The sequence below is a fragment of the Nelusetta ayraudi genome, unplaced genomic scaffold (genome assembly GCF_046127955.1).
Source record: "Nelusetta ayraudi isolate G7.1 ecotype Tasmania unplaced genomic scaffold, CSIRO-AGI_Nayr_v1 ptg000135l, whole genome shotgun sequence".
Classification (NCBI taxonomy): Eukaryota; Metazoa; Chordata; class Actinopteri; order Tetraodontiformes; family Monacanthidae; genus Nelusetta; species Nelusetta ayraudi.
Window position 1 is genome coordinate 22600428 of NW_027466185.1, and position 70091 is coordinate 22670518.

General features: G+C 46.4%; 4 protein-coding genes across 5 annotated transcripts; all 4 read right to left on the bottom strand.

Annotated features, from left to right (window-relative positions):
* Positions 1–6776: 6776 nt before the first annotated feature.
* On the bottom strand, positions 6777–49856 carry sdc2 (syndecan 2). The gene is made up of 5 exons (XM_076011706.1): positions 49309–49856; positions 15747–15861; positions 14834–15006; positions 12207–12336; positions 6777–7937 (listed from the first exon to the last, which is right to left on the bottom strand). The coding sequence occupies exons 1-5, from the start codon at positions 49366–49368 to the stop codon at positions 7774–7776; spliced, it is 642 nt and encodes a 213-aa protein (XP_075867821.1). The 5' UTR covers positions 49369–49856; the 3' UTR covers positions 6777–7773.
* A 9694-nt stretch (positions 49857–59550) lies between these two features.
* On the bottom strand, positions 59551–62362 carry LOC142905107 (putative thiopurine S-methyltransferase). Of its 2 annotated transcripts, none has more exons than XM_076051612.1 (9): positions 61950–62362; positions 60964–61089; positions 60774–60866; positions 60514–60646; positions 60372–60424; positions 60222–60296; positions 59997–60082; positions 59847–59891; positions 59551–59735 (listed from the first exon to the last, which is right to left on the bottom strand). In XM_076051612.1, the coding sequence occupies exons 1-9, from the start codon at positions 62009–62011 to the stop codon at positions 59617–59619; spliced, it is 792 nt and encodes a 263-aa protein (XP_075907727.1). In that variant the 5' UTR covers positions 62012–62362; the 3' UTR covers positions 59551–59616. The 2 variants fall into 2 exon arrangements, with proteins under 2 accessions (XP_075907727.1, XP_075907728.1); XM_076051613.1 differs by having other exon boundaries at positions 62032–62357.
* Positions 62363–62831: 469 nt separating this feature from the next.
* Positions 62832–65180, bottom strand: LOC142905106 (putative thiopurine S-methyltransferase). The gene is made up of 8 exons (XM_076051611.1): positions 64924–65180; positions 64602–64694; positions 64368–64500; positions 64192–64244; positions 64036–64110; positions 63756–63841; positions 63571–63615; positions 62832–63486 (listed from the first exon to the last, which is right to left on the bottom strand). The coding sequence occupies exons 1-8, from the start codon at positions 65142–65144 to the stop codon at positions 63377–63379; spliced, it is 816 nt and encodes a 271-aa protein (XP_075907726.1). The 5' UTR covers positions 65145–65180; the 3' UTR covers positions 62832–63376.
* Positions 65181–66391: 1211 nt separating this feature from the next.
* Positions 66392–69441, bottom strand: LOC142905109 (putative thiopurine S-methyltransferase). Its single transcript, XM_076051614.1, has 9 exons — positions 69281–69441; positions 68662–68778; positions 68329–68421; positions 68091–68223; positions 67780–67832; positions 67624–67698; positions 67329–67414; positions 67128–67172; positions 66392–67040 (listed from the first exon to the last, which is right to left on the bottom strand). The coding sequence occupies exons 2-9, from the start codon at positions 68757–68759 to the stop codon at positions 66931–66933; spliced, it is 693 nt and encodes a 230-aa protein (XP_075907729.1). The 5' UTR covers positions 68760–68778; positions 69281–69441; the 3' UTR covers positions 66392–66930.
* Between the last annotated feature and the right edge of the window lie 650 nt (positions 69442–70091).

Here is a 70091-nt window from a genome sequence, read left to right on the forward strand (position 1 = left end):
ACTTGCTGAGAATTAGTTCAGTGTAAATTCAAGTGTTGTCTCTCTCTTCACCGCACAAGGCAGACTCGCATAGCACTGTGCCTCGCAGAGTCAGTCAAACCTTATAGACTGTTCACTTCCGTCTCACGCTGGTACCTGTTATGATTTCCTGTTTCAAGCACTTGACTTCACTTCGAGTCTGTAAAACCTAGCAGGGGAAGGGTCCCCAGCTGTCAGACTTAGATTCAAGGCCTTTGTGGCCACGACAACAAATGCAAGTCTCCGTCCGAGAGCGTGGGGCCTGTCCTTTCAGCCCGATTTAACTGTAATTATCGCATTGTGCGGGTCGGCTTGGTGCTGCGTTGGTTTGCGCCACCGCTGTGTTTTGAGACAGACGACAGCCTGCGTGTCCACCCAAGTCGGCCTCAGGCGTGTCGTCTCCAGCCGTGAGCTCTCATGAGGCCCGACAGCCTGTTTACCTTGGACCCCGTTTCCTTGACGTTTCTGCATGGTTTGCCGCCGACTCCCAGTTGATGCCTGGCGGCAGTATTGAATTAGCGCCCGAGCTGTGGAAGGCAGAGAAAATAAATGAGGCCACAATGGGGGGGGGGGGGGGGACAAGAATATAAGCAATATTGACACACAAAAGTTCAATTTCATGCTGTCATCGACCTCTTCCATTAACTTAGCTTCTAAATTGTGGCTGTCTCACACGGAGGACTGAAAAGGGCAAAGTCATGCAGTGTAGCCACACAGTGCTGCAGTCAGATTGGGGGAAATTTGGGGACAGCGTCAGCTTTAACATGAGCGGCTTCTCCCATTGGTTCCTGGCTACGACACCCACCCACCCTCTCGGTTCGGGTTCCTATTCTGGCTGCGTTTCTTGTGCAAACTGCCTCAGGCTAAAATATCGCGCACCGTTATGAAAACACACTGACCTGATTCTTCAGAATGGAGCAGAGAGGCAGGCAGGCGTTCACTTAAAACAACATATGGAGACCCTGCGGTGGCATTCAGTCTTCCCCATTGATCCATCTCCCCTCAGGTTAGGAACTGGAGACGACTGACTGTACACATAATGGAGCTGGGAGTTAAGCGTGCTAATGTGGCAGCACACTGTTGTAGCGCGCGCCAACCCGTGCACGTTCCGCTCCTTTCCCCCCGCCATGAAAGACTTGGTCACCCAAATTTGATGCATCCTTTTATGACTCAGCGCTGGGTCGATTGTGCCTCTGGAGTTCGCATCCACATAACCATTATGGAGTTTCACAGCAGGGAAAGAGTTTCTCTCAATGGATGCCTGTGGCAGCCAACAATAAAAAAGTATTGACATAGAGAGGGAAAGCAACAGAGCATGTATCGCTACTGCTTTTATCCAGGCTTTGGTGGAGCAATCCAAGTGTCCTAAAGAGGCTGCGGTCCAGTTTGACGAGAACCTTCGACGTGAAGCAAAAACTAGCGGCGTGTGGAGAAGGTGGATACTTACAATACCAACAATGTCCCTTTTTTACGGTTCCTCCCTTCTCCTGGATAACTTACTGTCAATTAGTTGGAATAATATAAAACATTTATTTTTCTTCCTTCTACTAACACATTGGGCTTGTGTCAGTCTTGGCCAGAGCTGCAGAACAAGAAAAATAATACAATCAAGGAAAAAACAGAAAGAAAGTGTTTGAAATTATTTCAATATAGCAGTGGTGCAGGTATTTCTTTGCTAAAAACAGTGATAACGCACGTCACCCTTTTGAGTCAACACCGTTCCGCATCGTTCGTCTCTCATTAACATTAGCAAAAAATCCTATTGGTCACAAAAGGGTGGAATTCACTCCATCCACAAAACTCTTAGAATGGTTAAATAGCTTCGAATGTCACCAGTTTGCACAGACAAAGCTGTCGGTCGTAAATGGTCGAAACCAACATCCTGCATTTCCCTTTAAAGGTGACACCGTGCGAGAGCTTTGAGCGCCGTGACGAGGCGGCCTGTGAATTCACGAGTCAGGCCAGATGTCAGAGAAGAGCAGATGTCCCACCCGTTTCTTAGCGTTTTACGGCCTCGGCTCTTCAGAGGGATTAGCACGTCCGTGACACCAACGTCGCTTGGAAGGAGCGATGATGTGGGTTTATGCGATAATGAAACCAGTTTAATGGGAGTCGGTGGGGGAGTGGGGGGGGGGGGGGGGGGGGGTCGGCAACCCCCCTCGTGAGAGTTTTGTCGGGGCTTCATGCGAGCCACTCAGCGTGTGCAATCCTGCACAAGATTAATCCCTGCAGTTACTCTAATCCCCCCGCCCTCGTGTAACAGGGCCAGATTAGGGCACTAAAATGATAGGGTGGCGCACATTACCACATAAAGATTACTCATCTGCACATTTATAATCCCCTGCCCCCTTTGACTTTAAGTAACGTGAAGAGAGCGAATGTTCCGCCGAGTATTAAAGAGAGACCTATTTTTTTTTTTTTTTTTTTTTCAAAAGTGCACTCTATTTATAAACACGGACACGCCCCCGTCTGGTGGGCAGCAGCGGGTTAGCCGTGGAAAGGGAGCTTTACCTATGAATCATTAGCCAAACGAGCACTTTGTGGAGGTTGTTTTTTTTTTTTGAAGTCGTTAATGAGCCGTGAAGCGAGGCGTCTGCTCTCAAGTTTGCACGGCCGTGCAAAAAAGAAGAAAAAAAAAAAAAAAACATTTGGTAATGAATCCCAGGAGACGTCTGCTTTGATGCATTCATAATGAAATGGGGGCATGTGGGAGGTTAGAGCCCCAAACTTGAACACAAACTGTAATCACAACAGGACAGAGCGTCTGACACGCTAATTAATAGTCGAGTTAACTGACTGCTCTGGCGCGTTTTTAGGTATGAAATGTGTTTTTTCCCCCTTAGAATCGGGTCGGTAAGGACAAGGAGGAGGCGTGTGATTAGCTTAGTTTAGCATGCACAGTGGGAGCTGGGTGAAACCAGGGAGTGTTAGCTTGTCCCAACTGTGGAATTACACGAGAATGTGATGCTTGGGAAGCGCAACAGTTAGCACTGGGAAAACATAGCAATCTCGAGTGGATGTTTTGTTGTTGGCAGTGTTGTCGTCTCGACCGCACCAACCAAGAAAAATACATTTTCTAGACTAGAGAGTATCGAGATCGAGACAAGACCACGACTTTATATATCAGAAAAATAACAACAAAACAGGAAAAAAGAAATGATCAGTATCTTTTTTAAATTCAAGTTTACTTCTAAATCAAACAACAACATCTCTTTTCAGCAAGGTATCTTTTAATAATTTTCTTCAACATTTTGCTGCTTTGCAAACGATTTTGAACAATTTTCAAAAAAAACAACTTCGCTTCATAAAATTAACAAAAAAAATGAACTAGGAATAAGGGGCTGTGTAACTCTGGGTGTGACAAACAGAGCGTAAAACAGCAGCAGCTGGATTTTTTCCCCCTGTTATTATTGTGTCATTGTAGAGTTGTTGGCTGATCTTGACCAGTCTTGATCAAAAATCCCGAGTCTGTCCAGTCCGAGACCGAGACAAGGCCGGGTAAAAATGCCTCTGAGTCCGAGACGAGGCTGAGACCCTTAAAAAGTGGTCTTGAGACCAAGACCAATCTTGAGTACTCCAACCCGAGTTGTGGGAGCCTTTAGACAAACTGGCCGACGCCGTCTACAAGGGCTTTTCCCCTCGTAGACACAGTGAAAGCTGGAGCTGAACGCTATTAAACAGCTAGCAGGAGATGTCTTGCTGTGCTATTAACGGTCCCCGTCCCAAACAAAGCCTACACATAGCGACCCGGTCGCAGTGCATTTTGGGATATGCCAGAGAATAAAAAGGTCCATGTGGCGCAGTCTTCTAACTGAGGAAATGAAGGCTGCGTTTGAGTCTTTGAATCGAGACCACCTCGCCAAATGTACGTAAGCGGCAAACTATTTATCCTGTTTAAACAGAGGCGAAGACCAAACTAGGTGTGACTCACATTCCTGCTCCTTTAAGTTCTCAGATTTAGCTTCGCGTTCTGTTTCTCTGGCTGGTTAGAATTCCCCTTGAAATTCAGTCAAATGGCATCCTCACCGTCACAAGTTATACGAGCGGTTCATCTCGTGTTTACACTCTTCCTCCCCGGCAGACTTTCAAAACCAAATGGACTTGGCTCAGCGAGTCTTGGAGAGGCTCCACGTGTGGATGGAAGTTTTTTTTTTTGTTTTGTTTTTTTAATCCACTAACGCTTCCTACGTGCAATTACTTACATAAGCGTCTCCGGACTTTTGCATTAAAGTTAATGAGATCTGGCATTATTATTTATACCGCTTGTTTCCAACAAGTCAGGAAAGCACAAGAGCGAAAAGCTTTCCAGCCTCCCACCATCTCTAATCTGACTCGGCCCCCTCATTTTTCTCCAACTGATGCCTTTTGTCTGAAAACAGATTAAAAACTTATCGCAACCCAGCCAGTGAAGACCTCCCCGAAAAATACTCAAGTGTGTCCAGCAGCTCGAGGTGACACAATAATCAATTTGCGGTTATCCGAGAGGGGCAAAGCACAAGGCAAAATGCTGCAGTAAAATGAATGATAAGCATTTTTTTTTTTTTTAGTTTGCTAAACATTGTAGCCCTGTAGCACTCGATCGAGTGTCTGTGATTCAGCTCTGCCAAAATCTTCGCAGTCATCCTACTGGTTGTTCTCCACTCAGTGGCAGAGGTGGGAAGTAACAAATACAGTAGTTTGTGACTGTAATTAAGTCGATTTTTCCAGGTCTCTGTATTTTACTTTAATATTTGTTTTTTCTGATGAATTTTTAGTGTAGTTCAATAATAAAAGTGAGTGATATTTTAGAGGGAAATTAATAATAATGAAAAATGTTTGGACAGAGAAAAATAAACATGTAGAAAAAAACATTGGTTATTCTAGTTTAATTGTAAACATGTATACAAATAACATATGTTTCATTAGTTGACAAAAAGGTTTGGTTTTTACTTAAGTACGTTTAAAAACCTGTACTTTCTTACTTTTACTTGAATAAAGGGGTTGAATTGGTACTTTTACCAGAGTTTTTTTTTTTTTCAACACGAGTATCAGGACTGTCACTGAAGTACACAATGTGAATGCTTTTGCCCCCTCGGTGGTGGTGACCAGCCAGCTAGCAGAACCCAGAGTGCGCAGCTTCGATTTAAAGAAAGAAGACACCAGAAACCAGTTAATATTAGGCCACAATGTTTATTCAGTAGTGTTGTTTCAACTTATAGGTACAATACTGTCAGCTTTTTTTTTTTGTTGTAAGACTAGAAAAAAAAGTAACCGTTTACAGTCATCCATGCTCACAGAATGCCAGTCGAGTCGTTTACGCCCCTCCTGCGTGTACACACACCTGCCATGTGCTCGGCTCGAGCGCGTACGTTTTCCAAATGGTAGGCACTTTGATGGTTTAAAACATTTGTGAATATACATTTATATATATTTATAGATATTTTTTTTTAATATGCTAATAAGCAACTTGGACTTATAAGGTCAGTTCTCCGCTAGAGAAAGAGAGACAGAGAGAGAGGGGGGGGGGGGGAGAAAAAGAAACGAGTGATGAAAGAAGAGGGCGAGGGGACAACATGGTGTGGCCGTACTGGGGGCTGGGACCAGAAGAAACACTGTGAGTCTTTGGGATTTTTTTTTTTTTTGTCATTCTTTTTTTTTGTTACGTTTTTTTTTTTTTTTTTTCTCGTTACAGTTCAGTACCTTTAGTCCAATGACGAGAGAGGACGACGGAGGAACGTGAGGAAGTGAGGACGAGGGGGGGGGGAGAGGGGGAACAGCTCGGTGCGGGCGGGGTCTAAGGAGCTTCGACGATGTGGCGACAGCGTCTACTACCGCGTCTACGTCACACGACTGTACAGCTGAGAAACAAAGGCATCTTCACACGCTGGCGACACAAAAACACACCAATGCCTCCCGACAAGAGAGGAGAGAAAAGGAGAGGAAAGAAGAATGGAGGACTTTGTTACAAGTTTGTTTTCCCGCCACGTGACCGTAAAACCTGCGTCCCGATTGGACGCAGCTGCTCGCCGTTGACCAGTAGGGGGGAGGGGCGCGGGGGGTTGATGTGGCGTCGCGGTGGGAAACGCTTTCAAAACGCGGAACGACTTCCACCCCTCAGCAGGCGCTTCTCAGACATCTCCGCCCCGATCTGGAGATCATCGATTTGATTTTTATTCCCTTGCTTCTCAGAGAGAATCCAGGTCTCAAGATGGAGGTAGCTGCAGAGGTGTGTGCCCTGCACGAAGGGGTGGGGTAGGGCTCAGCCAATAGCAGCCGGGAGGAGCCAAGAGGAACATTATTAGCATTAGCATTAGCGCTGGGGAGGACAAAAACCACCGGGCTGCCCGGGTGGCTCCGTCCACGCAGCTGAAAAGGAGCCGTTTGTTTGGAGAGGAGGGCAGCTGACAAAGTGGAAAGAGCTCCACAGAGTTCCAATGGGATTAAAAACAGAAGGGTGGGAGAGAGAGAGACGGAGGTCCGGGGCAAATAGAGGAGGAAGGGAGGAGAGTGGGGGAGACGGAGGGGTAGAGTTGGGTGCCAAACACCAACCTCCAACCGCGGAGGGGGAGGAGGGAAGGAAGGGAGGATGGATTAATAGCAAAAAAGGGTAAAAAAAAAAAAAAAAAGAAAAGAAAAGAGCCGCACGAAAGCAGCGGGGAGTGAGTGTCGTCCTTGTGCAAACGTGAACGAGAAATATTTTAAAGCGGGAAAGAAGTTCCACGAAGACGCGGAGTGAAAAGCAAGAGGTTGCGAGATCAGTCGAGCTCCGACGCGCTCGGTTATTCCGTGTCTCTGTGGAGATCACAACCGCTGCCATATAACAATGACAGAGAGAGAAGGAGAGAAAGGGAGAGAGAGAGAGAGAGAGACGGCGAACACGGAAAAAAGAGACGGAACGAACGGGACGAGACCGAAACGAAGAAAAGAGACGCAAGGGCGAAGGAAAAAAAAAAAAAAAAAAAGGATAAACATTGTAACCTGAAGTGAGACCGTTTACGTTGACCGTTGAACATAGCGTTAACGTGAAGACCGGAGAGCCTCATCAAAACTACCAAGGCATTTTTTTTTTTCTTTTTAAACATCGGAGAAAAGATAAATTAATGTTATACAACCTTAAGAGATCAACATCAGACATGCTAGGACGAGAAAAAAAAAATAAAATAAAATAAAGAAGACAAACGAAAGCAGGATCGGTACAGAATAATTATCCTCAATTATTTCCACTGTTGCTTTTTTTTCTCTTTACAAATAACGTACTGCTACGGTTAAGAGTAGTCAGCGGCTAAGGAACAGCTCCTGGTGATGCGAGTCGACTCTTTCACGGATCCCGTTGTTTCTGAGTGTTTGTGTGTGTGTGTGTGTGTGTTTTTTTGTAATTTTTTTAACTTTTTTTTTTTTTAGCCTTATCAAATAATACACAAAATGTTTAAATACACTGAGATTTGCCATAAAATGCGGAAAAATGCTCGGTTTTCATTAAAAAAAAAAAAAAAAAAAGAAGAGAAAGAGAAAAGGTCTTAATTACAATAATCTATGCAAAAGCTTTTTTTTCCTTTACGCTATTTTTTTTTTTTTTTTTTTCCTTAAAGTCGGCTTGAACTCGTTGTCGTTTGTTGCGGCGTCGGCTTAGCGGGCCGGCTCTCCGCCGGGCGGGGGGGGGGGGCAACAAGACGCTTCTCCGACAAGCCGATTCTCGTTTTGACGTAACCGATGCGTGTGGGTTGGCGGGTGGGTGGGGTGTAGTGTGGGGGAGGGGGAGGGGCTGGGTGGGCGTCTTTATGCGTAAAACTCCTTGGTGGGGGCCTTCTGGTAGGCGGCGCCGGAGGGTTTCCTCTCGCCCAGGTCGTAGCTGCCCTCGTCCTTCTTCCTCATGCGGTAGACCAGCAGGAGGATGAGGAAGATGGCGAACAGGAAGCCGATGACGCCGCCCGCGATGACAGCTGAGGCGAGAGGGAGACAAAGCACAGGGATAAATCCAAACCCCATTTATGATCTTTATTTTATTTATTTTCAAACTTGGGCTTGGTTACTTTGGCAAGACGGAAAAACAAATAATCATAATAATGGATTGGATTTATATAGCGCTTGTCTAGGCACTCAAAGCTATTTACTTTGAACCCATTCCATTCAATGTGAATTGCGCTTTTATCACAGAACAGAGCAATACGGATAATGTACAATGTTGAGTTCAGGCACCAAACAAATGAGCAGTTGGTGAAATCAGGACGCTTGAAATTCAAAGAGATGGCCGAATTAGGGACGTGTTTAGTCGTGTTTAGAGCAAACAATGGACCGTTGCCCGCAAATTTGCGGAGGTTATTTGTTTTCGCATCACTGGGTGACAATTAGAGAGGGAAACTTAATTTCAAACCTCAAATTTCAAGGGCTACTTTAAAACAAGTGCGTATCTCTGCTGTTGGTGTTAAAACATGGAAACAGACGACCTGTACAAAATGTCTTTCAGCTTAAACAAATGCATAAGCAGATATTTGGAGAGTTACATGACAGCATGTGATGAAATAACTATTTATAGACTTTGGATTTGTTGCGTTTTGTTTGTTTTTGATGATGGCAACTCATCTGAGCAGTTGTTTCAAGAAAGGAGCAGCTGTGATAAGCTTTCTTCTAGGCTTGGGCGATAAATCGATTACGATAATAATCGCGATTAAAAACTCCACGATTACGATGACAAACGCATGAGCTGTTATTTCGATAACCCAACCAACCCCACAGGAGAGAAACAAGCGCGTGCTAAATGAACAGCCAATCCCAGCAGAGAAACAACGGCGTGCCTCCTTCCCTCCACCCGCCTCCTCTCGCTCGCAACAACTCAGATGGGAGACACACACAGCCGTCCGCTAAAGCTAGTTATAGGAACACGAAGAAATGAGTAGCGAGGAGCAGAAGTCGAGGGAAGTGAAGAAACTGTTCAAAATGTGCCTGAGAACTGTACCCCTGACACCGAGGCTGAGGAGGAATCTGAAAACGTCCAGCAGGATGAAATAGTGGCGAAGAAAGGCAATACCAGTTCGGTGATTTGGAATTGGTTCGGCTACCTCAGGTCCGACAAAGTACAGGCTAACGCTAAGTGCAAATTATGTCGGAGAACAGTCCCAAGCAAAACGGGAAACACCACAAACGTCTTTCAATATCTCAAGAAGTACCACGATAAAGAATGGTATGAAAGCCAGTTTACGTTTTCATGCTAGCCTCCCACGCAGGTAATGCTAAAAACAACGCACTGCTGCAAGAGCCCAGGGGGAGTGTGCTGCGTGATACTCTCGCTAGCACTAGCAGTAGCCTAGCTAGCGACAGTGCTAAGCAAACAGTTGCTCGTCAAACAACAATACAGTCAGCCTTTAACGCAGCTACCCCGTACAAGGGGAAAAAAAAAAAAAAAAAAAAATCGACGCAGTACAGAAACATAACCAGAGCAGTGACGTGCAATATTGTACTGTCTGTCTGTACCTCTTTTTATTTTTGTTTTTATTTTATTTAATCAGTTCAGTACACTACCTCTAAAATGTTTGAGAGATGTTAAAAACAAGACACATAATCCTCAAGTTATTTTATTTCAGTACATCTAAGATGTAAAAAAATAATACAAATGTCTTGGTTCTGTCGGGTTGTTGTTGAATGTTTTGTATTGCCATACATTCTAACAATAAATATATCAAAAATAATGTTTCTGGTTTCTTTGCGGTCCAAGGAGAATATACTAATATTAAAACTATTATTGATAAAAAAAAAAAGAAAAGAAAAAAAAAAGAAATCATATCGTGATAATTATCGACATCGAGCAATATCAGAAAACATGTGATAAAAAAAAATTGCCATATCGCCCAGGCCTACTTTCTTCACCCAGCTCCTGATGAATAAATACATCATTCATTCACACCACGATCACACCAGTGGTGGCAAGCTCCATGTGTGGCCACAGCTATACATGGAGCTACAAGTGGCAGCCAACCCGTGCCAAAACGGCCCCTCCGACCACCAACCGCCCAACACTCCCTCACGTTCGTCCGGGGCAACGTGGGTTAGGTGCCTTGCCCAGGGGCACAACGGCAGACTGGGATGGAGCGGGATTTGAACCGCCGACCTTGTAAGTCACTGGACAAGCCGCTCTACCTCCCGAGCTACAGTCCAAGCCCCGGAGGCTTCGGCGCACCTTTTCATTTCCGACCCTCGGCTGGCGAATGAACGAATCCAATACGGACAAAACAAACGAGGAGTCGTTCCAATGAGGCTCGGGGTGGAATTTGATTTCTTGGCTGGCTGATTGATCTCAGCGGACGGCTTTTACACGACGTAACCAGGAACAAGAGCGAGTGGCGGTGGCGTTCCAGCTGGCAGGAAGTCCGTGGTTCAAAAGTCGTGTCGGTGGGACAAATTGACCAATCTCTGACTCATCTTTTTTCAGCAGTCTTGTGATTTTTTTTTCCTTCCTGAGGAAACATGAGACTGGGTTATGAATGGGATTTTAATATCATTTACGGTTTTTGGCTTCCCGCGACAGTTGCATCGACATGTTTTGGGCGAAAGGGTTGCCCGGGTCCCGGAGTAATTACACAATTCACGCATGACTGCATGATATAACACAATGTAATTAATGTGAACAGAGGCTGGATCCCGGCACGAGGTTCTTGTTATTGCTGCTGCTCTCATCTGGAGTCATAAAAGGAGGCCTTCCTTTGAAAACTGTTCCGCTTCCACTGTGTGCAAACTCCAGTTCAGTTTTCCGCCCGGAGTTCTTTCCTCGCGGCTTGACTGATGGTTCTTTATATTGTGTGAAATCAATGCAACGCCACCGGTTCAACGGCAACATTTGCAAGCAGTTGGACGTTGGATCCGACATCCTAGAAGCATTTTTTATTCTTTGACTGTCAAAAGTCTGTACTAAACTGATGCACAACACACACACACACACACACACTTGGTTGGACCATTTCCACGAGTAAACGATCCGGGGGACCTGCGTGAAGGATGGCCTGGCGCAGGTTTAACTGACGCTAATGGACACATTATAAGTCAGCAGGGCCGAGAGCGGTGAAGTGGCGTAACCTCGAGGGGGCCGCGGAATAAAAATACACTCGGGCTGCATGGTGAGCTTTGACCCCTCCCCCACCCATCCCCACTCCCACCACCCACCCCATTCCTAACTAATGCGCCTAACCCGCTGCACGGGCTTATTTCACTCTTCTTGCCAATTATTCCTGTACGAGGTTCCTTATAGCTTTCTAATCTCTTTAAGGTCTCCGTCCCCACCGCTGCTGCAGCGTGCCCTCTGCTCCACTTAGGATTTTAAACCTGCTGCCCCCCCCCCCCCCCCCCCCCCCCAAAAGGTTGAACATCGGGCCTGGAATCCATCCGTCCGCCGGCGGACCGGCCAGGCAGCGCAGTGGGAATAAAATGAAAATTAAATGATGGGCAATTATTTTCACAGAAGCCATCAGGGAGATGAAACCTAACGGTTATGATACAGAAGATAGGACGATTTCTTTCAGTCCCCGGGGGGACATTACATTTGTATCGGATGTGTTCAGCTTTTTCTTTTTTTTTTTCTGTTATTCGCCTACTCGCGGCCTCACCCGAGAACTCTGTGTTCACAAGAACGAGGAGCCAAAGAGGGAGCGAGACTTTAAATAGAGCGAGACTCCTCGGGCTGAGTTCGTCTTCTGACGGCGGCTGTCCTGATTTGTCCCTTTTTTGATGCCGTTCCTGCCATTTGCCAACACCAGATGGATAAGACAACAGAGCGCGAGCGAGGTGCCAATCAACTCGCTCGCCTCAGACACGCCGGGGGGAGTGGGGGGGGCTGGGGGGGGGGGGGAGTGAGGCGCCATCAGAGAGAGCAGAGAGTTTTTCGAAAAAATGTAATTTCCTCTCTGTCCCCTTTAATGTTTTCAAAGAGCGCCACGCAAACGCGAGCGCACAAACAAACACACACACACACACACACACACACACACACACACACACACACACACACACACACACACACACACACACACAATGCTGTGAACTCTACAGGGTCCCACAGAGGGAATGAAAAGGAGTTTATTAAAAAAATGTATTATTTTTGGAAGTGGATGAGGCAGAGGGAGGGAGACTGCATGTGTGCAAATATAAATGAGCCTATGTTCTTCTGGAGGTAAAGAGGATGAGCGTGCGCCGTCATGAGCAGGTGGGGGGGGGGGGGGTCGTACCTGCCAACACTTCCGTCCTCTGGAAGAGGTTCTCCGTGCGGACCTCGATAGCCTCCTGTGGTGACCCTGGCGCGCTGGTTGTACTTGTCATCTGGTTCCTCTGCATGTCCTCTGTAACTGGCACTGGTGCCTGCAGGTGGAGAGATGTTATTTAACACACACACAAAACCAAAAAGAAAAATAAAAAAAAAATCACGTTTCCCCTTTAACCTTCCCTGTCAATGGGATCCACTTTGCGCAAAAGGTTCGGCCCATTCAGCTTTCGGATGACATTTCAGAATGTACTTCGAAATGCAGTGCGACCTTCGCATGTGAACTTCACTCGACCCCCTGCAAGCTTCTGAATAAACATGTCCACCTGCTCAGTGTTTCGGTACTTGTTGCGTTACATGGTGTTTTAATAACGAGGTGATTAATCGCAACATCGCAAACACAAGCCTCTGATTTGTGAATCTACCGGCATTCTGCTTCAATAGCTGCGTTTCCATCACAGTGTTTCGCAAAATAAAAGCGATATTTCTAAAATTTCCACCAAGTACAATTGCGATTTGCAGGTGTTTCCATTGAATGGTGTGAAGCGCACGAGCCGTAATTCTCGTAGAATCTCGTCACCCGAGACTCCACGTTGAGGAGGACGGAGGAATAAAACATTTTGCGATAAATCTGCATTTCGATGTTGCTTGCTGTCAAGAATGGTTCCGCCTCCTGCTCCGTCCAAACATAACGCACCATTTTCGACGTGACCCCGTTCGTCACATCCGCTGACGTGTAAATGCAAAAAAAAAAGTGTTTCCATGACACTTTTGCGATATACCTCAATATCGATACGTCTGAAAAACCTCCTCACGAGAGCGTAAAAACCTTTCAGCCATATTTGAGAGGTTTTTCAGAGTTGAGCCGTTTCCGTCACCAGTTTTTTATTGTGATAATTAGGTTTTGCGCAATTCTAGGAGTAATGGAAAGGCATCATTTTCAATAATAAAACAGTCAGTGCATTTACATTAGCTTAACAGCCAGCCTGGAATGGTCCTAAAATAAATAAATCTGGTCCTTCATTGATTTCCCAACAATCAGAATTTATGCCGGCCGTGCTCTCAGCTTCTCATCATACACCATTAAATTCAACGTACAGACTTGTAACAGGTCTTCGCTTCAAACCCAACTTCTCCAATGAGCCAGGGATGTGGTTCGCCTCAAATTCTGAACTATTCCTCAAAAGACTATCGGGGAATTTGACTGCTGCACATGGAAATCGGTGCAGTCAAAGAAAGGGAACTAATGCTTCCTTGGAATCTGGCAAGTGAATCCTATAGAGGCACGGCATGAAAGTTCAGAGAGGAAATCCAGATGGCCTCAAAAGATTGGAGCAAGTTTTTTTTTTTTGGGGGGGGGGGAGACTGGAATGAAGTCTGAGTTAATGACATCACTTGCTTTTTTCCACACGAGTCTTGGGAAAACAAGCAAAGTATCTGGAGCAGATCCGGAAAGCGTTTATTGCTGATATCACCAGAGCAGCGTGTGGAATGGAGGCGGGCCAGTGTGTTTGGCTCATGGAAGGCGGACGGAGACAAGAGATAAAGTGGAAGAGGGCCAAAGTAGGCCTGGCTTAGGGGGTTGGGACCTCAGCGACTAATCCCCAACAGATGTAGTATCCAGTGCAACGGGGCACGAGCGAGATCGACGGTGGTTCCAGAATATGTGATTATGTCCTAGCGGGATGTAATCCACCACGATTTGCAACGGAGCAAAAACACCGAGAAATGACGTGAGCGCTTGATCTTTATCCCGAGAGCGACCTCACGGCTCCCGGTGCTACGGGGGGGGGGGGGGGGATTTAACGAGATGCCCGGGTCGGCTAATGACGCTCTGGGGGACTGGCGTCGCCCTCCGCCGATGGACGAAGTGTCACGAACGAGGCACTGTCATTATCGCATATAGTTAAGAGAGGGAAGAATGTAGCGGATCCGACCATTCTGGCGGGACGCCTCATTGAACAACAGATAAACGGCGCTGTGGCAATTCCCCCTTCCTGCTTGGAGCCCAGGCTCAGCTCTGCCGTGCGCCAAGTGTTGTTTTTGAAGCGTTTTAAGTGTAGTTCTGCAATTGTCATGGAAGTTTGCGCCGACTGATCGGGGTGGAGCGGTACCACCTGAAACCACAGGGGCGTGACCGAGCAGCAGCGTTGCAAACAATTCAGGGCAGAACGGCAAAACACAAGGAGCTGAGAAGAAATGACTTCAGAGGAACACAGGGGAAGACGACTGTGTGAGTTGTATAGCAGTGAAAGAATATCCCAATCATGATCGCTTGGAAGTACGTAGACAGTCTTGGATTCTGATCACCAATGACCTGTGTTGCAAATTTGATGAAATTTGGAACCTGTTCAGTGTGTCGAATGTGTGCAGGAAGTGGCTCGTGACATTTTCGCATCATCAAATTGTGCAAATTGCGCACTTCCTGCCTATGTGACGGACAAAATGTACCGAGTGAATTGTGGACCTTGATGAGTCTTTTGACAATCGATAGCTTCGTGGGGAAACCTTTTGCAGTAGTTCCCTAAGGAATCCCGGAACATTCAAAGAAAAAGATTCCTTAGCGTCTTTCAACGCTGTGCCGACGCCCCTCACCTCTGTTCTGAGCGGCTTCCTGGGTGTGCTGGGCCGGGCCTTTTCTCTGACGGTGGCCGTCTCCACCCTGGGGGTGAAGTCTTTGGTCGTGTCCTGGGTGGGCTCCGCTGCGTTGGGCTCGATGTAAACCATACTGACGGTCACCGTTTCCTCCAGCACCTCCTCGCCTCCACCTGCGGTTGGAGGGCCAGAGATTTATCAAAAGTGCCGTCTCCCCCGTCGCGGGAAAGTTTTCGCTCAGCACATTTGGACTTCTGGCACGGAGAACTCAGACGTGCCTAGCACGCGTTTGCAATGAGGATCAATGCGAGCGATATTTCATTGTAGCGGTGCACACTTCGTCTTACTTAACTTCACACTTCGTGGGTTTAATTGCAATGTATTATTTATAGAATGGAATCCGCTGCGTCGTGCGGCGCGGCGGTGGAGCGGCAAGGCCTTTACAATAGTGGCGAGACCGTTGATCACGGCGCCGCCTCTTTTCACCTGCCGCGACCCCACCGCCCCTCCGCCGCGGCTCGCGCGTGTCCAACTTAGATGTACTTTTGACAAAGAATGAGCATTACGGCGGCGCTTAAAGCAAGCGGACCGAAGGAGCTCATAAAACAGACGTGCATAAAACTCGCTCCTTTTTTCCCGCGGCGGTCGGCGCGACAATGAAATCTCAATTGAAAATCGAGCGGATGGGAGATAAAAGGCAGAGAGAGACCCAAAGAGAGAAGAAGGCGGAGAGATGACAATAAAAGCTGTGGATGGGGGGGCGGGGGGGCGGGACTCGAAAGACACGACTCGGGCAGGCTCGTAAAAAAAAAAAAAAAAAAAAACCTACCTGCAGCAGACATTAAAGTTAAAGCCATGGCCAAGATAATGCGGAGCGGTGTGTGGGTGTAGAGCGGCTGGGAACGAGACGTACCTGAGCCGGACCCCGAGTTAAAGTCGTCGTCGTCCTCGGGGTAGTAGCCTCCTGAGCCCGTGTCGTCCAGGTACAAGTCGTCAGCCTGAGAGGAAGCCCGGGCCGCTTGCGCTATCTGCCAAACACAAGCAGATAAGGAGGCGGCGAGGATTAATGTCAGTTTTATCGCACGTCTGCAGCACAGCACAGCACAGCACAGCACGGCACGGCACGGCACGGCACGGCGCAGCGAGGAGCCTCGAGCCACTTTCAACCCCAGCGCCCACCACCACCACCAACCACCACCCGCCAGTCACTGCAAAACGCAGTGAAACACTACAAGTTAGCGCTTCAGAAATGAGTGTGTGCGACACTGTCATATGTCAAAGTGGGTTTCCATAAATGTCAAGTCAATCTTGAGCACACTTATGAGTGTTTGCTGGAAAAACTAAATCACTGTGGCGGTGTTTCCATGAAATGATGCAACTGATGGCAAATTAATGAGCAAATTAATTTGCAACTCAATTTCAGGAAACACTGTCCACTGGGCAAATTGGAATAATTTGTGCAGGTCAGATTGGAGGAATTTATTTCCAATTAAGGTTTTTCCCTTAACTGCGTCACGCGATATTCCTCATTAACAGGCTCGGTGGCAAACACCTTGGCAGACGCTCGTGTTCTAACTGAAACGCAGCTAGTGACTTTCTACATTTATGCAATGTTATAGTTTTAACAGCGGCCATAACGTTGGTGGGTTTAACTATTAATTTCACAATCCAATTTTCTTCTGACAAACCCCCTGCATCCTAAAGAGGGACTTTGTATCAGAGGGTGATGACATTTGCTGGAATCGTTTAAAGGATGGATGATTGACTGTGTTGCATTGAGCGAGTTATCTCTCGCGCGCACAACAAAAGATGAAAAGCCCGGACGTCATCAAAGACCAACAAAGCAGCACAACGCGGCCAAAATCTCTCATCCCGTCCTGTGATTTTGTCGCGACTCATCAGACTGTGTCAGTCACATGGTGGATAAACCAAAAGATAAGTAGGCCGTCCTGCTAACAGGTCAATACTGACGACCCCGCGGCCACCAGCTCAGTTTAAGACCTTCGGCATGTGCGGCTCCTCCCACGCCGGCGTCGTCCGGACAACGCGCCACGCTGGGGGGAATGCTTGTGTTCCAGCTTAGCCCGGTGATTGGGTGAAAGTTTAACAGTGGCGGCTTGTCTCACATGATCGGTCACCAAGGGGGAAGGAGTGAAAGGGAAATGCACGCCGAGCTGAAAAGGTTTCTGGTACGAGTCGGGTTGTGCTAAATATGTGTCACTCACTGGTAGGAATGTAATTCCTTCCTTCGGGCATGTGGTCGACTATCTACCACCAGGGTCTGACTAGAGCGCAAGAAAACAGTCCAGCAGCAACAGCCCCCAGAGTGCGTTACTGCTGTGTCGGAGCAGTTAAGGCTTCAGCTCAGCTCCAGGGGCGTTGGAATCGTCAGTGGGGCGGCGTAAAGGTGGAATGTGAGAAAATATTTATGGAAAAATAGGAAAAAAAACACGCGGGGAAAACAGAATCAATTACTTATTCCGGTTTAATCCCGTTTTGAATTGCTGATCGTGATCGGAAGTCATCAATTTGCATGTTTTTAATCAGCCTTTTCATTTGGGATAAATAAAACACCAAAAGTGGATTGATTCCGCATCCAAACACCACAACAGAAAAGAAAAAGACTTCCCTCCACGTCCAGTCCTGCGGTCTCCTCCACCACCCCTACCACACGGCTGCTGCGTTCGCCAGGGCCTTTGACTCCATGCAGATAAATGTGTGTTTTTCTTCTGTCGCTCACCATGACAAAAGGAGTACACAAGGCCCGCAACAATGTCTCAGAGGCGAAGACGGCAAGATGAAACAGAAAACGCGGTTACTCTCTTAGCCGCTGCCGCACTTTAGGGGAGGGAGGACAGAAAAAAGGAGTCTGTCCGCCGCTGATCCGCCCTGATCAAAGGGGGGGAATTTGTTCAAAGCAATTTTGTCTTAACCTTTCTTGCCTTCTCCTCCGCCAACGGCCCCGCGAGTGCGAATTCATTGGCCGACGGGGCCTTTGTGCACGGCGATGGGAGCACAATGCGGCCGCAGGGTGAAAGGCCACAGATCAAATGGTGACAAAAGGGCCACTAATGAGATAGAGGCCAGACACACATGCATGCATGCATGCATGCATGAGCGGACGCGCTTCGCAAATGTATGCGAGCGCTCATTGATTCATTGATTATATATAACGCACACACACACACACACACACACACACACACACACACACACACACACACACACACACACACACACCTGCACATTAAAGGGGGCAATTGAGCAGACAACATGACACCCCGCAGCAGACACGCATGAAAACATCTAAAGGAATGTTAAAAAAGTGTTACCAACAGGCCCCGATCGACCCCCCCTGCTGGGCGGCTTAAACAGGAATTTCAAAGACATTCTAAGTACAACTAATCACTAAGCGGACACGTTGAAAGACTAAATGGGTGAATGATGGGCGCACTAATCCGCAACATCATTATGACGACGAGGAAGGGATTCTTTCACATCAGCCAAGTCCACATTGAATAGTCTGCAAACTATTCAATGCCAATTAGAGGTTCCAACTATGTGCTCTTGATGGTTGTGTGATACCCCTGGAGATACGACTTTGCGCAACACTTAACGCGCTTCATATTCGAGCGTGCAACATCAGCTTATACACGGTCACGAGAGTTTATTGGTGAACTTCAGGTTGATTTTTCCACCTCAACTCAAAAAAAAAAGAAAAAAAAAAAGGCAAACGCAATCAAAAGTCGTACAACTGTGTTTATTTTCCAATGGGACGTCACTCGCCAGCAAAACACGACTTCCTGGTGTCAAACTTTTCATGGTAAAGGCGCCGTAGTGACCTTCACTTCCCATCCGAGATACACTCAGCCACGGTCCGTCCGTCGCTCAATCGCTTCCATAATCTCCATCTTCTGACCTTTCGGACAAAGTGCTCCTGGACAAAAGAGTCTCGGCTCTGCAGGGCGACATAATGGGAACCCGGAAACACGCTCGGAAAAACTTGTCCGACTTTATCGGACTCGCCCAATCACTGCCGTGTGCTTGGTGTTAAAGGCGACAGCGGTGACTTTCTCTCCGTCGCTTCCCCCCCGATAAACTCTTTATCAATCCTGTGACATTTGCAGGTCGTCTCTGCTTTTTGCCCTCATCGCCACGAGTCTGAGCTCAACCAGACATCAGTCGCCAGACAAGTGAGGCTAACTGGACATTAAAAAGGCAGTTAGCTGAGATAAAAAATGTCCAGTCTTCAAAAGGCAGGAGTGCAGTGGTGAATGTTTAAATGTTTAAAAAAAAGAGTGGAAATAAAAAGCATCACCGTTTCCACTGAGGAATCACATTGAAGCTATTAAAATTGAGTGACAGAGAGTGGCTTTTGCCACTTAGTTCGAAATGATTGGTAGTCGTTAGAAAGAAATGTAAAATAAAATGGAATTAAAAAGTCCCATCTTCTCTTTCCTGACAGTGGTCATGCTACCAACTAAATGTTGGCAACCCCCTGAGTTGGGCTGGGGACCATTCCAATTTTAGGGAAAAACCAATGTATCAAAATCAATACATTGGTTTCGATACCAGATCGAGAACGACACTTTTTTGATAGCTTTTACCATAACATTGGATGTTTAAAAACTAGTTTGAAATACAAGAAACCTAAACCGTCAATATGGTACAAAAAAAACCAAAACAGTTTAGCGGTGATTTAAATCAGGATCTCCTCCAAATCTAGTTGGTTGTGTTCCCGTCCTTTGCTGCCAAGTCGTCGGTAAGAAATGTTGCATTTTACCTTATTCTTATTTTTAGAATCTCGGGAATGATGCCGCTAATTTTCACTCGAGTGTAAACAAAAGTTTGCAAGTTCACAATAGTGAAAGTCAATCACCGGCGCCTTTAGATCTTGACGAACGTGCTGACCGGCAGAGATTTACTTTGGTAGATAATCGGAATGTGGTACCAAAGATCAGCAATTTAATGACATCCGATACAATAGGAGCATTTTTCAGTCAGCGCTACAAATGTCTCAAAGCTCGGTACTTTCTCAGCCCTTTATCGAGCCTGCCGGCCGAAAGCTTCCCTCCCGTCCGGCGCTGACGAGCGTCTTTCTCCCAACTGGAGAAAGACACGGCGAGCGTGGAGGCGAGCTATAAAAAGACGGCGAGCACTTGAGAATGAAGAGGCCTCGGAGCAGTGTGTCAGCGGCAGGACGGGGGAAAAAAAGAAAAAAGAAAAGACAGACATCTCCTGAGCGCCGGCCTGTGCGCGGTACAGTGTGCGGTTACAGACTCGCGCACTCGTACCGAGAGAGTCTAGTCTGTGTGGAGTGACGAGAGCGAGAGACAGAGGGAGAGAGAGACAGAGACAGAGACAGAGAGAGAGTGAGAGAGAGGAAATAAGAGAGCCACAAAAGGTCGAGCACAGACACGCAGCTCACTCACGTCCCTTCACTTCCACTCAGACTCAGACTTGAAGTCTTTTTTATATCTACATTATTACATGGCGTTCGCACACAAGGAAGAAATTATTGACACATTATTTTTCCATTTGCTGGGAGATTCACCAGCATGCGATCAGGAAATCTTCATTATTCGCTAATGCATCTCCACCACCATCTGCAGCTCTCGGTCAACTCAGCAGCTGAAAATATCTTCAGTCCTGCTCCACTCAATGAGAAAGTCATTCTGATGCACTGTGTTTTTTTTTTTTTTTTTTTTGCTCCATATCTACGAGGAAATGTTTCACACTCTGGCCGCTAAGCAACTAACAAGCCGGCGGGAACGACGGCTTCCGAACTGTCGGAGCGTCTGTCGGCCGCGGCCGCTCGACCTAAAGGAAAAGAGCATGCACGGGGGAAGAGGGTGGCAGCACTCAGGAAGCGGGGGAGGAGATAAAAGAGAGCGCGCGGGGCCGAACAAAAAGCAGCGAGGAGGAGGAGGAGGAAGAGGATGAGCAAAGAGAGAGGAAGTGAGCGAGAGCGGGAGTGTGGGGGAGGGGGCGGTCCCCCGTAGCCCCGAGGACGCTCGGCCTAAAAGCCTGTCAAAATAACCATGCGTGCGCACGCCTGGTGGGGCTTGAAAGGCACCGGGTGCCTCCAGTGGTTGAGCGTGTGCGTGTGTGTGTGTGTGTGGCTCAGCATCTCCCTGCTCGTGCGACGCTCGTGGGAGACAGAAAGAATCGGAGAGTCGTTCAAAAACGATTCTCCCTCCGAGTTCCCGACTCCCTAGCGCTAAAAAAAAAAAAAAAAAAAAAAAAATGAGCTCGACTCCGCAGGCTCTGGCCGCGGGAATAGTGCAAACACACACATACACACACACACACACACACACACACACACACACACTGGAGGTGTGCGTCCCAGGGAGACGGGTGGGACAGTCCCTCGCTCGAGGACAGGAGCCCCGAAACCTCATGCAGCCCTCGTTCATCTGAGAGTCGCGAGATGAATCCGCAGACTCGTCGCAGACATGGCAGACATCAGAGGGAGGAATGGAAGAAAGAGTTTCGGAGGAGTGGGCTGGCAGACAGACGCCGTCTCGCATCCTCCTTCGCTGGTCCATCTGCAGTCGTCTGCGGGTCTCGACCGCTTCCTCGAGTCCAGCCCGGCTGGAAGGCGACCGCGCGTCCTACACTTGCTAAACATAGCGCCGGCGGCGGCGGCTCAAACTGTGTCTCTACCTGGGAGGAATGTCTACCGTTTGATTTTTTTCTTTGCTTTTTCCTTTTGTTTCCCTTCTCAAAAGAAGCGCTGGGAGCAGCCGAGGAAGATTTTCTCTTTGCGTCTGCGAGCTTTCAGCCTTCACGTCACGGTTGCAGTCACTTCCGAAATGACTGCGACCGTTTTGAAAGCCGTTTTCAAACCCCGCATCGACGGTAAGCAGGCGCGGCTCGGCTCAACAGGAAATGATGGCAGCGTGGGTTTGGGTTAGCCTGGGCTTTGCCTCTAAGCTCGGCCTTCTGCTCATCACTACACATCACGTTTACATTTCAAATGTGTTTACTCCGTCCTTTTTACTTTGTCCATTTTTTTTTTTTAACTTTGTTCATGCAGGTCGCAGTGCACACACCGCCTGCGGGATGGCGTCGCTTCCTACTTTGCTACCGATTGCGCAAATGCAGCGTGCATGACATCATCAAGCTAGCAGGCAAAATCCCCTTCAGTTTTCCAGTTTCAAAATGCAACCCGGGGAAAACGACGGGGAACTTTCCATGTATTTTACCCTCACCATTAACGGCGGGTTTTTACTTCTGTGAGAGTTTTTTTTTTTTTTTTTTTTTTTTTACATGCGGGACAAATTAAAAAAACTAATTAGCTGTTTTTGACCTGCTTTTCTGCAAAGCGAAAACAATACAAATGGCAACAGGTGTATTTTGGAGGACAAACAGGTTGCCGCTTATTTTTTTTCTCTTAAACACAATTCCCAAGGACATTATGCGAGGCCGTTTACCACGGGCTGTTTTTGTAAAACTCAATGTATAACTTCACGTTCACAGTAATTGCTGGCTCACCGAGGTCCTTTGTGGTGACGAGAATATTTTTTTTCTCTTATTTTCTCTCTCCTGCAGTATTAATTAACTTTGTGATGATAAAACCGTGGCCAACTTCTCTCTCTCTCTCTGTGGAAGTCATCAGTTCTTCTCTCAACGAGGCAAATGAAACGTGTGTGTGTGTGTGTGTGTGTGTGTGTGTGTGTGTGTGTGTGTGTGTGTGTGTGTGTGTGCGCGTGATGAAGAGCCTCTTACTCCTTGATTAACAATGCAAAAGGTGGCAGTTTGGCCTGCCGGCTTTCACTTGATCTATTCCGCTCAGCCCGCCACGGATCCATACAGGAGGTCAATGCAGCGCAAGATCCAATAAGCCTCGTCCTGTGACCTGAATTTCGCCACCTCGCAACAGCAGAGAGAGAGATTGGGCCGATGAGGTCCATCCCAAAAATACCAAAAAAAGATTCCACCTGCGAGATCAACGGGAAGGCGGGGCAAGCGGAGGAAGTCGCCACGTGGCGGGCAGAGGTGGAGATTCAGCAAGTTTCCTCACCAATCTGAAATACCAACATCAACAGAACTACCTGGACTGAAAGACCAGCCTTTGCCTTCAAAAAATTGCAGATTCTTGCACTTTCCTGACCTCCCTCGATAATTTCTAGTTCACATTCAATCTGTTGCGACGGCAGCCGTGAAAATTGGGGCACCACAATCCCCCGCAATCACACAATTGCAGCCGGCACGACGAAACTGGCCAATTATTTGACTGAAATTGTGTCGCCAACTGGTTGGGGCCACTTTCCAAACACTACAGCGAGGTGCATCGACAGCCGGGTGATGTTAGCAGCGCAAGTCATATCACGAGAATGTTGAAAAACAAGGAAAACACGATGTCTTTCTACTCAAATTGAAAAAAAAAAACCCCACACACACACAATTGGCCCTAAAACACTGACAATCCTCTGTTTTCATGTCGTTATCTGAAACTTCACCAAAGATATTGGCTGCAATATCATTTTTCACATCATTTGAAAGCAGAAGCAGAAGCACAAGACTGTGTAATTGTACATTTTAACCCCTAAGAAGCGAAACAAAGCATCTTGCTCAGCTATCATAGTCACGCTTCCTGTTCCTTTTGTGTTCAGGCGCTCGTTTGGATAAATACTGAATCGAAGCCCGGCAGCCCGGATCGGATCCCCCGAGTTGCCGACGAGTGACGGTGACAAATTGGCTTCCTGGAAGTCACGCGGCTCTGGCTGTCAGCGGCGACGGGACAGCTGGGAGAGCGGCGCATCGCAGCTGGATGCTGCGAACACGTTGTTACGAGGAGACGGAAGAAAAACAGAAGGGACGTGAGGGGGAGGCTTTGGGGGGGCGGGGGGCGGTGGCGGGGGGGGTGGGGGGGTGCAAGCAACACCCAAGTATTAATTTAATCTCCCGAACACCTGCACGGCCGGCGGAGTTGACAGATGGGACGGGAGGAGGCTTCGAATCGGGTCGTAAATGTGGGCGTGGCCTCGTTTGGGAAGCATAAACAAACGTTGCGGGAAGCGTAACGGTAAGAGATGCACAAACTGTAGCTCTGACGTGCCCCAAAAGGGGTTTGTGCCTGTGTGTGTATGTGTGTGTGCGTCTTGATGTTGGGGGTGGGGTCTGCCTTGGTGCCCTTTGAACCCACTCTAAGTTTTATGGCCCTCCCAGGGATCATGATAAGGAACTAATTGATAGTCTTTTGGAGCTGTGGGCTGAGGAGAAGGGCTTGAGGGGGGGTAGTTCCTGCAGGAAGTCGACACAAATCAAACTCTGCCGGAGCCCCTTGAGGTCTGGAGCCACTCCAGCCGAGTCGCCGTGTGTAACGGTTAACTGTGTGTGTATGTGTGTGTGCGTGCGTGCGCGTTGTGCGCGTTTGCGTGGGAGAGTGTCGCAGACGGAGAGCAGAGGGAAGGAAATGGGACCGAGAGTGCGGCAAGCGTGCGGTTGACATTTACTGTCTGCCTCTCTGTGTCGCGCCCCAATAGCTGCACACGTTTTTGCCATTAACTTAACGACTGAATAAAAACGACTCCAAACTGAGCCGCTCTCGAGACGAACGAGTCGCAAAAAACCCCAGCCTTGGTTTTTAACCCCCAAACGGCTCGTTGGAGACGGACGGACCAGCGGTCCTACCTTGCTTTGATTTAGGTCACAGGGGCCGGGCCGCCACACAATGCCCCCGTAGAAATGTAATCCCACCGCGCCCCACCCCCCCGCCCCCGCCCGACTCTTTTCATTTTCTCCGGGCTCCTAAAGGCTTGGATCGCGTTGCCGCTGTAGGTGAAAGCCCCCCTCTCCCTCCTCCCTCCACTTCCCGAGCGCAAGCTGAGCGCGAGGCCTCGTTCGGCCCAGATTCATATCGTCTCCTGTTCCAAAACAAACGGCCGTCTGACACGGAGAGGCAAACGCCGCATTCCATAGGGCTCAGGCCCCTCCGGGGGGGGGGTTCCTCTGGACTGGAGGGGTCTCCAGCGCGGACCTCCAGGGCTTGCCTGTCGCGCAGCAGCCCGCGAGCGAGGCCGACCTGCAGCAGAGGCGCTGGCGGTGGAAGGAGCCGTGAGTCGCTCCGTGACGTTTCTGAGGATTCCGAAGCCAGAGAACTTCAAAAAATACAAGACAAAAAAACACCTGCATGAAGTACAGCCTTGATAATAAATACTGTTGCTGTTGTTCATCATCCGCCCAGGAAGACAAAAAAAAGCACTTGCATGGATGCCAAGCTTCCAAACATGGCTATTTATTTCAAACGCGGTCGAATTAATGGAAGGTCTGTCACGGTGCAAGAGATGAAACCTTGAGGAGCAGCAAACACAGAAGCTTCGGTCAACGAGCCACACAGACGTTCCACAATGTCAACCTCCTTTGCCCGACAATGTTCCCTTTCTTACTTTTCTTTTGAGTTTCCTTTGGCCAGACTAAATATTTTACAAGCTACTATTGTGTTCAACCGTTTACTATTCAATGATCGCGGATGCCAAAAACCTGCAGGTGTCAGGAAAGTGCAGGTATTCCAGTTGGTGTCAACTATTTCCGACAACCCGACGCTTGAAACCACAGGGTTTTATTTCCATGTGTGCAGGTGAGAGCAACCCCACCCCAGCTCGCCATTATGGAAAAGACCCCGACACCCGGCCGCACCTGCAGTGCTCACGAGCACAGCTTCACCGTCTGCAGCGAAGCGGCAAAAAAAAACAGCACTTCCTGCACAGGAACTTCTGGCGACTGCCGGGCAGGAAATGGGAAAGCGTTCCCATAGCTTTTGGCAACGCGAAAAGACAAAATAAAGCGGTCGGCATTTCCATGTGTGCTGGTTGTAACGCGACTCCGCGCCGCTCCTCTGTTTTGGCCTTCCCACAGACCAGTGAGTCAAAACATGAAGTTGCTATGACTTCCTCCCGTGGAGTATTGCTTCCCGTCAGGAAGCGAGCCAATTTCATGGGCTCCAAGAAAAACGGACGCATGCTGACAGTGACGGGCGGGGGGGGAGCGGTAATGGCCGCTTTCGCTCCTCGGCGCCATCCTCTCCAGCTGTGCTTGGAGGCCAGTCAGGGCAGCCATTAAAAGGACCAGAATTATCAAATACGTGTGAAAATGTAGAAGGGGGGGAGGGGGGGGGGGGAAAAAAAAACTGTTTCAGGGAAATTGGCAGCAGAGCTGAAATGATAAATGGACTCCAAATTGATGACAAAAAGTTGTTTGATGACAACTCATCACCCCAGGACTGATATTTTATTAAATCCTCCAACTTCTATGCAGAGCTAAAATGATGAATGGATTTTAAGGTACTGACTATTTCCCTGAATCAAAGTGTTGTTTCACTGTTTTCACTTCCACTAAACATTAGTTCCACTGTCGTGTTTCACACATGCCGTCACGACGGATGTCTTTCATGTCGCACTTTCATGCTTTTTCGGTTGTTGTTACAGACGGTTTCTGAAAGGAAGTGTTTTGCCATTTTCAGAGGCGCCTCTTTGCATTTTCGTGATTTTTTTTCTTTTGACATGCTCAAATAATCAAAGAAAATAACTTTACATAACCGATCAGTCGCTGACAAAAATAATCACAAGTGCTGCAGCTCTACCTTTACACTGTGTGCGGTTGCTGTTTCAGATTGTTCTGGAATGAAGGGCTTCTCTCCAGACTTCAGTCTTTTTCATTTCAAATTTTAAAAAAAAAACAATCAAAAGCTGCAGCTCAGCGGAAGAAAGTGTGATTTTCCTCACATGCTCCAACACATCACCTCTGACTTGGCCACCAAATGTACATAAACACGCTAATTACAGGCTGACTGGTCCCGTCAGGCACTTGTGTAGAGCCCTCAATCAGTTTTCAAAAAAAAAAGTACAACTCTGTGAAATTTCCCCCTTCGGTTACGCCAGAACTCATAAAGAAGGGGAACAATGCAGAGCTCATGTGGTTTCAACATGGCCCTATTTAGAGAATACCTCAGCGCTGTGGTATCCAGCTCCCTGGACCGTAACTGACTTTCTTTATGCCTTCTGTACCGCAAGGAGGCCCGCCGATTCCCCGCTGCTCCCTAACTTTGACAAAGGAAAAAAATAACGCCACCCTCCTCCACGCCTCACTTCTCGCCCGCCCGTACCACCGGTGGGGAATTGAGTAAATTCTTTAGCTCCGTTAAACAGCTTCTGATATCCGGTGGAAAAAGGCTTACATTCTTTGTCGGCTGTGAAACTCGAGACACTGGGAAACGGGCTTCACCTTCCCGGCGTGGGGAGGAAAACGGGGGGGGAACCGATAGATTTTGCCGCGGCTCAACGGCTTTCTTCCCCCCAGACAGGGTGGTGGTGGTTGGAGGAGAAATATGAAGCTTAAGAGAAAAGCCGAGCGGCGGAGAAAGCGGCGAACCAAGGGTGGAGATTTAAATCTGTCATATGAAAAAAGGGGATCGGCGTTGGGGGGTATTTCAAAGGCGCGGAAACAACCTGGAACGCCGTCGCCGGGACGCAGCACGGTGGAGCTTTTCTTGTCTACCTTGTGTGATAGCGTCGGAGGCTGCGTCAAGGATGCCTCGCGTCACATGAGAGGCTTGAAAGCGCTGGTGGCAGCTCGGGAATGGAGTGCGGGGCGCACGGCGGTACACATTGGTGGCCCGAGCTCGCACGAGCCTTTACAGCGACTCCGGTGAATACCGGGGTTTGGAATGAGTCGATGACAACCGGTTTAGCGGCAGGAAGCAACGTTTGAATGCACAAGATAAAACTAAGGGCGCGCAAACGCACACACGCACGCGCACGCACACACACACGCACGCACACACACACACAGGTCAGAGGCTGCCTGAGTTTGAGGTCACGTCAGTGAAATGAGAAATGGCTCCAACAGCAACCATTAGCTGGGGCTACGAAAGGTTTGTGGTTTCTTCTTCTCCTCTCCTGAAACAGGGTGAGGGATATTGCACTTATACCACAGTCATGTTTTCCCATTTCTGCGGTCAGGGTGTTTTATCATAAAAAAAAAAAAGTGTACCCTGTTCCGCTAGAAATGTGATACTACGGCTCTCGCTGTGTTGGCGACGCAGTAGAACACATCCTGAAAGAGGAGAAAAGCTAAAAGAAAAAAAAAAAAACCTTCAAAAACTCACAATAAATGAAATGTTCAGATCTAATCTAAAAATCACGACAAGACAATCACCAATCACTAACTGGTGATGGTCTTATCTTATCTCACTAATGTCGCCGGTCCTTGTTTTACCTGCCTTGCTGGCTTCACCCCAAAACTGGATGGTGTTGCTCAAAAGTAGATTTTTGTAGATTCTTGAAGCACCTGAAGTTCCTTCGACATCATGGAAAAGCAGGAACTGTGCCTCTTTTAAACTTGTCAGGGAAGTTTCCTCAAGTTTGTGAAGCGCTATGTTTTAAAGGAAGCATTGAAACTCATCAAGCCTTCGTTGGTGCCGAGTTCTCGTTGCTCCCATGAGCCTCAGAAAGGGTTCCTCCTCTTCCACGGCATTGACTTGCTCCTTGCGTACCCTGACTTTGTACCCACGTGTTCATAACTCACGAGGCACGAGCATTCTGTTGACGTAGGCAACGATCAGCCGCGATGCTCACTTAGCAGGTATGTCCGATGTATGGAGCAGAAAATAGCCCCTATACGAGATCCTCTGATGCTGCCTACACAGGACCTCTCATCTTTCAGGCCCGCTGTGCAATGTTCAGCTCAGTGGGCAGGAACGTGTGCATACCCGACCATCTCTATTGAACTGCACGTATAGCCGGGAGGACGAGCTGCGTGCTGCCTCGATGCAAGCAGTGCAACAGCGACCGGATCGTCTCGCCTCGACTCAGGGAGAAAGCAAGAACGGCAGGCAGCAGCCGAGTGACGGCCCGGACAAACCCTCCCAGTTTAAAGGCAGGGAAGTGGGGATGCTCAGAGGGTGCCAGGACCATCTGCGAGGGTGAGTGAGAGAAAACAGGTCCCTCTTTATCTCACGTCCTTGGAACAGTCTGCTCACAGGAGTGGATGCATCGACTGGAGGATGAGGGAGAAACACACACTATATATATATATACACACACACACACTACTGGTCAAAAGTTTGGACAAACCTTCTCATGTATTTTCTTTTTCAACTTTCTACACTGCAGATAGATGGTGAAGACGCCAACTATATGAGCAAGACAGATGTAATTATGCAGCAAAGAAAAACACGTTTAATAGGTCTAAATATGCTTTTTATGAATGAATAATTGAAAGATAAAACGTGTTTGAGTTATTTTCCACTTTGATTGTTTCCTACATAATTCCGTGTGTGTTCATACGTAGCTTTGATGCCTTCAGTGAGAAACTGCAATGTCAATAGTCATGAGAATGAAAGAAAAGACATTAAATTCATAGCGTGTGTCCAAGCTTTTGACTGGTTGTGTATGTATGTGTACATATATATGTACACTTACATACACACATATATACATATGTATATATGTGTGTGTGTATGTATGTATACATATATATGTACACTTACATACACACACACACATATATACATATGTATATATATGTCTATGTGTATACACATACATACATATGTATATATATAAATATATGTATACATATACACACACATATGTATATACACACACATATGTATATATATATATATATATATATATATATATATACATATGTATATATATATATGTATATATATATATATATATATATATATATATATATATATATATAGAGAGAGAGAGAGATATATATATATATATATATATATATAGATATATATATCTATATATATATATATGTGTATATATACACACACACAAACACATACACATACATATATAGATATACATATACATACATATATATTGTTTGACAATAAGTGGCATCAAGCTACGTAGTGGCCACAGAGAGCCCAAATAAAAGCTCTGTTTATATCACCTTAAATCTAAAACTCAAGACACACTTTTGCTCTCACGTTCTGATTAATTCATGGCATGTTTTCAAGCGTGCAATTATTTGACCCCGCCGTGTGGCGTACAGGGCAGACAACAGCGCCAACGCTCCATGTGTCGGGCGCGGGATCCTCGACCTTGCCGTCAGTGAGGTTCAGACTTGAGCTGCGGGGAACCACAGAGAAATACTGATGGACACTGGACTGCGATCCAATGAGTAAGACGCGCGTGGAATACATACGCCGACAATGGCAGGGGCTTACCTGACTTGTTTCTCGAGGCGCAAAAGGCACGACTGAGTGATCAGCACAGGTCTTACTATTAATATTTCCGCTGCCTTTGTGAGTCACAGTGTCGCTGGGATTAGGAGATGAACCTGTTTATATTTCCTCGGCATCACTTTTTTTTTTTTCTCCTCGGCTTCAAAAAGCTCTGCCGGCGGTGGGGGTCGGGGGGGTGTGGGGGGGGGGGGGGGCGCCAGCTGAGATCTATCACGCTTGTTTGTGGAATAATCCTCTGGCTGCGCGTACGTGCGCGCACCTGCGCCACGGGCAAACATACCTTCACCTATAGGTTTGGTTCAAAGGCAGCGCACACACGGTGTGTGTTTACATATTTACGCACGAGTTGCGGCATGTTCTCGAACCGACCGTGTCCCTCGCACTGCCTGATGGGCATAAAACCATTTTTTTTTCCTCCGTCACGCACAAACACACGCAAGCGCCAGTGTGTGTTTTCAATGGGTCACCCAGTGTCTCAGCGGGGCGCTACAGGAAAGAGCTTCAGTTCAGACTTTCAGGTCCCGACGAGGCCGATGAAACGAATCCATTTCCGCGAAACGCCGCGGGCTTACCGACGTTTCGAGCGAGCGAGCGAGCGAGCGCCCAGCCCAGCGAGATTCTCGCTCGCGCTCTTGCAACGCGCCGCCACCGGCCGAGAGAGCCGAGAGGCCGACCCCGACCGATCCCCTCTGGCGCCGCCCTGCTGACGTCTCTGCGCTCGACGCAGAACAAACAGCGTGGGAGAGGGTTCTGTTTGAACCCTGCCGCTATAATTAGGCATCGCGTTTGTGTGCTTGTGCGCGCGCGCTCGTGTATCCGTGAGCGCGCTTGCTCCGCGATGCCTTTTGCGTGCTTTTGTGCTCGTGCGCTTTGTTCTCGAGCGGAGCAGTTGCTGTTGTTGTTGTTGTTGTTGTTGTTGTTCCAAGTATTCCTGGCCCGGGTGCTGGCTGCGCAAATTGCACACGGCGAACGCCACCTACACACACACACACGAGGCTGCCGTGCACTCTGCAGCAGCTCCCCTCGCCATTCCAACCCTCCCGGCGAGCACGTAAGGTCGGATTCGTCGAAAGCGGGATCCCTTTTTAAACCGCGAGGCCCCTTCATCTCTGCAACAATGGTATGCAGATACTTGAGGGATCACGGCGGGGAGGCGGGGTTGGGGTTCAACGTCATTAATCACCGATATTGCGCTTGAGCCAATCAACCTGTCCCCTCCCCCACCCGCCCCCCGCCAACACCTCCCGCCGACGTCGGGGCAGGGTTAATTCACTGCCAGCTCGGCCGGACGAGGAGAGAGAAACGATGCGCTCGATACCCGAAAGAGCCAAGAAGTCAATTAGGCGTCGCTGGAAGAAACTTTGATTTAAACGGCATTAACGAGATCCCCCCCCCCCCCCCCCCCCGGAAATGCTCCTCTTCTGCATAACAGATGTATGTTGGCAGGTTTTTTTTTTTTGTCCCCCCCCCGCCCGCTCATGCAGGCCCGCTGCGGGCTCTTCCGTCTGCTCTGCGTGCGAGCGAACACGTCCCCGGCACCTCGCAACGCCTGGTTTTGCCCGTCGCCCTGTCGGCGGAGAGGCATGGTTTCCATCAGCCCTGCCTTTTAAGAGCCTGTGTGTTCCCTCGGCGTCATAAAAAAAAAAAAAAAAAAAAAAAAAATCATCACCACAGCGAAGTGTGTGTGTGTGTGCGTGCGTGTGAGAGAGAGCGAGATTTGGACATCGCGTCATGTACGGAATGAAAAACAATTCAGCGGCTTTTTTTTTTCTGCTGAATTTCCAGACTGTACCAGCGACATGAAGCAACGATACAACAAAAAAAAAAAATAGAAAATAAAAACCTCTTCATTGCAAGGTCATTAACACCAAACTATAAAAGCCTTTCTCACAACCTCTGGGGGTCGACCTTTGACCCCCCCGTCTTCCTCACCACATAAAACAAAGCGGAAGAAAGGCTGGAAGTGGAGGCAGGAGAACACGCTCCAGGCTGCCGCAGAAATAATGAAAAAATAATCACAAAAACAGCAATAACACAACCAGTTTTTTAGTGTTATTTGCCAGAGGTGGGCACATGTTGGACCACTGGGATCAACAAACAACAACACAGCTGCGCTGGATTCCTCCGACACCTTCAGATTTCTTAGGCAGCAAACCACCACTGCCTTCCATATATGTTGACGCCCAGCAGTTCTCTCTGGTTGTCTATAGGCAGCGGATTCTCTCCTTTCTGGCGAGGACACAATGCTGGATATATTTTGGCAAAAACAAACAAACAAACAAACAGACACACAAAGCGGTGTTGTTGGTCAGCTCGACGGCTGCATCTTCAGCCTTTTGGAGATACGTGGTGTTTTTCTTTTGTTTCGTTTCTTCAGAGCCTCCATTCAGCAATGTGGCAGCAGGGTGAAACGTGGCCGCAGGAGCAGCAAACAAAAAGTATGAACACCCCTGGCTGCAGCAGTGAAACGGTGCAAGTTTAAGCAGAATACCGATAAAATGTAGACGTTTTCGAAGCTGTTTTTTTTTTTTTTTTTCAAATCATCCATTCATGATTTCCTCTGTCTTCTTATACAAACAGATTTTAGTTTTGTTTTTGCTTTTTTTTTTTTTTTTTTTAGAGTTTTTGGGAAATTATTATAGATATACATCTACTCTCTTAACTGATTTAATGAAGCAAACAAATACACCAAATACTGACACTCATGAAGGAGGCAACATGAACTTTTCTTGCAATCCAACAGTTTGTTTTCCATCAAAATCTCATCTGCTTCCTGCGAGCACTCGGGTATTACTTTAGGAGAATAAATCATAAAAATGTGTCCCGAGCGATGTGAAACTCGGAGGAGAAAAGTCAAATCAAACTTGCCAAACTCGCAACCTCCTCAATGCATATCAGTATTTAGGGTTGGGGGAGGGGTGAGGAATGTGCCACATTCCTCCTGCAGCCGAGATGCCACTGCTGACAGCCCCGACTATTATCACCTAAGATGAAAGCGGTGGGGGGTGAGGGGGGGGATGGGGCCGGGGGGTTGTGGGGCTGAGCAGGGAGGGAGGGAGGGAGGGAGGGAGGGAAAGCATTTCTGCCTCTTTGTTGGCTGATCTGGTCCAATCCTTGTGGTGGGGCGATGGAATTCCCATCCAAGCCGCTTCCTTAAGAGGATTTGGAGCCAAGGGAGACGGCAGGCCGCAGGACTGAATCGCGGGGGGAAGTGACGGGGGGAGGCGGGGGTGGAAAGGTGAAGCCTTTAGGTCTGCAAGGAACCAGGAAGCCCTGGATGAGGTTTTTTTTTTTTTGCTGTCGAGGCAAAACGGTCGTCCTGTTAGAAAGACGGCGAGACGTGGTTTCGAGGGGCTCGTGGAGCCCCGGCGCGCAAATTGTAACTGTCCAGACGTTAAGCGCTAAAAACGGGAAAGAGAAAGAGAGGAAGAGATGAAGAGGAGGACGGGACGGGAGCGGCAGGTGGTGATCGGCGAGGATCCCATTATCCAGCAGCGCTAATCCCACCCAGGAATGACCGTGTGGGCACTGGCTGCTGGACACGTGTGTGTGTGTGTGTGTGTGTGTGTGCGCGTGTGTGTGGTTTCCACTTCCTGACACGGCAGTGCTTTCAGCGAACCAGCTGCCAAATTTGAGGGGGGAAAAGTAACAATAATCAAAAGGATTAAAAATATGAACAACATGGACTCAAACGATCCCAGTCAGATGCATCGCCTGGCCAGAAAAGAAAACCTTCTCACTTTCTGCCTTGAACAATAAGTCATCCGCCGCACACGGTTCCACTTCGGCGTCAAACCACTCCTCGCACCTCGCCGGCCGTTAAAAGGGACTCTCGCCTGCCACTGGCTCGCGTCCTGGTCGTAAAAAGTCGGTGGTGGCGTCGGTGGTGGCGGTGGAACCTCGGCGGTGGCTGACGGTGCCACCGGGCCGACGGAGCGCGACAGCCGGAGCGAGGCCGCCCCTCGGCGAAGAGTCTGAAGTGTCATCGCCGTCATTGCAGAACACTATGCACGGCCGGGGGGGGTTTATTAATAGTCAGCTCACCGGCCCGTCGGCGGCGGGAAAGTCTTTACGTAAGAAGGAAAAGATCAGATTACGCTGGTAAAACTCCGAATACAAACGGTTTTTATTCTGAACATCGCAGAACTCCGCTCGCGACTTGCGGCTCCAATATTTTGATGCGTGCTGCGCCTTGAAGAAACACAATTTCCAATCAAGCAGTGCACGGACCCATTTCTATGCATAGCCTTAACTAAGAAGCAAAGCCATCGGCTGAGGTCTCATAAAGTGGCGTAATGACATAAATAAAGGGGGAATGATTGAAGTTGATGAGTGTATTATCGCTGTAATAACATCAGCACCGGCTCTCGTTAACGTTTGAAGAGGGTTTTTGTTTTTTTTCCATCCGCTGGCTGCAATCCAATCAGCTCAGCCACATCACAGCATCGCGCCGGCTCCCGGCCGCTTCCAGATGTAGATGCGCGGGTCGTTTCCAGTGTCATGCCAGCGCGCTGAGCCTCAGGAGACAACAACAGTAGCTGCAGCAGCGATCCCTCGTTTGTTCACGCGGAAGACGGGACGCAACGCGATCCGGCGGCGACTAATCCGGCGGCTTCCAGCGCTTCTGCGCTGGCGAAGGCGCCGGAATACTCGGCACGTTTCACACAAGCCAGCCGGGAGGCTTCCGGTGGTTGCGAACGACCCCTTAAAGTCGAAGGTTGACGTACGAAGAAGTGACTTAAGAGTTTCCTTTTTTTTTTTTTACGGCATCAGCGTCAGGTTTGGCTATAAAGTTACAAGTTTTCCACAAACATTCCTCGAACGCCGGCTGGATCCAACGCATGAGTCATGTAATTGCACATTAATGACACCCTCTCATTATGGGCGCAGGAGAGAACCATGGGCCAGACTCTAAGTAGCCTCCACCTCCGCCGCCACCAGCCTGCAGCCTGTTTGAATCAGGCCTCTCCATCTAGTCAAAACTCCAGCGTTACGGATCTGCAAATTCCTTTCAGCAAGTCCAGTCGGCAAAGAGAATTCCCACAGTCGTGTATTGTTGAACCTCGTCAGGTCCGTTGGCTGGGTACATAAGATGGGCGGAGTCACTGCGTGCCCCAACGCCCGCCCACTCTGCGGTAAGTTGACTACAGTTGGCAAGCAGACTTTAGCTGTGCCCACTCACTTAACTTTACTTAAAATTCGAACATATAGCCTATCAGTCAATCATTTTTTTTCACTAGTGATGTTGTTGGCAGTGAGAACTGATTGGAGGGTGAGTGCAGTTTGGACCCCAACACCCGCCACCCATTGGTAAACCGACACACTTGGCTTCAATTCAGGCTCCTTTCCGTATTGACCAACAGCCATTTTTAGCGTTTCTGAAACCAACTTTGGCGGTCCCAACTGGCCAAACGTCAGAATGCGTTTTTTTTTTTTGCGTTGGCCTCCTTTTCAAAATCGGAAGTTCTGCCCATCTTTGCATACGGTCAGTGTTTTGGGCCAAGAGCTTCGGCTGCACCGCTCGGTCCATTCACTCAGAGGATCGGCGGGTGAGGTTTTGCTCTGGAAACACAGTCACCTGAGTGGATTAGCCATATTGTGGAGGCTCAGCTGGCAAGATGCTGGAGATTAACCTGCTGTGGTTGGGGAGCGCCTGAGGACTAAGTCCATCTTGGCGTGCAAATACAGGAGTTCTGGCTCCAGTAGTGGGTCAACTGTTTCTAACACCATCCACGTTGGTCTGATTTAGTGCCGTGGTAAAGCCCAAACAAATCCAAGGTGGCAAATGTGGAATAACTGAGTGCAACCTAGATTATAATAGTTGTTTTTTTTTATATAAAATACAAATTAAAGACAAAGATTGCAATGAGGAGCACTTAACATTTTCTTTATATTTGTTAGAATTATGCTGCCAAAGTGTTTCAACATTAAATGCGATTCAACGAGACAAAAACCTCAAATCAGGACTTCACTCTTGGCTCTCTGATTGAAGTTGGGGAATAACAAAAGTTCTCCAGCGGGTTGGGAAGGGGGGATAAAAGCCGAGCGGAGCCCCTTCCTTTGTTCGGACGCAGCTGATCATTTCACAATGTGCCAAAGAACAAACGTGACTTTTGTTTGGAGAGCACACACACTGGCCCCCGCGAGTCAAACACCAATCACGCTTGACGAGAGGAAGTCACTGCAATCAGCCGAGTGACGGTTTTTCGACTGACGCTCACTTCCTGTGCTGCAAGCGACAAAGAGAGAGAGAGAGAGAGAGAAAAAAAACACATCTCGCACGTGTAGGTCATCTGCTCGATGCGACATGCGCCCTCTTCTTATCGACCAGACAACAGAGCAACTATGAGAGCATGGAAGTAAAGGTGAAGAGCTCCCTCTTCCTCCGGGGAGCGCCCCGTGTTCGCGGTTGACTTTTTTATTGGCCGCTAACTGGAATCGCTCTTCAGAGGAACGGCCTCGTCTTTTTTATACGCTGCTAAACCAAATGACCAGAACACCATCTCATGCCCCAAAAAACCGCCTCGCCTCCACCAGGCCGACGAGGCTTCCCCGTCATAAAAGCGCAGAGGCCCGGCGGCTCCCATTAGGAAACGGCGGGGACGAAAAAAAATTCCCCCTTTTTCATGCTCCATCCCCGAGTAAATAATTGAATTCTGGCAACCGAAATAGGCCCAGTGCTGAGCCCCAGCTAGACTGCGCGTTCAATCTTTAATGACTCTGTGCGAGGGGGCGGTGGGGGGTAGAGGTGGTGGTGGTGGTGGAGGGGTGGGGGGGCGGTGTGTCGGGGATGCTGAAAGCTTGCCAGTTCGCCGAGACAGAAAAGACACTTTGGAGCGAGAGAGAAAGAGAGAACACGAGCAATTAGCAGGCAGCCCGGCCTGTCTGGTCCGTCTGAATACAGAGGGCCGCCCCGACTAAAAACTCCCACGGCTCGAATCGCTGCTAATGCATCGGCAGAAACCGTTCTGAATATGAATTTAGTCTTCTTTTTGAAAACAATCAGGGTCGGCACATATTAATCAACACCTGCATGTAAAATATGCAGGATTTTAGCCAGTGGCTAATTTCCATTCTTTGTCCTTGAGCGGGTTGATGTCAACCATTATGCAGCATTGTTACACTATACAAATGAAAGTACAATAAGTAAACTCTCACCAGACCTGAGCGTGCTCAGAAGAGTCCGGTGCTCATGAATGCTCATGTTACTCTTAAATTGAACGGCCATGACAGACTGGATATATTTGAGTGCACTTGAGTTCAGATGGAAGAACAACAGCCTCGGCTCTTTTCGGGGCTGCTGGGTGGTCTTTCCCAAGTCAAACTGAGACAGATTTCATTTTTTATTTTTGTCTGAAATGGAAAATCGAGAGTCACTCCAACTAACCCCCGACTCAAAAAATACATACCGATACCACGACGATGCCAGTTGTATATGCATGTATATGACAATTATGGTCAGATTTGCTCAATTTGTTAAATGTACTTGTTGTATTTTGTTATATTTTGTTGTACTGCTGTGAAAACTTTGCGACAGCCACCCCATGTTCTAGAAAAACATGCCGAGGAATGTTTCATTATCAAGTATTCCATATCAGTGAGTACTGAAATACAAGTACTGGTACTCTACTTGCGTACGAGTAAAGTGGTATCAGTGCATCCCTGGTTTTAACTCCACCGCCCACTCCAGTTTTCTAACCAGGCTGGCGCTTCGAAAACTCTTCAGAAGACGACGATCGCGCCGCCTTTTCGTCGACTCCCGAGAGGAAAGCGGAAGCCGGGAGGCGCTAACGGTTGCCGCATTCGCATAAACAGACCCTGTTCAAAGAGCCGCGGGAGGTTGCGGACCAGAACGCCGCCGCCCCCCCCCCCCACCCACGACCACAATTAAAGACCCGCTTGGGCGGCAGATGTGCCCGACGGAATCTCTCCGTGAGGACTTTGGGCGGTCGGCGGAGACGTAAATAGTCTGCGAGAGCGCAAACAATACCCAGTGGGCTCCAGGGAGAGGCGTCGGCACAGCCCGAGCGGTTCACATGCGGTCGCCGCCGGACCAGTTCACGAGGTGCACGCGGCAGAAGCGGCGTGCCACCATGTCGCTCCGCACACGCTGCTTTCCCAAAAGCGGATTCCCGAAGAGCAACATCCAGCGGCGGGGGAGGAGCGGAGGAACTATAGTTAGGATGAGAAAACTCTGGAAAATTGTATATTACTCCTGCTGTTTGACAAAAGCCGTTATTATGGCCGGAGCTTTGGTGTAAGACAGACTTCTGGGGGTTTTTTTCTCTCTCTCTCTCTCTCTCTCTCTCTCACTGGCAGCAGAACTACAGTAATCAGCACATTTATATAAAGAGCACTTTTAAATTGCACTCGGTGCCGATTTACTGAAGGCTGCGTAGCCACTGACGGATGGACCTCTCGAGGAACAATAACGCGGCGGTTCGGGCCGGTAATTATTTAGCCCTCGGGGGAGGGGTGGAGGGAAGGGGGTGGCGGGGGGGGGGGCGAAAAAAATGTTAGGGCTCGTTAAAAGCAAATAAAAAAAAAAAAAAAGAGAGGAAGAAAACAAAGTGATGAGTTTCCCTCACCTGTTGAAATGGGAAAAAGTGCAGTTTTGTTCTACCGGCCCGGTGTCAGAATTCAGTTCCGATTTTCAAGGTAATTTCTTCTGAGAGGAAAACTTCAAAGGCTTTAAAGTCGGCAAAAGGAATAATTTCCATAAGAATGTCGATTTTTCAAAGTCAAAAATCACTAAAATTGTAGTTTGTCTTATAAAAGTGGATGAAGGAATACAGGCGTATGCAAATATTCCCAGTACTTCACCTCGATGTTGTGAGGCACAAGGCTGCTGAGAAGCTCTCCAACAGTTTCCCTCCCCAGTCACTGTGGAAAAAAAACCCGCGCGGACTCCATCAAAACCTGCGTGTGCTTTCAAGCATCAACGTGCCACCCGCGGAGGGAACATCCTGCCGACTTGGAAAGGTTGGTGGTCACGCCGTCCCACTCACCCACCCAATTACTTGATTATACAAATTATCGTCATCAAAGTAATCAAGCCTCTGTGCCCAAGCTCGCGCCCGCTTCCATTACGCCACCAAAGAACGGGTCGGAGCGAGGCGTGGAAACCATGCACACTGACAAGCCAAGTCGTAACCTTGGCTGTGTCACTGTCACAGAAAAAAAAAAAAGAAAAGAGGAATGAGTTATTTTCGGGGGATACGACACCAGAGACGATGGAAAGAGCGGCGGGGCGTAATGAGGAGAGCGTAAAAGCTGATTTATGCGCTCAGAATTTCCCGTTTAAGCTTCAACACCAGTCGTGGGTTTGAAATCTCCCTGGGGGGAAAGTTCCGCTTGAGAAAGTTAAAAAAAAATAAAAAAAAAATATAGCAGCTGAGCTGAGCCGTGCAAGAAATAGATTTCCAGTAAAGGGGGTTCACAGGGTCAGACTTGTACCTGCCAGCGGACATGACACACTCTGACTGGCAGCCTCTGTTTGTTTAGGGACCCCCTCCCTGAAAATGTTCCACCCATCAAGCGAACAGTGCGGTCACAGCCAGACAGGGCAGAGCAGCAGCGGCTGAGGTATTTGCATTCAGCCCGAAAAAAAAAAAAAAAAAAAAAAAGAGAAGAGAAAAATCAAAATGGGCTCCTCCATCTGACACGCTGGTCTTAAGCCTCACCGGGCGGAATGATAAACCCAATCCCTCCGTGTGATAGCGGAGCGAGCGGCAGGACGGTGAAGGCATCACGGCGATGCTGCTGCTGCTGCTGCTGCTGCTGCTGCTGCTGCAGCGCTGAGAGGGTTTACGGTCGGCGCTAAGACCACAGATGGCTGTTAACAGAATGCATTAGAAGAGATTAACTCGCCTGGTCGGACCACTGCATTAGTACACCCGTGATCACGTTAAACAAGCGCGCACGGCGGGGAGGCAGCGCGTGATGTGATGAGAATCCGCTACCGACCGACCGCCCGCCCAGCCAGCCGACCAACCTGCCGACAAACCTGGGGCTTAATTGAGGTCTTCGAAATGTCAAAATTACCAATTTAAAATGTGCGATATCAAGATTGAAACACGGGACCCCGATGATGGGACATTTGCACATTTGATATGGTTAAAATGAAAAGTGATGACCAGGAAATGAATATTCTGATCAAATCTATGTAATCTACACATGACGTAAGAAATGAGCTCACACCAAGGACTGGAAAATACGGCTCGGTGCCGAACTTTGATTCTTCCGCAGCACTGACCAAATTGCTCCGATCCTCCACCACATATTGACAAAGGAATCGTCTTTCGGTGCCAAGTTCCAATCTACAAGAATGTAAACCTTAATGTCTGTGAGCCAATCATCATTTGGCACATGTGTGTCAAGAACTAAAGTCGCTGGCAGCGGCGTGAATTAAAGATACTCGCAAACCTTTGCTTTTGCTGAAGTGAAAATAAGCGTAACGCTATCAAAGTCTAAAGTGTGGCTCCGCCTCATGAAGGTGGATCAAAAATAAGAAAAATGCAACATCCGTGCCAAGGACGTAGCGGCAAACGATGGGAATACAACAAACTTGATTTGGAGGAAGTCCTGATTTGAATCACTCGTTTAATGGAAGTTAGTTTGGCTTTCAAATTGGTTTTAAAACATCTGGGTTCAAAAAAACGTTTTCGGGGAAAAAAAATTGTTCTGGAACCAGTATTGGTCATGATACCCAGGCCCGCACAATTTTTTTTTTTTTTTTTTTAACCTTTTAAAAAGAAATTCTGTTTGATATCTTGTATCGCTAGTTATCAGTTTTGCAGAGATCCGTCCAACCACATTTTCTCCAAATTTCTGCGTTTAATGATGAGGTTGGATGTGGGAACAGAACAGAATGCATGCATTTTTGGTGCGCGGCTCTTTGAAATCCTGTCAGTTTTGTCAGATTTATTTTGAGAAACTTTTTGCCCGTCGTCGTCGTCATCCCCTTTAGCGTTTCCCCCCCTCGCCTGTACCACAGTTGGCTCCCCAAGTTCTCCAGTGTGACTCACTGTCTGGCCTGTTTTGATGATGCGGTCACAGTTTGGACTTTGAAACGTCGGATGTGTGCCGCGTGGGAACATCTGGATACAAGATAAATCACGCTTCCTCCGACTCAAAAGGGGGGGGGGGGGAGAAAGAAAAAGAAAAATCAAGACGACCTCAGCAAAGTGGCGGCTCGCAGCAGCAGCCTTTGAAATCTATCTCGGATGTGGACGCACTGTTGACGACTGTTGTTTATTTGTTTTTAGAAGCAAGGACATGGAAACGGATGTATCGGGATTGGGGAGGGTTCGTGGGGGGGTGGGGGGGGGGTGGAGAAAGTCGGGTTGACGATTACATTACGGGTTCTGCACTCGGAGGAGAATTATTAGAGGCTGAAAGTATTTAAGGAGTCTCCCGGGACGGCCCGCGCGCAGAGACATGTGCATCCTGGATTTTCCCTCAACTCTCTCGAAGGATTTCTAAATCATGAATAATCATGAGGAGTTCGATCGGGGGCCTCAAAAGCCCAGCGCTTCAAACAAGACCTCGAGTTTAAGCGGCGGTGTTTCTGCGCGCGGAGGAAAAGTTCACGAATCAAAAGTTCCTCTCCGGCTTCTCGGGTCTCCTATGTACCCGCTTGGGTTCCAACGGTTTCGCCTCCCTGGGAAAACTGCTCTGCATTAAGCGAGCGCGCGGTGTGTAATTTGTGGCTGGCCGTGAGCTCAGTGCGGAAAAGCATGATTTACTCATTTCAGCCTCGTTTTTTCTGTCCCGTTTTGAGCGGTGGCCAGGGAGGAAACAATGGAAACACTAGACATTAAAAGCACATTTCGCCGGCCCGGAGGAACGCCGGCGCAGATATTCAATTTGGCACGTTTCTCCATCGCGCTCGTAAATACGAGCGAGCGCAGATGTGTTAAATGCGGCGTGCTGTTTTTTTTAGGTTTTTTTTTTTTTCTTCTTCTTCTTCCCACCGAAGCTTTCTCGTTGGGGAGTCGGACGGAAAAACGTCAGCGACGTCAGGCCGCTCGCATATCTGCCTCCACTCGCACATGGAAGGCATTTGGCCATGAGCTCAGCGTCGAGGAAGAGTCAGATTAAAAAAAAAAAAAAGAAGAAGAAGAAAAGGAGCGTTTGATTTCACGTCTCCCCTTTAACAAGCCGACCAACAAAAGCTGAACTGGCCACAACTATGCTAATAACGGATAATACGACGGAACTGATTCGCACCAGAGTTTTGTTTGTTGTTTTTTTTAGGTGATGCTGCACATTTGAAATTCATGTTCTCTGTTTGTTTTAAATAAAACTTAAGGAGGGCTTCTGTCCTCGCAGGAAAAAAAACAAGCTATTTTCATTTTCATTAACCTCAAGCTACTCGGCAGAAGCAGGCGTTCCATTAGGAGAGCGTTTCCCTCCGAGCCTGCCTTCGTTAAGTCAGGTGCATTTTCAGTGAAGTGAACAAGGACTCGGTTCATCACAGGGTTACTGCATAAAGACCCTTTGCTGCCGCCGCCACTGCTTATTGAACACGTCAAATCCTAGAGCTCTCCCGCTGCTTTGCAAGCACGCAGAGCCGAGGCAATTGGGTTTTCCTCCGACAGCCACATCCTCGCTCTCCGCTCGCAGTTGCTCCAACACCAAGAAAAACACAATTAGCGCCGAGGCCGCCCTCAAACTGCACTTCATCCCGCTGAGGAAATGTGCTTCATTCACATGTGAAAGCAAGGAAAGCACTCGCACAAGCTATCGGCAAATAAATGTGCCTTTTGAACAAAGTGGTTCAAAAGGGCAAATCCCATCAGCTTTTCAGAAATCAATCTATATCTATATCTATATATTAGAAGCTTTTTACTATTTTTTTTTCTCAGAAATACTTTTTTCATACTCTAAATTGAAAATATTAACACATTTTACTAAAATCTGCCTTATTAAGTTTCTCGATGCAAGCTTTAGTGCATTTGATCAGAGTGATCAGTGGTTGATTTATTTGACATCATTGTGAGGTATATCCAAAAGAAGAAGACCTGTGGCACAATGGCGAGAAAGGCGGGCGTGAGGGACGGCGACTGGTGAAAATGAGACGCGTGGGCGTTGAACAAAGACAGCAAACTGGTTCCGACGGGGAAGAGAAATGGATTTTCACGGCGAGACGTCCACGACGCCTCCTCTACGCGAGATGCCTGAAAGTGTTGGCTCCAAGAGCAATGAGCAACCCACGGCGATTTAACATTGATGTTCATCATTATCGCTCTTTCATAAGTTAGAACAGTTGACGTTTAATAGCTTTTGAATTATTAACCCCGTGTCAGGGTGGCTGTGTGCAGCAAGAGCTGAAGCGCAAAACTTCAACTTTTTATGTATTTAATGACAAAAGAATTTGAACTTATGCACACATATTTACTTTCTTTCACAGTTTTCTGTAGTTGCTGTTTTTAATCCAGGTGAGAAGGGGGGGGGGGGGGAAGTGAGTCATTCAAAGAGAACGGAGGGGCAGATTCCTGGAGGTCCTCCACGGTGCTGCCAAAACAGAGCCGTCCAGCGGCCACATACCAGACACCATTAGGAGCACTCAGTTGACCACATGGGTTTTTTGCTTCTGTCATTTCAAGCCCCTCCAACTCCCCCAACCCTCCTCCGCCAAGTTAGACACTTTTCACACCTCGCATGGCAAAAGTTCCAGACGGGTCCTGTCTACCAAAAGGGACCTCCCCCTTCCTCTCCCCCCTCCTCCCCCACTCCTGCTGTCTGAACCTGGAAGGCAGCTAGCAGTAAAAACAGGAGCGAAAAAAAGAAGAAAGCCGGCGTCCCGACTGAGGGGGTTCCCCCCCACGCCCCCCCCCATTTCTCTTAGTCACCCCCCCCCCCCCCCGCCCTCACCGCCCGCCACCCCTCCCAGCGTTCCTGCCAAGCTGAGTTTCCATTTGCTAAACTAATTAAACGTAAACGGAACGAGGGGAACAAAGAGAGTAATATTCCAGGTCGGAGACGTCCAAATATTTTTATCCGGCCGCGGCCACAAATCATAGCAGGAGCTTTTATTGTCGGCCGGCCCCCGAGGTGGCCGGGGCCCAACGTAAACCAGGCGGCGCTGTCGCCGCAGATGTGCTTCCCCGAAATACTGAACGCGGCCAAAAAACGTTCACACAGACCAAAGGCCAAATGGCGTGGATGCTCAAAAATAGACTATCACATTCAAAAGATTGGGGTCACTGACTCGTTTCTGCATTGAACTCCATTAGAAGCAGCCTCGTGGAATAATCTACTGGAATGCTCGGAGAACATTACCAGTGCATGTAAATCAGTCAGGATGGCTTTGACAGGTGCCTTGAATTACTACTTGAATGTGATTTTAAATAATGAATATATAATAACAGGTGGGCAATATCATTACAGAAGCTGAATGCTTTAAAATTGCAACAAAAAAAAACATTTCTAACAAATCTTTGTATTGTAATCACAATTAGTGGTGTGTGATAAACCATAAAAGAGCAAACAAAGCACCATGGTTGATATTTGAGGCTACTTTGAGAGTGTTCATGCAGAATTTTGCACACTTTGGAATTCTCTCGCTTTTTATTAGACATTGGAAATGGTTTCACGAAACACCAAGTTGTTCCCATACTTTGGGCACATCTTGACTGATTTCTGTTCACTCATAAAGATTGCAGAGCATTCAAGATCATTCTTTCATAAAACTGGTGATAATGGAGTTCAATGCAGAAATGAGTCAACAAGCCCAAACTTTTGAATGGTAGTGTGTGTGTGTATACATATATATATATATATATACATATATATATATATATATATATATATATACATATATATATATATATATACATATATATACATATATATATATATATATATACATATATATATATATATATATATATACATATATATATATATATATATATATATATATATGTATATATATGTATATATATATATATATATATATATATATATACATATATATACATATATATATATATATATATATATATATACATATATATATACATATATATAAAAGCATTGAAGCCTGTGAGGCCTGTCTTGTCTTTTCGAGTCGGCACCAGTGCCCGTCAAAGTAAAAGCGGCTCTTCAAGGCAGAGTGGGGGGAGGAGTTGCTCCTTTCAGGCGCGCACACACACGTCCTGCAGATGTTGGCGTAGACGTGACGCGAGCGAGCGAGCGAGCGAGCGCGCGCTCACGCACATTTTAAGGCGGAGAAAAAAAGGGGTGCATCTTGCGAAGGAGGGGGAGAAAAACACCCATCCTTTCCTTTCCTTTGCTTTTCCCAGCAGCAGCTGCCTTGAGAGGCTGGGACGCCACGCCGCTGACAGTGGCTGCGTTTCCAAAATGAAAGCGATATTTCAAAAATTTCGTAGTATCGTACAATTTACAGTTTGTTTGCTGTCAAGAATGGTTGTTGTATTTTTCTCTTTGTATACTTGTACAAAAATATTCCGTCTTCTCCTCCGTCCAAACATAACACGCCACTTTCACTTGACGTGAACTGGTCATGTGACCTGTGCGTCACGTCTGGTGACGTGTAAATGCGAATAAAGTGTTGCCAGTTTTCTATTGCGATATTTAGGTTTAGCGCAACTCTAGGGGTCATGGAAACGCAGCTAGTGAGGTAACGACAGAAATGTGGCGTGGGTGCAGGGGTGGTGGATGGTGGGGGGGCACGTGATTGAAAAACAACATGGGCGGGGGAGGTGGGATGCAGGGAGACCATGTGTGTGTTGATCTACTTGTGTGTGCCAAAGCAGGAGTTCATGTGTGGACACAGATGGATTCAGGGAGATGGGGGGGGGGGGGGGGGGGGGGTGGGAGGTGGTGGATGGGGGGAGGGGGAGGGGTGGGCTTGCTGTTTCTGCTTTCAGTGGTCCGGCAGCCCGGGCCCTCCCTGCCTTGCCTGCCTTGTGCAGAGTCCATTAGCGATTGCATAATGCCTGGCAGACAGGGACCTGGTGAATGCGCCCCCTGAAGGGTCCGACACTAGCGAGAAGAGGAGGTGGGCTCGCTCGGCAGAGTGAGAATACTCAGCTTTCTCTCCCCCGTGTGTGCCCAGGAGAGAAAGAAAAGAGAATAGAGAGAAAAAAAGACAGAAAGAGGCCGTTTCACAATCGGGAAGGGAACGCGGGCCGTTCCGTGCCACCCTCGGTTTCGAATTCTAGGTTAATGCAAAAAATGAAAAAAAAAAAAAAAAAGAGAGAGAGACACAGCGAGAGAAAGAGGGAGCGTCATTAAATATACAGCAGCAGGAGAAGCTGCAGTCACAGCAGAGCATCTGGCCCCCGCTACCGTCTGCAACCGCCGCGTCCTTTAATTCCTTCGCTCCGCCATCGCCGGCCTCATAGCTTCGCTGTTTTCTTCATTCGCCGTCTTTTCTTCCGGCTCTGATTCAATGTTTACCCCACTTGCATACAGAGTGGAGATTTAAAAAGGAAAAAGAAAAGATTAATACGCTCCTTCCTCCATGTACAGATGGGCCCTCTTTTGCGTATTCATCGCGGCTGGAATGAAGCTTGTTCGCAAAGAGCCTTTTTAATTTACCCGCCTACCCCACCTCCCAAAAATCGCAGGAGAACAGAGAGGAAAATTTCCAAGGGTGCAGCCCCCTCATTCAGGCCCTGAAATGAGTGGGCAGAGCAACAAAACAAGCCAAGCGTCACATTCAGTTCAGTGGCCTTGAGAGGGACCTGAGGACGAAACAGCAGAAGTTTGGAACCTGGCGACGCTCACGCGACCGCCGGCCTCGGGATCGATCAGACGAGAGAACGAGAAAAGCGAGACGCATCGTTTGCTGCGGGGACATCAAGGCCCTGATCGAAGTCTGAAAAAAAGTTTGTATGCCGGTACTGGCTGGAAACAAGGCGTTGAAGCCAGAATAATAAGAAACAAAGCAGCGCCTCATAACTCAGCAGGACGCTGGTTGATACTTCCCCTCATCGCACACGACCTTCGACGAGCACATCAAAGCTCTTGGAAGCTGAAGTCATGCGTTCAGCGGCCCGGCCTGCTCACCCTGGATACAACACTGCAACAAGGGGGATTGACTCATACTTGGCTTGTTTTACTGTGACTGATAGAAGGTAGTTTATCGGAGTAATTCCAGCCGAATGAGTGAGGTTGGTCCGCTAAAAAGAAATCACCAGCGTCAGGGGGAAAACGCGTGAAATGTTGACCTTGTAACATTAAGCTCCCTTTTTTCCTTTTTTCTTCTTTCCTTTCGCATCCTTCCATTTCCTACCATTTCCCCCCCCCCTCATCCGTCCTTGGGACGCTGAGGGACCGCTTGCCACTGCTTTTTGGTTCCGACATGGTCCCAAAGACCTCCCCCTCTCTCCCATCCCACCCGCCTGTAAAAATCACGGATGTGAAGGGGAGCCCGACAACAGCACCCTCGTTATCCCACCCCAACGTGGCACCAAATTACAGGCCGCGACATCCGAGCGAGGGCCGCTTGTCCTTCCCATATCGCAGAGGCTCTCGGAGGAGGAAGAGAGAAGTTTTGAAGTGCGACAAAAACAAGTCTGGCCGAGCGAAATGGCTGCGCCCGGCTTCGTCCGATGAGAGATGCCACGACCACATTGCTCATCCTGTAATAACAGCGCGGACCGTTCCGTCAGGGCGCCCGGACCTCACATGGCGCAGCAGCCTCAGCTGGGGAAGCTGAGAACGCTTTTCCAAGGCTTAAGTCTGACAGTTTTCCGCGGCCGCACTGTGCTGCGGATGACAGAAAGAAGCAGAGAAACTGCATTTTTTTTTTATAAGCGGTGAAGAGATTCAGTTCGATCCAGCGACGCCGCCGGAAAATTAAAAGTCCACACAGATGAGGCCGAAGCCGGTTATCAACCACATGTCAACATCAGAGCCGATACCGAGGATCAAAATCCCGTGTCAGCCTCCACGGGGAGCCCTCGAGGGAGCTGGGATAAAATTGATTTGCCACTAAATGTGTGTGTGTGTGTGTGTGTGTGTGTGTGTGTGTGTGTGTGTGTGTGTGTGTGTGTGTGTGTGATTTGTCCAGCAGCACCCACATCGCGAAGCACAATATTTTGGTCTCTGCGTCTAGACCATGCAACGCAGTTCCGAAGAGACATGTGCACCGAGACACAGCCCTGCTGCACGCGCACAGATGCAGAGAACGCACAAGAGGTGTGTGAGTGTGTGCGTGGGGGGAGTGGGGGAGGAGGGGGGGGTGCAAAAAAATAAAAGACGTGAACTTTTCACGGTGACTTCATGCAAAACAGTGAGTCATTAAAACAACAGTGTCTGAATCAGCTAATTGGACAACAGGCGGAGGAGGAGGAGGAGGAGGAGGAAGAGGAGGAGGAGGAGGGAGGCACGGTGCCAAGCGACAAGTCACAGCCCACAGAGAGACGACAGGAGGGCACCATAATGACGGGGCCAACCCACGAAAAGTGCCAAAATCCCGTCATCCCTGCGAGCCGGCCAATTTGGAGGGGGAGCGGGGGCACACATGTTGGGGATGGATGGGAGGGGGTGGGGGGGGGGGGGTCACCAACATGAACCTTTACGTCCAGGTGCATGGACAAGCCGCGGAAAAAAAGTGAGTTCGAAAATTGGATTTATACCAGTGAAGAGGGTCAGAATATCATGAGGAATATTTAATGCAATTTACATCCAAACAAACCTCTTCAATGTCTTTGTTTTCTTGTACAGCTGGGTAAGAAATAAAAAATAAATAGCGGCTTTCCACTTCAATGAGAGCAAATAAAAGCATCGGCTGGGAGAGGAATCGGCATCATGACAACAAATCACAGCAACGGAGCCTCAGACGCGTTGCTTCGATCGCGGAGGTGATTTGCTGAGGCGCTGTGGAGAACTCGCAGTCTCTGTGGGCACCGTGAAGACACAAACACACAGGCACGTTCGCGCACCTACTGAAGAGTGCACGACTTCACCACCAGAACAGCGGTCACAGTGCAGCAGTGAAGAGAGGCCGCCCGCACTTCAACACTCCCGGTCCGTTCAGGGACCTCGACGTGTCGCTCGGTGGTCGGGACACGCAGACCGTTATTTATTTATTTCTCCCGTTGTTTGTTTGGGGTTTTTTTGTTGTTGTTGTTGTTGTTTTTTTCGTGCAAGACAAAATTTCATGAACGAAAAAAGAAGAACGGTTCAAACTGTCCATCACTACAACACAGTCCACTACTACTGTGCTTTAAGTTCGCTTTAAAAAAGAGAGAGAGAGAGAGAGAGAGAAACTTACCGTTTCCCCGGTGAGGAAGACGGTCAAGCCGAGGGTCAAAATTATCCAAACGTTCCTCATTATTCCTCCGCGATAATTCAAGCGTGCCGCCGCTGTTGTTGCTGCTGCTGCTGCTGCTGCTGCTGCTGCTTCTGGTGCTGGTGGGGAAAAAGCCAAACCTCGGTCTCCGTGTATCTGCCGCGAGGTTCCCTTCACCCCCTCTCCTTCGCTCCAACTCCGCTCGGCCGCTCGCGCACTAAAGTGGGATCCCACCGCGGATACGTGTTGCGTTCAGGTTTATTCCTCCCCCTGCGCTCTCTTTGCAAACACTTCTTCTTCTTCTACTGTTCTGCTGCTCGCTTGGTTGTTGCTCGGTCGTGTGTCGCGTGGTTTAAAAACAAAAAAAAACTGGCGACGACGACAACAACAACAACAACAACACACAAGAAAAACTACACGCGCACAAACTCCTGTCCGCGAGACGGCCAAAATCCACACGAGACGCTCTGCTCTGAGCTCGCGCTCCTCTCTCCCTCGGCGATCACTTGAAATAACGACGGCTGTTGCAAAGGGGGGAGTGAGAGAGAGGGAGAAGTGTGCGCGAAGCGGGGGAGCGCGCTCACACGACGAGGTCGCGCGCCGCCGATCGTGCGCGCGCACGACACCGCGTGACGGACGGGTAACTTGCGACAAAAGTAACCCCCGCAAATTAACGCATTTATCACTTCTGTGCAAATTCTGAGATTTATTTATTTATTTGTTTGTTTGTTTGTTTGTTTGTTTGTTTGTTCAGGCCGGACAATATGGTGCGCGATAAACTCACTCCCGCAAAAGAAAGAATCATGATCATTATTTGAGACTCAATGCACTGCAATCAAGTTTTATTTCGTGGCAATCAGTTTCGCGGACGCTAAATGTTTTCGTGGCTGATGCGTTTCTGCGGGTGATTAACACAGAAAAAAAAAAACACGCATCAATTCAGTCTGACAGGCAATGAGTGCACGAAAAGAAAATGGAGTTAAAACTAATAGCAGTTTCTTCGGTTTTTATCAGCTTGACGCTCGACAACAGACCCCTGGCGTGCCATTCACGGGCAAAGGCTCCCCCTGCTGGTATGATGAATGCTCACTCTTGAAAACTTTGTTAACGTTTGGTTTTTGTGTTTTTGTTTTTAAAAAAAAAAAAAATTAAAAAAAGCCAATCATACAAAAATTATTTGTACCGCTTTAATAACCATTTGACCTATTCAAACTCCCTGTTTCAAATCTTAAAGTAGTCAAAGTCAAAAGTTTTCGTTCGTACATCCCTGTTTCAAGAATTCTTGAGGCTGTCACAGGAAGTAGGAAGCACCAGTCCAGTCTTTTTCTGCTGGTGGGGCTTTTCTCCCATCTGAATCCGAAAACGACGCAACACTTACAGTTCATATGAAAGTTAATCACTTATATGACATTTTAAACGTGAAAAACAATTCTGTCTTTTAGTTGACGTTTCTACATCAAGGCCCCTAAGAGTGAGACTTGCCGCCTAAAATGTGAAAGCGTTTTACATACAGCTGCTAAATGCACATTCTTACTGGAACTGCCATCGAATGGACACTTCACACGGTCTCTCGCTAGGGAAAACTCCACTTCAAACTTGCGCAACCGACATTTTTGTGGCACTTTTGTAATTATGTCATCCATTTGTGTGACTTTTGTCCCCATTGCGTGCACATGTGGTTCACCAAGGCAAACTCCCAGCTCGCTGTTAAATTTCCAAATCTTTAGCATCCATTCAGAACGCTGGAAAACAACATTTTCCCATAAGCCCTTGAAAGCCACTAATTATACCCAATAACAATCTGCTCTTTGTGCGCAGCAAGGCCTACAACTCTCCTGACCACGAGGAGCTGCCAAACTGAATTCCTCGCACTCATTTCGGCCACAAGTCAGCTCCGTCAGACACAAGGTGATTTCCCGTCAGATGCACGGCGCGAAGCTGCGCGCAAAAGCCGGCTGTCAGAGCTGCAAACCCAGAAATGACATGCGTGGCATATGCAAAGTGACGTTGGACTGGACTGGAGAGGCTGAACGTGTCGTGCATTTCATATCTGATGGGAAGGAAGAGAGGCGCTTATCGATGATGAAATAAAGTAAATTACTGGTATGGGGGGGGGGTGCAAGGGGGATTCTGTCGTGGTATTATATTTACTGCAGCCATACCGCAATCTAGCGGTGCAGCTGCAGACCAACTAAACACCGGTCGTATAACAGTAAAAGCCCCAACGTGCAACATGGCTGACTCACAGCCTCTTTGAGGCCAATAAGACTGTAATATTTTATGGCACGAGGTGATAATTAGCAGTGTAATTCTAAATATGTACATAATAATAGACAGACTCAATCGTTTTAATTGCCGCTTGGGAAAACGATCCCTTCACCGACGTTTTTTCCGAACGTGGCAATGAGGTTTTTTTTGACCTGTTGAAGGGGACCCAGAATATCTTTTGCTGCCGTTGACCTACATTGACTTGAAATTCAGAGAAATGCTAATGATGCAAACACATTTCCTCCTGCCTCACGAAAAAAAAAAAAAAAAAAAAGCTGTCATGACATTTTTGAGGAAGATGCTGACACCAGGAGAGCGTTGGAGAATGAATAAGAGAGCACTGACACTGTGTTTACCGTGTGAAATGATTTATATCCCGACTGGCAGGTAGTTCTTCAAAGCTGCGATGACTGAAGACCCCATCATTTTAAACTAGGGCTGGGCAACGATTACATTTTTTAATCACAATTAATCGCATGATTTCTCTGATTAATCACAATTAATCGCAATGTATACGCAAACTCCAATAATGAATTTAAAAGAAATGTCCAGTGCACTTTTATTTTAATGTTCTACCATATGAACGAAGTCTTTTCTCTTCTGGTTCCGCAGAAGCCAGCAACACGCTTTTACAAAATAAAAGCACGTACTGCGGCTAACTGGCGATAAGTAAATAAGCCGCGGTGCGCTAAACGAAGGAGTAATTGTTGACGCACATGCAAAAATAAATCCAGTCTTGCCTCGAGGTTCTTTTTTATTTACTTTATTCTTTATCACAATGACCTCCGACGCTCACCCCACAACACCAAGCCATCCGAGGCGCACAGGTGAATTAAATAGCGTTGTGGCTACACCCCACAGTGACACACACACACCCTACCCAGGTGTTAAAGAAGTGCACTCACAAATATAGACACAAACATTAGAAACTCACGGCTGGGAATGGGCGATATGGACTAAAAGTTTTCTCGCAATAATTTCTGGCATTTATTGTGATAACGATAAAAGTGACGATTAAAAATATAAAACAATTCAACTCCATGTTTTGTTTTTTGTTTTTTTTTGAAACTGCATATATTTGAAACCGCACTCGAAAAAAAAAAAAACGTGTTTACACGAAGCTGTAATAAAATAAATAAATAAATAAAACAAAAATAAATCCCGCGAGATGACATATTCTTACCAAGGTGAATTTTATGACGATATAACGCAAACGCCGATATGTCGCCCACCCCTACTCACGGCTCCTAGAGCGCGTGAGCAACTTGCGTTAAATGCGCGATAAAATAATTGTCGGCGTTTAACTCGTATAAATAAATGAGTTATCGAGATAATAACGCGTTAACTTGCCCAGTCCTATTTCAAACGCATCGCTGCGAAAACAAGGAACAGATTTGCCTTTTTAGAAAGCACCTATTTAGTTCTCCAGATGTAAAGAAAAATACAGTGTTCCAGGGCTGGATTTGTTTGGTGGACATGCAGCTGCCCATTAAATGTGCAGCGTATTACAAGTTAGATTAGCACCTTAACCAAGACAGGAGTTACGCCGCCTGCCACTGCAATTTTCCACTATCAGTTAAAGGAAGCTATTTCTACTTGAGTACCGGGTATACAGTTTTGGAGGAAAAAGACTGAAACCATGTTATCTGGTGTCATTCTTCTTTTTTTAATTTGCTTTGAAGAAGCTCAGAGAAAAAGTTTACACAATACCATAAATAGATCAACGTAACAGATCAGTTAAACTCAAAGTAAAACTTGGGAAAACATTGTGCAATGATGAAGAGTTCATCTAAGACATTATGAGAAGAGTTCATTTCTTAGAGATGTGCTCAAATAGATTAAATTATCCCAAAATAAAGTACTCTAAACACTTCTTCACAAGAGGAGCTAGATCAGGCATGGGCAAACTATGGCCCGGGGGCCACAGGCAGCCCTTTAAGGTTTTTATCCGACCTGCCGAACTTGAAACTATATTAATAAACCGTTTTTGTTTCCCTGTGTTCTCGTGTTTTCTGTCACAGTGATGATGATGATGATGATGATGATGATGATGATGATGATGATGAGTTACATAACTCTAAATTACTTTTAAGTAGCAGTAACTGTTAGCATTAGAAAAAGACATTTTTCTTTTGTTCATTCTCAATTGACATTAAAGCACGTTTTCTACATATCCCAGTATCTTTTCCTCCTATGAGGTGGGTCACCAAAACATTCCATCCATCTGCTCCTGCTATGGGCCCTCTGTCAAAATTTAGAACCCAATGTGGCTTACCAGTCAAAAGGTTTCCCTGCGCTAGCTGCAGGACTTCCTTTACAGTAGTTTTGTGAGAATGTGAGTGCTCAGCTAAGCTGAGCTACGCTAATAGGGAACACTGGCCTCTGTGCCATACTACCATGCTGTTTTATTTCAGCCCCAGCTTTTCATGGGGTTGAAGGCAGATTATTATGAAAGGTGCGGCTAAATCAAGCCTCACGCCGCTTAACAGAGCTAGGCTATGATGCCGCAATGCCAGCTACACAGATCATTCTGTGGGACTACAAAGGCACGGAGGAACTATTTCTCCTTGGTGCCAGATCCTTCCTGGAGGTCTTATTGTCGATTGTCATTGCAGTTTTGCAGTCTCTGCTCCGCTGGTCGTGTGGAAGGCCACTTCATTCACACCTAATCCTCCCAGCATGGTAGCCCGCCATTAACTGCATTGCACTCGGAGACAGACAAAGAGAAAGCGTCCTTCACGAGGGCCGCGACACAAAAAATGAGTTGGAAAGGAACTCTGAAAGTCAATCTGAGTGAAAAAATTCTTCCGAAAGGAAAAGATGTATCACAACAAATCCATTAACGCTACACAGGTGCGAAAAATAAGAAAGTCTCCTTGAAAAAAAGATCTATCTCAGCACTTTCAATGATTGTTTTGGGTGTGAAGGTATGTGTATTTAAGACAAGGGCAGTGCAGTTTTTTAAAAGTACCCCACACCCATCCCCCATCCTAATGCACTGGCTTCCCAGGCCTCTTCTCCTCTTCAGAGGGCTTAACTCCACTGCTGGTGTCCCAGATTATGCAGCCAATAAGGCCAAAGACAAAGCTCCTTCTGCTCCCAGCGCTGGTTAGAGAGCAGCGAGCGCGTGCACGTGCGCGAGGCGGCCACTTGTTATTGTCGGCCTGTCGTAGGTGAGAGGCAACAGCAGGCAAAGAAATGTCTCAGCGCCTGAAAAGGGGCTCGACTTATATAAATCAAAAGAAAAACAAAGGTCACCACCGATCAGGTCGACAATCTCTGTCGCTCCGCAGACTGCGCAATGCGATTTTCCCCTGACACAAAAAGTCAAATTATGCATACAATTTGGGTGCTCCCTTCATTTTCATACGTGAAATAAATATATATTTCACCTTTGAATTTGTCTCGGATTTCATTGTCTTGTATTCAACAGCAGCACCACCAGTTGGCAAACAAGGAAAACATTTTTTGATGACCAGTTTGGTTCGGGCCGGTGATTCTCAAAATGAGACATACGTGAGTGGGGTAGAAAGAAAACGGAGCCGCTGGCCTGTGTTTGCTTCGTATCCGCCATGTTCAACATTCATAGCGTGCTTTCAGAAAAGAAAAAAAAAAAAAAAAACACGCGCACACACTCACACAAACACATTCAGTGTGATTCAGTGTGTATGAGGTCACCGCCTCTCTGACACGCCAGCCCCAGACTCGGCAGTGTTTCTGTGGTTTATGCCGTGTGATGGAGGGTCAGTGGACTCGGGTCACATGTCAATTGAGCTTTCATTTGTAATACGAATACGATCATATTCGATCAGATCGTGCAGACTCTGCAGTATCTGCACTGCAGAGGCAATATCAGAGAGCAAAAAGAACACCTGTCTTGCTGTCGCCAGCCTCTGAGAGGTGTCAGGGCTCTTTGCTACATCATAAAGACCTCATTTCCACAACTATGCATTTTTGCACACGCTTTCTGAGTGGAGTGAGCAAAAGAAACTCAGCAGGGAAGCAAATTTTTCCATTTTCAATTGTTCCACTACCAGTGAGCAACTGAAGAGCCTCATCAAAAATCAACAAATAAATAAATACATAAATACATCGATTTTTGAAAATGAATTTGACTCTTGAAGTTATTTGTTGAGTTAAATTAATGAATTGAAATTAGAATGAAATAAAAATTTTTTTTATCAATTTGCAATTTATTCGGCTTGAGCCTTTTAGCCACAAGTAAAAAGAATCCGGTATATTTTCCGTTTTTATTCATCTAATACCATTGGCGGCTCTCAGTGGGCTCAGGCCTATTTTGCTTGACTTTTTTCTGCCCTCTAGTGGTCTAAGGGCATCTTAAAATCTTAAATTCAAAGCCAGCTGCTCCAGGGATCCATATACAATGAATCTATTGTATATTTAGACGTCTTCAGAGTACCAGGCAGTTCATATTAGGAAAGATTCATCTTTAGAAATGTTCCTACACAGGCAACAGCTGTACAATCATTCTCTCATATACGGTTTGCCTGTTGTCCTCACTGTGGAAACTTAATAATCCAGAGCTCATTAAGGTGTCAAGCTGTAAGCTTTTTCAGAACAATTATTCAATGAAAAAAAAAAAGGAAAATACCTGGTCTGTGAGGCAGTCAGCTGTAAGCCAGGCTGAACCTTGTCCAAAACTGTGTCATGCACATCCGCCCCGAGGAGGCGGACACGCTTCAAGAGCACCGGTTGATTGTTTGGCCTCAACCTGACAGCAGGAAAAGAGCAGCGGGCCTCTGACAGTTTACAACAACTGCCAATCTGTGCGCGTAAGTGGGTGTCGGACGCAGCAAAGCAGGCTGAGGGGGGGGGGGGTTGCTTATCAGACGGTGCCGTGGGTGTGTCTGCATCAATCGCACCCCTGGTCAGAATCTGACCCGACGTTGGTCAGGCAGGGAATACTCAAGTGATTTGCAATGATAAAATGTGTCAAAACAGAGCAAAGGAGCACATTTCATGAAAATATTGTTTCGCCTCGAGCCAGACAACTCCCTGGAAATGAGAAAAGTCGATATTTTTGTTTGCTTTGGTCCAATGAAGGAAGTGTGAGGCTGTCCCCCCCCCCCCCCCCCCCCCCCCCACACACCCTCACCTGTGTGTGAATTACATCAATAATTTGTAGCACCAGCACCGCCATCTTGATGTTGTACCTCCCAACACGTGGAAGTTACAACAAAGCGGCTGCTTTATCCGAAAGGGGGATGTAAACAGAGGGCTAAATGCACTTTTTACCCGAAAAGAAAATGAGAGAAAATTGACCTTTAAAACAAGTATGATAGTGGTGCTTTCAGATGTTACCATTGCAATGTCTTTATTTATAGATGCTGTCAGGTTCATTTATCTGCCTCAATTAAACTGCAGTTCAGTTGTTTATGAGGCTGATTGGTTGTGATGTGTCTTGCAGTTTCATTTCCACATGTGTGATTGAGCCGTCGGTGTCATCTAAGGCTGCCACCAAGCATTATCTTGAGGATCAGTTCATCTGGAGTGGCTCCGTCGATTGCAATGGATATATAAATAAAAGAAACATGATGTCTTTTTGTTCCATCAGCAGTTACCCAAACTCGGGTTCTACTCTGACAGTCACTGTCGTTCACAGACTCACAGTGAAATTCAAAAATCAGAAAAAAAAAAAAAATCTTAAATCATGCAGTCACTTTCAATCAATTCACTTCCGCACTAGTCCAGGTCGATGGAGGCTTTTCGTTATTGTCATCTTGATTTTTTTTTTTTAAATGACATTTTCACTTAACAGTATTTATCACTTGTTTGCATTCCAGCAGTCTTCATTTGAATATATATATATATGTATATATATATATATATATATATATATATATATATATATATATATATATATATATACATATATGTATATATATATATATGTACATATATATTGAATAGTGTGACACGTTTTTTTGTACTAGTTTCAAAATTAAAGAACTTTTTGGAATTTTTCCAACTCTGGTGTGTTTGCTTTGAGCTCTGAGCTCTCTCCATCTCTCAGACTGGCCTGATTACTTACACTTTATTTATTTAACTTGACAAGCCTGAGCACAGGAAATAAGACATCAGTCTGGAATTCGACTGGACAGTGTCAGCGATGGTGTCGGCTTGCACCTGTGTCTGAATCTCTTTCTTATTGTATTATTCTTACTTTCTGATCTGTTCCTAGCACAGTGACGTAACTTTCGTACTGCCGTGTTGAAGGTGTTGGAGTGCCAAAGACATCCGTCCACCTCTTGAAACCTCATATCGACCGCACCACAAAGCAGAGGAAGTCGTGCGGGCGGCGGAAAACAGAAGGCGACGAGGAGTAAATATCGAGTGGAGTCACCTGGGATCCTCATCATCGTTCTCCTCCTTTCATTTGATCCTCTACGCATTCATCCGTGTGAGTCACCGCTCCGCCGGGGGAACATCCCCAACATCCTGGCTAAAGGCACCAATCCGGCCACTTAGTCTCTCCTTCTCTTTCCAAAGGTCACAACAGCTTTTTCTCCTCTCTGGAATAAAGGTCATGAGCGGAGCAGTGCACCGCCGCTCCCACAACCCTGGTCCCACCTGGTTAAATACTGAGAGGGGCCTGTCGAAGCGGAGCACCTGCGTTGAGTCAACACCTCCTGCCACTTATGAATTCGTTAAGGCCACCAGGCACAACAGGCACTCAGTGGTGCTGCGCTCCGCACGCTGCTGTCTGTGTTTGCAGATGGAGAACCGCGGTTCGCTCCGACGGCTGACGGCTTGATTTTTCTCCGTGCGGATGAGGATCACTCTGAATGCCTGCGTTCAGCTCCCTTGCAGATCAAATATGCATATATTTTAGTGCCTACGATTGAAGGGCGTGTCGAGGCACAGCAGAGGGGAGACCCATCTGGAATGCCAATGTGGTTGTTTCAGAATGATGAGTGAACCTGGCAAAGTGCCTCAGTTGGTGGTTCTTCTGCGAGTAAAACTTCTGCAATAACTTCTTCTGCTATGTTAGCGGCTAAAGAGCTATGTGGATTGTATAGTTTTTCCAATAAATGTGTTGTTGCTGATTCATTTTTTTTCCATTTACTGTTATTTCAAAAGAAAATAATTGTTATAAATTAACTACGACACAATTGCGTGGCAGCAGAATAGCAATAACTTCCATTCATTCATTCATTCATTCATCTTCTATACCCGCTTATTCCTATTCATCCCAGCTGTCTTAGGGCGAAGGCAGGGTACACCCTGAACAAGTCGCCAGTTCATTGCAGGCAATAACTTCCATTACGCAAAATGATTATGAGCTGCACAGCTTTATCCACTCGTCTCTTATTTGTGAAAGCAAATATACAGTTTTAAAAATACTATTTTTCATTGATTAAATCAGCAGGGCTTAAAGTCTTCCTGAAGCTTTGGCGCCCTCTAGGGTTGATTATTGAGATGTGTAATTTGGGCAACGGCTTGTCCTCCCTTCTCCATTTATGGTACTGAGGCAAAAGCCTATAGACAAGCTGCTCCCCATCACACCACATTACACGCACACACACACACACACACACACACACACACACACACACACACACACACACACACACACACACACACAATGACCGAGCTGCAGCTGGTCATATAGTGACATTTGTCAAATAATCTATATGTGCTGTAAATTTAATTTCATTATATTTTTCCAAACATTATTAATGTTGGCATAGCAATTTCCTATTTGTTAATGTAAAAAAAAACAGGTTTATGGCACTTCATTAGTGCTTATTAAAGGTGTTTTTAGATTGTGTCCTGACTGTGCTTTATTGTGACAATTATGTCGCTCTAGTTAACAAATGTTCAAGAATTCTTTTGGGGGAAGGGATTTGTTTTGAGTGTTTATACAATCTGTAATATCCACATGTAGTTCATTTTACTGGTTAAGATACGCAGAAAATGGTATCACAATGAAGCCACATTTTCAGTTTTATTTTGCTAAAAAAAAAAAAAAAAAAAACATCAAATGTGCATTCCTACTTTTTAATTGCTCTTTACTGTGAGCAGGAAAACATTTTCAGTTAAGAAGTCCAGTCCCCAGCTTTTATGTCTCTCTGTCAAGGCATCCACGGACTGTAAAAGCTCCAAATCACAGGTGCTCCCTGAGGACAGTAGAGGGACATTATCAGTCTAAACTTCAGTTCAGGAGTTAAAAAAACAAAACAAAAAACTTAATAATATGATTCATGAAATGTTGCATGAAGGACTCTCACCAAACAAACTGTGGACTTGCTCATCAGGGACAAAAAAGGGAGGACCTGGGGAATTAATTTAGACACACTTAGTTATTAATAGACAAAAAAAAAAAAAAAAGAATAGTTCTCGAGGTACATATTGACTGCAATGCAAAAGGGAACACTTGCCTGGATATAATTCAGGATTATACAGCAAGGTGTCCAGGAGGTATCTACAGTCTTTGGCCATGAGAGACGTGATCAGAGCAGCATATCTGTGATATAAAGAAAGAAAATGTAATGAGACCAGAAGATGCATCAATATATCTATTAGTCAGTGACACATTGTGTCATTTCAGAAGAATCTGCTGTATTAAATGTAGGTATCTTCAGAAATCTTGACTTCATCTTCACCTCTCTCTGTCTTTGGGGTTGATGGCCACCAGAGAGCCCCGGTCCCAAATAGCTCCAAACTGACCTGCAATGGAGCTTTTCAAATTGACAAAAGGAGTTTTTAGTTCAGGATTGCGAGTACATCAACATGGAAACAAATTATTCACTTACCTGGAGAAGTTGAACAAGTCACATTGGTAGAGGGAGACGTTCCCATCAGAGCTCTGTCAGAAAAGCAGCAGTCTGGATTAATACCAGTCCCTACAGTCGCCCTGGTGTATTGTTCCTTTGGCCACGTTTTTTTCCCACCCACCTTGAAAACTTTGGCTCCCGGTATGGCGGGAACTGGTTCCTCAACGTAGGTCATGTTACTGTCCTCAAAAAAATCTTTAATGGGCTTCTCTGAGATCTCCACACCGACCACCGAGTGGCCCATGTCTGCAAGCCTGGGAATTACACAGCAGGAAGAATTAATGCGAGTGTTAACGGTGGCCGTAACGGTATTGTCATGAAATGTGGCCGTCGCTAGTATGGCCGACGTAAATGTGTAGTTATCTTTTCTTTTTACTATACCATTTCATGTCGACAGCTTTCCCACACAGAGGAAAGAAGAAGCGCACTCCGGTGCGTCCGGCTGTGACACGCTCTATATTGCTCTCCAGCATCCTGTTGAAAAACCACACGCACACAATATCAAAACAAGACTTGACACAACGATACTAGCTGAGGTGACAGAAATTCTAATAAGAGTGGACTATTTTACTTGTGCACTTGCTGCTGATGGAAGCCAATCCGGCCCTCCTGCCAGCGTCCCTCCCATTCCCCCAGATCCATCACCCGGTCCGCCTGCGGCGCCAGCATGCTGCTCATGTTTGACAGTGTCAGACAGCTAGGGGGGAATAAGAAGCAGGAAAGGAGACAATGGCATGATGAATATCTGTGTGGGGGACAGAGCTGAGAAAGAAAAGCCCCGCCCACCCTGCCCCTCACAGTGGAAAAAAGAAATGCATCCTGATGGCAGATCATTGATGAGGTTCTCACACTGGCACAGTGGTATCGCACGTGCACTCGTCGGTGGCCTCGTAGTAGGAAACATTGTTTGCAGTGGGGGGAAATGCATTAGTTGGACTTGTAGGTGGACTCTTATAGCAAAACTGGATAGATAGATAGACAGATAGATAGATAGATATTCGGCGGACATTCTACAGGCAGATAGATCTATTTTTAATCCTCAAATTAAGATTACATTATACATAAGATGAATAAGGTAACAAAAAAAAAATGCAAATAGCAGATAAAAAGTTTCATTAAAATTTGGAATTGTAATTACATTCAAATTAATTGCGCCACTTCCCTTCCAATGTCCTGCTGGTACAGTCAATGTCAGGGTGACAGGGGACATTTACATGTTTTAAATACAAGTCACCAGAATGATGAAAGCAACGTATCTCGAGCTATTCTTCTAGGAGGTTGCAAAACCACGACCGCTGGTGCCGAGAGGGAAAACAAGTTAGTGCTGGTGAAGGATTGACACCTCGGGCCACCGTTTGATGCATTTCGAAACACGACGAAGCAGCTTCTTAGAAAGAAAGCTAGGAAGAGCAGCTGCTTGTGTCGCGAGTGGCCAACACGTGACCAAGAAATGCCAAAAGGACGTTTATTTGACTTGACCGCGGATAAAACAACCGCGGACTCCTCCGCGGATAACACAAGGACACAACACAAACCCAAACCAATGAAGTTGCTTACCGAGCTGCCGTCGCGCATGCAAGCGAGCAAAGAAGTTTATAGACACGAAGGGAGCCCACCATGGTCTGAACGCAAAGCCTACCTTTACAAACAAACGCTATTTATTCAGCAACGCGGCGGCGGCGGCGTTTGTTGATGTTGAGTGTCCTGACGATTCAATCAATACACGCCGAAGTTCACGGTGAGGTTCGCAGGACCGTACTGGTGGTGGCGCTACTACTCTGGTTTCTCTGCCCCGCTGGCAATGTCGCATGACAGCGTTTCCTTTCGTTATCCAACTACATTGACATTTAAATGGAAGTCGCAGGGGCTGTTTTTCATCAAGTGGGGAAACAACGGTGGCGCTGGCGGAATCCCAGCAAGCAGCCCGATATGCGGAAGTCGAAGAAGAAGAGTCACATTTTCACGTGACGTAATCCTGGTTTGGGAGGAGCCTGGTGGTGCCTTCGTGTCCGTGCTGTATATGAGACATATCTTCCGTGAAATGAAAATCTACACACGATAACATCGCTAAATAAATTCAAAGGGGATACTGGCTATTTTAATGTGAGGTTAAACTCAGCATGTACACGTAATATGGCAGCTTTGTTCCCGTAGCTCAGCCTTAGCTCATCCCTGCTCCTTTTCTTTCCTACCGTTTTGATGTGTCGAAGAGACAGCCAATCAGAGAGCTTTCATATGACTTCTTGACAAACAGTTCGTCGAACTTGTTCGATGCCCATCGTTACGTATGCCACATTTAAGGGTGTGTAGAGCGCGTTGTTATGTATTGCTTTCCTAATGGCTGCCCTTGACAGCATTTTCTCTCGACTACTGCCAAGTGACAGTAAAATGACACGTGGTGCTTAAATGACAAACAAACAATAAACACATACAGATCACGCGTTGGAACAAATCGGATTATGTGAATGAACGATCGTATTACGACATAGTTTATTTTGTTTATATTTCATTTAAAGTCTCCAATAACTGTTGACTGATGATTCAGGAAAAGATCAAAGTAAAACAACAACAAAATCAGAAACAACAACAATGGGCGACGTTTACTATAGCTGCTTCAAATAGTTATACACATACAATTAAAGTGCACATTCAACACAACAATGTTAACTTCTAGTCAGCAGGTGTTGATCTCTCTCTAGTTAGCCACACCACGTTTTCTACATCTGCCCAGGTGATACAGTGAACCAAATAGAAGCCAATTTTGAATAGTTGAATAGTTGTGAAACCAAAAGTAATTCTTTAAGTACAAATTTTTGTGGTCCATTCCACCTTCAATGACAAAAATGGTGTGGAAAATTTGTTTTGTTTTCATTTGTGTGTGTGTGTGTGTGTGTGTGTGTGTGTGTGTGTGTGTGTGTGTGTGTGTGTGTGTGTGTGTGTGTGTGTGTCTTTTTCATCAGGGCTGCATCTTCATTTATAATTTACTATTTCTTTCCAGTGATGAGGAAAATAAGTTCTGTTAAGCGGTCCAGACCCTTCAAATCCTTTAATAAAAGTTCCTCTGAGTCCAGCAGTTGGAAGTTAAAACTTTTCCCTGAAGTGAACAGAGGTGTTATTATTGTACGCTGTAGTTCACGTTTGATGGTCAAGCAAACGATCTGATATTAATAACACTCACCAAACAAAGTTTGTACTTGCTCTTCAGGCAAACAGAACGGTGGACCTGAAAGATGAAAACAGTCACAATTCGTAAACCCTTGAAATACTTGCAATCGTTTCTTGATAATATTTTGTTACACACACACACACACACACACACACACACACACACACACACACACACACACACACACACACACACACCTGGATATAATTCGGGATTGTATGATGAAGTCTCCAAAAGGTATGTGCAGTCTTTGTCCATGAGAGATGTCATGAGCGCAATATACCTGCAGTGTCATAAAACAAAATACGGTGAAGCCAAACAAACCCTAACACTTGTTTTTTAGTTAAAAAAAAAGAAAAGAAAAAAAGTCGAACTATTTCCTAAAAATTTGCTTCACTCATGACAAGCAAACATCTGCATCACAACCTTTAGAGAGTATTAAAAACCAAAAGAAAGAAAGTGTTCTTCTGGTCCTACTTTTCTCTGTCTCCAGAATTGATGGCCACCAGAGAGCCCCGGTCCCAAATAGCTCCAAACTGGCCCCCAATGGAGCTGTCGAATGAGTGATGTGAGGCGTTAACCCGTGTCGATAATTTCCTCCCATTTTCTTGACTGACAATTACATTTACTGACCTGGAGAAGCTGTACAGGTCACATTGGTAGAGGGAGATGTTTCCATCTGAACTCTGTTGGAAAACAACATGAATTCAAATTGCTGTCTGTGCATATGTATCTTCACTAATCATATGTATCACTAATAGGAGGCCTTCAAGTTCAAAAGGGAGCCAAGTGAATTTGTTGCCATCCACCTTGTAAACCTTGGCCCCTGGTATGGTGGGAACTGGTTCCTCACTGTAGGTCAGCTTACTCTCCTCAAAGAATTCTCTAATAGCTTTTTCTGAGATCTCCACACCGACCACTGAGTGACCCATGTCCGCTAGCCTGGGACAACAAAAGGGAACAAAAGAACACTGTCTGATCAGACCCAAGCTTTAAACCTAATTGCAGAAATGTAAAAAACTGTCTGTGTATCAGTTTCATACCATTTCATATCCACAGTTTTGCCACAAAGAGGCAAGAAGAAACAAATTTTAGAACGTCCGGCAAGAACAAGATGAATGTATTTCTTCAGCATCCTGTCAAAGAAAAACAAAGCAAATGAACTTGTTGCAGAAAAAATATTAACAGAAGAAATGTCGCAAATGCCGAGATGGTCTCTTGGATAATAGCTTTTTTCCCTGCTTTTAAAACATGTGGAAAAGGAGTGATTCAATCGCAGAGGCCTGTAAACAAAGGACCAATTGCACCGTGCTAAACACCAGACAGGCATTTCAATCTCGAAAGCTACAAATTAATTTCTAGTACATATGCACTCCCGGCTTATGGAACCCAATCCTGCTTTCCTGCCAGTCCTTCTCCCAGTCTCCCAGCTCCTTCCCGCCTGTGGTGCATGCATTCTGCTCCTGTGCCAACAGCTGGGGGAGAACAAAACACACAGAGAATTGAGAACTGAGAGTGGAAACCAGGGCCAAGAGAACACATGGCACACTGTTGCAGGCAGGCACTGTGGAGGGCAATGGAACCATTAAGGTTGATTTAAGATAAATTAATGTCGGTGAATTATTAACCAGGGTGAGGGCACAGTTCAGCTGGTATGACTCAGCAAAACCTAGAACTTTCAGCCAGGGGCAACAGGTCCTTCCAAGTTGCCAGACAAGAGAACAAGGGTTTTTTTTTTTTGTTTTTTTTTTAAATTCTCAAAACGTTTACGGAGACGTTTTATTCCTACAGATCTTAATGTTGTGAGAAACCTATAAACAAACAAACAAATATTCGATTGCGATTGGGAGCTATGGCAGGGTTTCAGCAAGTAGCTGGAACGTTAAAATGCATGCAAAGAAGGTTGGAGGGACAGTCTATACCCACCCGGGTCGGTACCGACCGCCTACCTTTCAAACAGGACAGTGTTTGGTCCGCAACACAGTGGCGTTGAGACCGTTCGCTCTTCTGCAGCCTGAACCCTGCGCTTGGTCCGACAAGATGTTTTATTAATATATATATTTTTTTTTCATAAAGTGGGCGGATTTAAATATGATTAATATGAGGCTGTGGTATTGAATTATCTCGATTGGTGCGGATCGGTTTCACTTCCTCATCACCGCCCAGTAGTCGCCACCACGCCCCCTTTCAGAGACAAACGTCTCTGCGGAACAAACAAACAAACAAACAAATACATAAATAAATAAATAAATAAATAAAATAGGTCACCAACTCCCGGGGTTTTCTCGTGGTGGCTTTGGATCGTGTAATTCAGTTGAAATAAGATTTTACACAGCAACTACAGGCATTGCACAGCACAACTACAGTATATCTCACAGATATTTCATGTATGTTTCCAATGTAATAATGTTTTTGGGTGACGTAAAGCAGACCAACGTTTTTGAATATGGAATACCAAGAAATTTAACGACGACGACAGTAGCAGCAGTAGTATATTTAATCTCCTCACTATGTTGTCCGTTACACGTTTGAAAGAGTACAGCTCCAAAGCGGCCACAAGAGGGCGGTAAGAGGCCGCTCGACAAAGGAGATGGAACGGCGATTTCGAGACGAACTTTACGCGTTTTAGCTCACACTTATTAAATAGTGGACCGCAAAACAGGGTAGAAAACCCGGTGGGTTAGACAGCTGACTCTGGTGTCGTGTTAGTGTTGTGGGGGTCTTGCACCAGGACTGCCCCAATGAGTGTACTTGAAAACCTTTCCTCTCAACTCCTGGAAAGGGACACGCTTATGACTGTTCACAAGTGCTTAAGATGCCCCCCAAAAAAACATTCAACAAACAAAAATTAGTGTTTATTTGCCTTGAAATAAAGCTGAAAACTTCTTGAGATGGTAAATCAGAGTAGTTAACTCAGTTTAGATTTCTATTAAATTCTCCAATATTTGTACACTGACAACTCAGGATAAGATCAAAATGAAACAACAACAACAACAACGAAAGAATTCAATTAACACAGAAAGATGCATTAAAAAAAGAAAAAAATTAGTGAAATGTACAATAATTGCTTCAAATAGTTATCAAACATAATAAAAGTGCACACTTAATACTGCAATGTTAACTTCTGGTCAACTTCTGACAGGAATCACACTCACTCAATATATGGCAAAAGAACATAGGCTCAATTTTGAATAGTGAAACTAATAATAATTATTTAAAATATTAATTGTTGTTGTTGTGTTGTGTTGTGTGTTGTTGTTTTGTCACCATCAGTGACAAAAATGGAGTCAAATAATTGTCAAAAACATTAAACAAAAAATGGCATTGAAAATCCCATCTATTTGTCTTTAGGGCTATTGAATTTGTAATTTACTATTTCTTTACAGTGATGAGCAAAATATGTTGTGTTGAGCTGTCTAGACCCTTCAAAGTCTTTGTGAAAAATTCCTCTGACTGCAGCAGTTCCAAGTTGCAGCTTTTCCCTATAGTGAAAAGAGGTACTTATCATTATACAATGTAGTTTATGTGTTTCATCGTCAAGTAAACAACCTGATCTTAATAACACTCACCAAACAATGTGTGTACTTGCTCATTAAGCAAACAGAACGGTGGACCTGAGAGACAAATACAGTCACAATTAGTTATTGATGAAGCTGGAAAACCCTGAATTCATTGATGATACATTTACACACACACACACACACACACACACACACACACACACACACACACACACAAATTGACCGCTTGCAAACAGTGTGAATTCTTACCTTCATATAATTCAGGATTGTAAGTCAAAGCCTCCAAAAGGTACCTGCAGTCTTTGGCCATGAGAGATGTCATGAGAGCAGCATACCTGCAGAGTCGTGAAAAATAATCTGGTTATGCCAAACAAACCTTGACGCAGAATTAACAGAATTTGCTGAAATACAATTTGTGGTTAATTCAGTTCAGGGTGGTTGGGTTGTGGTTGGTTATTTTTCTCTCCTGACATGCAACCATCTGCATCACAACCTTTAGAGAATATTAAAAACCAAAAGAAAGAAAGTGTTCTTCTGGTCCTACTTTTCTCTGTCTCCAGGATTGATGGCCACCAGAGAGCCCCGGTCCCAAATTGCTCCAAACTGGCCCCCAACGGAGCTGTCCAATGAGTGATGTGAGGCGTTAACCCGTGTCGATAATTTCCTCCCATTTTCTTGACTGACAATGACATTTACTGACCTGGAGAAGCTGTACAGGTCACATTGGTAGAGGGAGATGTTTCCATCTGAACTCTGTCAAAAAACAAAAATCAATTTAAATTGTTGTCCATATCTGTGGACATGTAACTTGCATCTTTTGGCATTGCTCTGGCAATAGTGGTGAGCACGGTGTCATCCCTCACACTGATCAGAGCTTATAAGTTCGAACGGCAGCCAAGAATTGTTTGTGGTCCAGCCGATACATGACAAGACAAGGTCTGTCCAAACGACGTCAATTCTTTTTTTCTTTTTTTTTTATGTTTTCAGTGGGCTCTTTTTTTTCCCACCCACCTTGAAAACTTTGGCTCCCGTTATGCCAGGAACTGGTTCCTCACTGTAGGTCAGCTGACTCTCCTTAAAGAATTCCTTAATAGCTTTTTCAGAAATCTCCACACCGACCACTGAGTTGCCCATGTCTGCTAGCCTGGGAACCACAAAGGAAGGAAAGGGAACCAAAGTAGCCCTGCGCTTCTAACGTAACTGCAGAAATGTTGTGCATCTGTGTATGTCCGTGTATATCAGTTCATACCATTTCATATCTACAGCTTTGCCGCACAGAGGGAAGAAGAAACGCACTTTAGAACGCCCGGCAAGAACAACGTGAAGGTTTTCCTCCAGTTTCCTGTCAAAGAAGAACAAAGCAAACTTTAGCAGCAAAATGAATAAAATAAGTTATCTCATACATTTTGAGATGGTCTCGTGGCTTATCATTTCTCCTTTTCACATATGTGGAAAAGGAATGTTCCAATTCCAGAGGGCTGTATACAGAGGGCCAATTGCACTGTGCAAAATACCACACATTTCAATGGATAATTTCCCACCTTCAAATGCTACAAATCGGTATTATAAGTGTGATCAGTACTTGTGCACTCCTGGCTGATGGAAACCAATCCTGCCTTCCTGCCAGACCTTCTCCCACTCTTCCAGCGTCCTCACTCGGTCCGCCTGTGGTGCCTGCATTCTGCTTGTGTGCCAACGGCTGGGAGAGAACAAAACACACATACAGCAACGAGACTGAGAAACTGGGAGGGGACAACAGGTCAGAGGGAACACATATCACATTGTGGCATAGCTGGCAGGCGCTGTATAGACAGAGTAACGGAAACATTAATCCTGACTTAAGAGAAGTTAATGTAGGTGAAATATCAACCAGAGTGAAGGCAAAGTTCAACTGGGTTATGACTCAGCAACTTTCTGTAAGGATGATCAGGAGCAACAGGTCCTTTCCAAGTTGCCAGACAAGTGACCAAGTATTTCTCAAGTCAGATTGGGAAGAAAAAGGGTGAAAAAAAAAAAAAAAAAAAAAAAAAAAAAAAACTTGCGCATTTTACTGAAATGTTTCTACTGTTTTCACATTATTATTATTTTTTAAAATCAAATAGGCGATTCGATTGCGATTGCGAGTTATTTGCCAATGCAGGCGATTAGCAAATAACTAGAGCGTTAAATACATGCAAAGAAGTTTCCGAAGGACCGCCTACCTTTCTAAAAGGGCAGTGTTTGATCAGCAACACAGCGGCGATGATGATCGTTTGTTGTTCTGACGTGACAGCAAATGCACGGGATACGGCTGGTGTGTATGTAGCCTTAAACCCTGGGTTTGGTCTGACCGGATGTGTTTTTCTTTCTTTTTCGTAAATACTTTTTTTTCCCCCCATGAAGTGGGCGGATTTAAAAATGATTAATATGAGGCAGTGTTCTTGGATTGCTCCGATTGGTGGGGATCGGTTTCACTTCCTGCTCTACGTCCAAGCCAGTCGCCGCTGCCACGCCCCCTTTCAGAGACAAACGTCAACGACGAACGGTCAGCAACTCCCAGGGTTTTGTTGTGGTGTCGTGACATGTTCACTACAGGCATTGCACAACACAACTAGATTTTGTTACATACGGTACACACTTTAGTTTGTGAATGTGAATCTCCAGGAAAGGAAAAAGGCACGACAGAATGCATTTTTTATTTTTTTATTTTTTTAAATCTGTTTGGAAGGACGCAGATACAGAGCGGCCACAAGGGGGCGGTAAGAGGCCGCTCGATTCCAGGCAGAGGTAACGGCGCTTTCGAGACGAGCTTCACTACGTGTTTCAGCACACTTTTTAAATAGTCAACTATTTAAAACAGGAGTCGTTTTGTCTCAAGCACCAAAGAGCAGTTAGCTCAGTGGCTTCAAGTGCACAGGTACTTATACATGTGCCTGTTCTTAAGTAAAACAGGGGAGAAAACTCGGTGGGTTTGACTGCTGACTTCGTTACCAGAGTAACTGAACTGATAGCAATTTATTACAATATGTGTAT

Coding starts and splice junctions, on each gene's coding strand:
- LOC142905109 (XM_076051614.1), bottom strand. CDS start 68,759: ATGCAGGCACCACAGGCGGACCGAGTGAGGACGCTGGAAGAGTGGGAG. Junction 67,699..67,779: donor GACCTGTACAGCTTCTCCAG/GTCAGTAAATGT, acceptor CTCATTGGACAG/CTCCGTTGGGGGCCAGTTTG. Junction 67,415..67,623: donor AATCCTGGAGACAGAGAAAA/GTAGGACCAGAA, acceptor ACGACTCTGCAG/GTATGCTGCTCTCATGACAT.
- LOC142905107 (XM_076051612.1), bottom strand. CDS start 62,011: ATGGTGGGCTCCCTTCGTGTCTATAAACTTCTTTGCTCGCTTGCATGC. Junction 60,425..60,513: donor CGGGAGCCAAAGTTTTCAAG/GTGGGTGGGAAA, acceptor CTTTTCTGACAG/AGCTCTGATGGGAACGTCTC. Junction 59,892..59,996: donor TAATCCTGAATTATATCCAG/GCAAGTGTTCCC, acceptor TTAATTCCCCAG/GTCCTCCCTTTTTTGTCCCT.
- LOC142905106 (XM_076051611.1), bottom strand. CDS start 65,144: ATGGTTCCATTGCCCTCCACAGTGCCTGCCTGCAACAGTGTGCCATGT. Junction 64,501..64,601: donor AAAACTGTGGATATGAAATG/GTATGAAACTGA, acceptor TTGTTGTCCCAG/GCTAGCGGACATGGGTCACT. Junction 63,842..64,035: donor AATTCTGGAGACAGAGAAAA/GTAGGACCAGAA, acceptor ATGACACTGCAG/GTATATTGCGCTCATGACAT.
- sdc2 (XM_076011706.1), bottom strand. CDS start 49,368: ATGAGGAACGTTTGGATAATTTTGACCCTCGGCTTGACCGTCTTCCTC. Junction 15,862..49,308: donor TCTTCCTCACCGGGGAAACG/GTAAGTTTCTCT, acceptor TGTGTTTGGCAG/ATAGCGCAAGCGGCCCGGGC. Junction 7,938..12,206: donor GAGGACGGAAGTGTTGGCAG/GTACGACCCCCC, acceptor CTCTCGCCTCAG/CTGTCATCGCGGGCGGCGTC.